This window comes from Dromaius novaehollandiae, unplaced genomic scaffold, assembly GCF_036370855.1.
Source record: "Dromaius novaehollandiae isolate bDroNov1 unplaced genomic scaffold, bDroNov1.hap1 HAP1_SCAFFOLD_64, whole genome shotgun sequence".
Taxonomy (NCBI): Eukaryota; Metazoa; Chordata; class Aves; order Casuariiformes; family Dromaiidae; genus Dromaius; species Dromaius novaehollandiae.
Window position 1 is genome coordinate 861,789 of NW_026991421.1, and position 69,700 is coordinate 931,488.

Here is a 69,700-nt window from a genome sequence, read left to right on the forward strand (position 1 = left end):
CCGGTTGTCTGTGATGGCATTTCTTCTTAGGTGACCTGTGCCATCTCTGAGCTGGTGTCGGCCGTGCAGACCCAGGAGACAGTGCCCTTCTTGCTTCCGTGGTTACTTCCAATGCTCCTGAGGCAGGTCAGCGACACCCTTGGAAAGGAGATGCCTTCGTCTCCAGGAAGAGTGGAGGAGAAGCTGGTCCCTGTGGCGTGTGGAGAAGACAGCCATCCTTGCAGGTGATGAGCAAAAGGGGCAGAGATGGAGGGGGCTGGCTTTGGCTTACATCTCCAGCTCATGTTTGTTCTTGGCATGGAGGGAGCTCTTTGGTCTGCCCTGTTTCCTCGATGCTGAGAGAGACTAGTATGGTGGTTCTTACCTCCATTGAAATGCAGCTGGGGATGCCAGCTTTTTGGTGACCCCTGAGAGGCTTTGCTCATGCAAATGGTAGAGAGCAAAGTATTTCTTGCTCTTGCATGACTGAGTGTCCCTCTCAAGCTGGGCTGGGCCTCCTATTCCACTCGTACTGGTCTGTTCAAGGATGCAACTACTGAATGGTGATTCTTGCCCATCACTGTCCATTTCCCCATCCGGGGGGCGGCTCAGGGTGCATCTTTTGCACAGAATGGTATTCTGAAAATGTTCATGCTCCTCAAGGGTGAGGGCAAAGAGATGCTGACTATGGTCTGCAGGTAGCTCCCTCCAGATGACGATTAGAAGAAGCCTCAGGTTCTAGCATCAAGGAAATCAAGGCTTCTGCTTTTCCCTAGGTTTTCAGCGAGCTGGGGGGCATCCAAGTGGATGGCTATGCTGCTCTCCTGTTAGCTTGGCCCACTTCTGGGTTATGGAGTGTGCTTGCAGGGGGTACTTGGCATGTCATTCCGTGGGGCTTAGGACACGATAAGGAGCACCTCCGAAAGTGGCTGAGCTTCTTTAGTTGTGATCATGGCACAGTTTCAAGCACTCTGATTCCAAGTGTTTTTTCAATCAGGCTTTCCATCAAAGCACTCGATATGGTGCTCTGCAAGTGCATTGATGAAAAATGGACAGGGATTCTCAGGAAGCAGAGAACCTGGGCTTTTCTGGAAAATCCCCAGACTCACCACGAGGCCATGTGTCTGCTGACTAGGTGAGAGCCTTTGGGAGGTCTTCTTTCCCTCTCGGGGGCTGACTCGAAGCCAGCAAGGGGCTAAATGGGGAGCTCTCTGGCATGTCTGCCTGGGGAGGCTGTCCTGAGCTGCTGAGGAAGACCATGTGCACCACAGCACTTGCCTTTTGGAAGTCCGTGGGCTGTTGCCTCATTGTCTTATTGTGCTGTGTGTGTGCAGTGTTCTGCTCCAAGCTGGCGTAATCACACTGGCTGTTGTAAATGCTGTCTTCCCCTGGCTGGAGTCGCCAGCCGCAAACCTGAGGACCACGGCAACGTCCTTCTTTGCTGAGGTAAGACAGAAGGTGGGAAAGGGAGGGCTGAGGGCAGTTGCCTTTGGAAACTGCTGCCTGGGACGTGTCTTTCTTCAGGATGGCCCTAGCAGAGTGCGTCCTGTCCGTGCTGGAATCCATGAATGTTGTTATTCACACATGGTGAGTGGTCAGGATCGCTGTATCAGTGCTGATGGTCATGTTGCTCTTTTGTAGCTGATGAAGCACCCAATGCTTCAGGAAAGGAAGCTGCTTCAGCCTGTCCTCTCTGCCTTGGTGGACAAATGCCAGGACACCAGCAGCACTGTCTGCCAGATGGCAGTGAGAGGCCTGGGAAATCTGGCCAGCGGAGCACCTGAGAAGGTGAGAATGAGATTGCTGCTGACTAAAGGCATCCCTGAACACAAAAGGTCCTAGTGAAGAGCTGCACAGGGCTTCAAGCAACTGGGCAGAGCAGCAAAAAGGGAAACGCTGGTGTTCCTTGAGACCGTGTGCCATTCTAGCCCATGCCTCTGGCCTCCAAGGTGTATTGTGAGGCTGAGCATGTAGGCTTGGGCTAAGGTGTGCTCTGCAATGGTCTCCATGAAATTCTGTTCTTGGGAGAAATGGTGAAGAAGAGATGTGCGAGGTCTGGCTAGTGAGAAGCTCTTGTATGTCTTCTGCTTTGACAGCTGCGAGAGCATAAGGCAGCCGTTGTGGAGGTGTTACTGAGAGCCATCAAGGACGTCAGCTCTTCACAGATCGCAGGGGAGAGCTTGTCAGCGCTGGCCAAAGTGGTGGCGGAGTTGAAAGAGAAGGGCCTTGGCATGACCCTCCGGGACATTGCCCTGTACACCAAGACTTTCTTTGATGCTGTAAGTGAAGAGCAGTAGGTAACGCTTGTGGCAGCAGTCTTGGTAAGGTCATCCATGTGAAAGCTCTGATGGGGGCAAACACGCATGAGGCCTGTGTGTGTTCAGGGAAGAAGGGTCATTCATGGAGAAGGCTGCAGAGAAAGCAGGAGACATAGTGCTACCCAGGGGCACGCAGAGGGAGTCATCTTGGGCTTGGCCTTGGAGAGTGGTGAAGAAAGTCTGGCCACTAAGGGAGGGAGTCCCTTTGTGGGACTCCTTGAGAGGCCGAGAGCTGCTCGGCTTTTGTCTCGGTGTCAGCTGCCCGTAAAGTCACTGAGGACCTCAGAGGCCACTAGCCCAAGTGCCCAGGAGCTGAGTGGGCAAGGCTGCGAGGAGCGGAGCAAGGGACAAGGAAGGAAGCGGCACCCTGCCAGCCTCTCTTGTTTCCCGAGGGATGTCCTTCAGAGAAATGGTTTCTCCTGATCTGTGGGCCTCGGACAAATGGAGACGACCTGTTGCTCAGGATGTTGGGCTCAGCTGCAAGCGTTTGTGTGGTCAAGAGATGTTTGTTTTGGAGCCCTAGTTAGCAACCTGATGGTTGGGGTTTCTTGGTTGCAGGATGAGGCAGTGCTTCGTTCTGCAGCCTTCACCTTATATGGAATCCTGGCCTCCTTTGCCAAGAGGAGATGGAAATCTTTCCTGTGCCAAGAAGCCAAAACTACCTGGGTCAGAATTCTGCTCCACCTTCGGGACCCTGACCCTGCAGTTTACAATGTAAGAGCCATGTTTCACTTCTCTCTTCCGAGGGAGAGCGATGCAGGGCAAGAGCAGAGCAGGTCTGCCCTTCCTGCCGCTCTCTACATAGCTGCACGTTCTCTCTACATGTCCTTGCTATTGCAAGCTTTCCCTCTCCTTGCTGGCAATTGTATTGCCTCTCCTTGCAGCACATGAGCAGTGCTCAGCTCCAGGAGTCCCCTTGAAAGGCACCTGGCTGTGCCTGGGGAGGGCTGAGCTGGAGTCCCTCTCCTTTGCAGGCCTGCAGAAGCACTTTTGTGCTGTGCACTCCACTGCTGGGCCTGCGGAAGCTGCAGACTCACGTTACCCTGAACATGGAGAAGAGTGCAGAAGAGCTCCAGGAAGCTGTCTGCAGTCACCTGGTAAGTAAGCTGTGGCCCAGGGTAAGACTGAGTGGTGTCAGGGACTTTCCCTGGCCCAGAGACCTGGAGCATGGAGTGCTCTTCAGAGAGCTGGTAGAGCAGCATCTGGCATGGCAGTGATGGGAGCTGTCAGTGCCTTGCAGCCAGCAGCTCTTTTCCTCCTCTCCCGGTTTGCCCACTCTGCTTGCCCAGGGTCAATGGCAGGGCCTTTTCAGCCCAAGAGCTCCTTTGTCTCTGTTTTCCCCTAGGCCAGAAACGTCCCCGAGCTTCTGGACAGTGTCTATGACACCTTCCGGACCTACTTCTGGAGCTCGTGTTGGGCGATGCAGACTGCGGCCATCAAATTAACCGGTGAGAGACAAAGCTGCAGTTCTCTTCTGCTCCTGCCTCCAAGAGGTAGCAAAGGGCCAGCTCCACTTTCTCTGCAGTGGGGTGGGAACAGCCACGTGCCTTACGAGGCTGGCAGCAGGAGGAATTAGGGAAGGGCCGTAAAGGGGCTGAAGTCTCTGTAGGAAAAGCACAGTGGAAGTAGTGTTCCAGATGAGGCTTAGCCCCTGGCACACAGCTTTCTCAGCTCCACTTCATGCCTCTTCCTAGGGAGTTAAATGTAGACGGGAGCCTGCTGGTTTCATATCTAGCACATTCCTGTGCTCCCCAAAGCCCATCCTCAATGTGCAAGACGAGTCCGAGACTAGCCTGGGAAGTGGGGCCACCATGGGAAGTGTATTGCTGTTGACGCATTTGCATTGTGTGAGTAGGTGTGATCCTGGAAAACGCAGATGCCCGGTGGCTGGGAGAGCAGGATATGAGTGCTCTAAGTACAGGTAGGTCACACTTGCCCCTCCTGCACTGCACTCTCTCCTTGCCTGGGCAGAGACATCCACACCTTCTGCTCCCCTGTGCTTCCCCTTCTGCCCGGTGTCCTGCCCCAAACCTTGCCCGGGCTGTGACTTAATCCCAGGTGAATATGGACTCCGAGGCCTTGCATCCCCAGACAGACAAGTTCCTGCTAAACCAAGAATGTCTTTTGCATGAAAGCAAACTTGGGAAAAGTTGTCAAGCTCTTGAGAAATTAGACCTTTGCACACGTTTGGCAAAATGGCTGCAGAAGCCTCCTTCCTGCTTCGTGGGGCATGGAAGACTGCTACTGGAGGGACCGTTGGTCTCCGGGGAGAATTTCTCTTGCTGGATATGTGCGGAAGGCCGAGGGCTTGCAGTGAGAGTGTGCAAAGGCAGCTGTTCCTAGTGCAGCCTTGCCACCCTCCGCCAGCAGTGAGGCCAGGGAAGGCTTGGCAGCTGTGCCAAGTGATGCTCTGCTGAGAGAGCCAGGGAAGTTAGGACCAGTCTGTCCTGGGCTTTCACAGTCACTGATGCATCTGCCTGTGTTGTTCCAGCTCTCCAGCTGATGCAGGAAGACCAGCATCCCAGTGTGCAGCAGGCAGCAGCTCAGGTCCTGGGAGACAACTGGTCCGAGCTGAGAAATGTCCACACCAGCTGGGAGGTCATGCGAGTGCCCCGCCCCCAGGAAAGTGAGGAGTGGGAAGGCCAGAGGGGCGAGGAGAGGGCAGCCAGCCCAGAGAGGTGGCTGTGTTACCATGGAGCCGGTGCAACCAGCGGACCAAAATAAAGCATTGCGTGTTGAACAGAAGCCCCTGCGGAGCTTCCTTGGGGGCCGAGGCCTCTCGACCAGCCCCTGGCTGCGGCAGGGCTGTTGTGGTGCCTGCAGACCTGCTGTTCTTGCCGTGTGTCTGAGCTATGTATGTGGAGCTGGAGCTAGAGAGGGCTGTGAATCCTGACCCAACCTTGAACACCATGAGGTGGGCAAGCGATTCCAGAGTGTGTTTGTCTGTGGAGGGTTGTTTTCTGGCACAATGGGGATTTATCTTCCAGCGTCTGGAGGAGCAGCCTCTGGCCATTTCTGGGTGCTTTGGCTCTGGATTTTGTGTTGCCAAACCCTCAGTGGGGGCTTGCCTGAGAAAAACCTGAGGAAGAAGCGAGGCGGGGAGGAGAATCCGTGTTCTGTGGATTACAAAATACCGGAGAGGTCTAAGTACTTAGTCCCAGGAAGCACTGGGAGTCCTCTTCTGTCCTTCTGGAACCAGGGAGGTGCCACCACCAAGGTGCTCCCCGTGGGGAAAGAGCCCCGGCCATGGCGAGGGAAGGGCGGACTGGGAAGACCTTTTCCCCTGAGGTGCTCCTCCTGAGCCGTCTAGAGAGCTCCGTGGTGCTCAGGGAAGGAAGATCGAGGACCTGGAAGGGCTCTGGCAGGCCGGGACCTGGGAGCAGGTAGCTGTAGAAGTAGGGCACACAAGGATTTTTTAATATTTTTTTATAATTGCCTATGTTTTCTATTACTTCTTATTTTTGTAAATGTGCCAATGAAGGCATTCTTAAAAGTGTGCTTAAAAATCTACAGATTTTGTGCTTTGAGACACAGCCACATTCTGAGTTCTCAAAAACCTTCAAAAATGGTTATTTCCTTTCTCTGCGTAGCTCTGATAACAGTTACCGACGACACACTGCCTATTAATAGTCTGTACTTTGGCTGCAAGACTTCACCTGTTCCTGAAGTTCACCAGTCTAGCATCAGCTTGCCTCCAGCAGTTATTCTGGCATTCCCAAGAGAACTAGAGTTAAAGAGTTAAAATCTGTGCCTCAGTATTGCACAATCCTACTCTGCAGCTGAGCTTTCCAGTTTTCTAACAACTTATATTCTGCAGATTTTTTTTTTTTTAATGAATTTAGTGTTTCCAAAAATGCAAAGAGAAAATCCCCTCTCCTTTATAGTAATGGCAGTTTTCACTTTGGCTAGAACAGATAATAAGATGCCATCTACTCCTACCTGCATCAACAGAGGGCCAAAGATACCCAGACCCTCCCTGACGGGGTTTGTAAACTTCTAATAAGGGGTGTTGGACTGCAGTAACATCCCCTTTGAGTGTTTTAACAGCCTAAAGCTTTAAAGTTTTTTCCAAATCACGTTTTTTACCGTGAACATCAGCGCCACAACGCCTTGTTCTGCAGGTCTCCAAAGCCCTATTCTTCACGAACGTGTTTCTGCAGTGAATGATCACCTTGGTCAGCCCCAAAGCTTCTAAGCTTAATGGATCCCTGCAGAAAGATCACAGATCTGTCCAAGGGCCAAGGACACTCACTGCTAACCTGTCCTTGCTGGCTAAGACTAACTCATCTTGCACCACCGAAAGCAGATGTTCTCCATCCATCCTTCACAGAGTGAGCTTCCCCAAGTTGCCCTGGTCCTCTCTCATAGCACATGCAATTCTTTGCCCTTTGAGGGACTTTCTCTAGATTTTCAGGTGCTCACTCTATGGTACAAGCCAATCCCACTGAAAGGAGAGCTAGATCTTCTCAGCCAGCTTCAGCGATGCCATTCATCCTAAAACTCAGTAGTTGGATTCTCGGGATCAAATCCTGCTATTCATAGACTCCTGCCAGCCTGCCTGTTTCCCAGGCCACTGCCAGCTGGAGCAGTCCACACTATCCAATATTCTCATTAGGGCCCTTTCCTAGGCCGTTTCCCCATAGGTGACCCAGGACTTGAATGAAGCACCAGTCTCACAGCCCTTCCCTGAACAAAGTTTGCACAAACGAGGACACATCATAGGTAGCTGCAATGTGCCGCTCTCCCTTAGAATACTTACAGAACAGCAACAAAATCTTTCCTACACTAACTAATATAGCCAATGAATTCCTATAAACCCTCTGCTGCCTGAACATCTTTATCCCAATAATCTGTTAGGTTAAGCTGGGCTCCTTTTCAGCCAGATCACAGCTAGAGCAGGTGATTTTCATCACCTGTTTTAATCAGCAGCCTATTGAAAAAGAAGAATCAGTGCTCTATTGTACTGCTGTGATTGCAGGGGAGCTTTCGTCAGACTGTACCTTAAAGCTGGTGATGAAGCAAAACATTTGAATTCTGATGAATAGGTTAATATTTTGTCACATAATTTATGCCAGTTTTCTCTGGAAGAAAATTTGGGCAAATTACTTCATCTCATCATGAGGAAAAAAAGGCTGTAGTCAAGGTACCAGTATAATTATAGGCAAAGCTAATAATGCTGTGAATTTTAAGGTTCCTTAGTACTTCTCATAAAACACCACCTTCAGTTGCCAAACATTTATAGTTTGCTTCAAATTTTATCATGCTAGTTTTCTCCTTCAAGCTTGCTACTGTATTGTACTGTTTGGAAAACTTTAGGCAGAACAGTTTAGCTATTTCTCACACTGAAGGGAAACAAAAATATATTATTTCACCTCTTTTTCATTATACTTTGTTGTGCTTTCTCTTTAAGAATTTCTCCCTGTTTCTGAAGCACAAACTTGGAATTTGTCAGGGAGGCTTTGTGCCATGGATTGGCTTTCTGGCTGTCTAAGAAAAAACTGCCCATAATGGTAATTACCGTGACATTTGAGTCTTGCTAGCTCACGGGAGCCAGCTCCCTGTCCACACCGAGTGTACACCAGCTGAAGCCTCCCTCTGTTTCCATGCTCTGTGGCAGCCAGGTGATAGCAGCCTTGGCTCTGTTCCCCTAGGGCCTCCCTCCCCGCCACTGGGTCAAGTAGCAGAGAGAATTAAGCCCCCAACTTACAAATGAGATGAAAGCTTGGCTTGAATGGAAGAGGAATACTGGGACACGGGGTGGAGGGTGGAAGGCTGGAGGAGAGCATCCTCTGCTCGGGATTGACGCTGAAGGTTGCAGCATGCTGTGTCCTTGCAGCCTGGCTTCCAAGCAATACCTGAGGCTGTGTGCAGAGATGCTCAGGGTCATCTGAAAGAAGGCGGCATGCAACCCCCTGGAGGGAATTATTAAAGGAAGAACTGTTTAGCTCAGTGTTTCCAGTGGCCTTGGGTCTCCCTATTGCTTCCCTCGGGTCTAGCAAAGGGAGAATATGACCTGCTTGCAGGCTGTTTCGGTTGGCTTTGAAGGTGGTCGAACACAGGTCTCCAAAGCCCTATTCTTCAGGAATGTGTTTCTGCAGTGAATGATCACCTTGGTCAGCCCCAAAGCTTCTAAGTTTAATGGATCCCTGCAGAAAGGTTACAGATTAGTCCAAGGGCCAAAGACACTTACTGCTTGGCTAACCTGTCCTTGCCGGGTGCCTGCACTGGAAAATCTTGTCTGATTTTTTTCTTTAAACCAGTGAAATTACCCGAATTAGAAGAAAAAGAAGTATTAAAGGAATGTTATGGAAATGTCAAGATCAAGCATTAACACAGAGACAAAATGCCAGGATCAATTTCAATATTAATTTATACCCTCTCATACTGTGAAGCATATCCATGTATGTGGTCCGCTGCTCTTTTCCTTTTGTCTTCCCTTCCCCAGCTCACCAGCGCATAGGCAGCCACCTGCCTCTAGGACCCATGTGCTTTTTGGTGCAGAACAGAGGTAAGAGATACACAAGGTAAGATGAGAAAAGCTAATGTGACCCAGCTGAAGGTTGCCTAGGAGAAATGAAGTCCATAAGCCTTTTCTACAGGTAAGTCACAGCAACCCTCAGGTGCTCTCCAAGTGTACTATGAATATTCCTGTGTGCTAGATTCAAAGGCTTTAATCAAATTTGCAGAACTGCTAAATGCTCAGAGCAACACAAAGGAAAACTGTATAATGCCAGGAAACACGTAATAACTTCTTATAGCTAGAATTAATTGACATGTCAAACTCTGTCTCTCTGTTCCTCAGTCTTTCCCAGGTGAGGCCGACCTAGTCCTGCTTCAGCTTTCAGACACGTCACAAAAATATACCAACGCTTGTGGGGCTTTACAGTATGATAATTGTGATCAGTCCAGGAAGACCTATGAAGAAAATTATTTTTCTTAAGAGTTTGGCTTGAATAGAGTGCAATAAATAAGGCCTAAGACATCAAGCAGCAAGAGAAGGCAAAATATTGGATAACTGCTGGCTATGGCAAAGTGTGTGAAAGCTTCACTCCGGCCAAGGCTTACCTTCGGAGTAGTTGGTTTTCTGACTTAGCGATTTTTAAATGTAGTTTTCTCTGTGTACTTCTGGGATAATACCTGAGACAAGACTATGCCACAGTGAGACATAGTCTGTCTTTATTTGTGTTAAATTTTAGACAAGGGACAAAGCATAATCACAAAAACAACTTAAGCGTGATCAGTGTTACATACAGGCTGCTATCAGTGCTGGGGCTGCCCTCAGGTCTTCCCACTTCTGATCCGGGAAACTCTCTTCTGTTGAACTCTGTACCAGCAGTCTGTGCTCAGTGATGCTGATGAGAAAGTAAAACATCCAAAGCTCACTCGACAGGACTATTGACACTTATCGGCAATAACTATGGTGCCAGGTGTCGGGTGGTGAAGTAAGATGGTGAAATAAGATTAAGATATGAAGAAATTAATTGGCAGAGAATATATGTGTTGCAGTGATTCTCCAAGAAATGGGACTGCAATGCTCATCCCTTCTCAAATCCTGGCTCTATCCAGCGGCTCCTCCTGTAATGCAGTTCTGACAAAAGCAAAGAGCACAAAGACTGCAGGTGTCACTGGCACATTGTCAGAGATTCTCTCTCAGGATACAGGAACACAGGGAGAGGCCTTCTTGGTCACAATAATTACGATAAATGGGAAAATTGAATACCTTAGTTTACATGGAGGCCTGTCATGGGCAAACAAATTTGACTCGTGGACTTTCACCCCAGTAAAAGAAACACGTGGACCTACAGGAGCGAGTCCAGCGGAGGACCACGAAGATAATTAGGGGTCTGGAGCATCTCTTAGGTGAGAAGGGGCTGACACAGCTGGGGCTGCTCAGCCTGGAGAACAGAAGGCTCTGAGGGGGGCGTGTGTGTATCATACCAAGGTTTATAGATATCCGATGGGAGGGTGTAAAGCAGACACAACCAGACTCTTCTCAGTGGTGCCCAGTGACAGGAAGAGAGGCAATGGGCACAAAATGAAACACAGGAAATTCTGTCTGAACGTAAGAAAACACTTCACTGTGAGAGTGGTTGAACATTGGAAAACAGGTTGCCCAGAGGCTGTGGCATCTCCATCATTGGAAACATTCAAAACCTGGCTGGACATGGTCCTGGGCCACCTGCTCCAGCTGACCCTGCTTGAGCAGGGGGGTTGGACCGGATGATCTCCAGAGGTCCCTGCCAACACCAACTATTCTGTGATTCTGATTAATTTAATGTATTGCCCATTAACACAAACCTTTAATTACTGATTCAGGTATTGGAAAACAAGGAAGACATAAGCAATTAAACAAACACTTTGGGAAACACCTTTTCTCTCCTTTCCTCCATCTAATGGGATATTTACCATGAGTACGGTAAATAATTTTAAATAAATGTCCTATTGGGTCTCATCGTTGTTCCTAGGCAGGCTGTTTTTTTTCTCCCTTATCTTTACTGTTGCGGTTTCTGCTGACAGATGTGTTTTGATTCCTTGGGTCCTACCCTTGTCTCTCAGGGCACAAACACAAAGAGGTGTTGTTCCAGCAATTAGCACTGCCCCAGCAGTGACAGTAGGTGTTATCTTCCAAGGTCCTGACAAAGAGGATATAATCCAGACCCCCCCCCCCCCACCTTAATTAACATTGTTTCAGCAGTGAGAGGAGGCTTTGTTTCCCAGGGTCCTGGCGCCCAAGCAGGCCTTATTTCAAAGCCTTCGCATCCTCCCTCCTGGAGTGTGAAGCATAGGAATGCAGACTGCTTGTAACTCCCTTATCTTTCCAGCCTGCACCAGCTCTGGGGCCCTTTCTCACTGAACTAGGCCAGGTCCCAAAGTCTCTGCCCGATCGTGGTCTGGTTCAGCGCAGGCTCGGTGTGTCCCAGGTGGTCACAGGGAGACCATTTTGGGTGTCACAGCAACTCAGTCCTGTTCCCGCCGGGAACAGATGGCTTGTTCGGGGTTATGGTTTGCTTGCACCTTATGTACCAAGAAATGTTTAAGGCAATAGTTCACTCATCTGTCCACCACACCACCCCGTGACTTAAACATTGATTGGTACGTCTCCTTCCTGAAGTCTTCATAGCCTTCGTCCACGGTGGTGATAGGAGATAGAGAGATCAGAAGGAAGTATAGAAAAGGTAGAAGCGCGCACAGTAGTTATGAACAATTTTTGACAAGTCGCAGGAAAAGTAAAAGGAACGACATGGGTTTGGGTAAAAAAAAAAAAAAAGGTGCTTAACAGTGATTAAACAGAGGTGTTGCTCAATGCAAGGTCATTCTTTAACAATTTTAACAACATTTAACTTCACAGAACACACAGCAAAACTGAGTTAACGAGGAAGGTGATTGTTACAACAGGTATAAAACAGATGGCAAATGCGCGGTGGATGTTAATATGCAATTTCCTCCTTCACAGAAAAGGCACAGATTTTCTTTATGCCACCGGCTGAGGTGGTGGGAACGAATTGCATATTTGACACAACATGTCGGATTAACTGAACAAAGCAAGGAATTATACAAGGTAAGAACATTAAAGCGGCAACCACACATAACAAATACAATATTAACTGTTTCACCCAAGGTGCCCCCAGTAACCAGGACCACAAATAGCCACTCCAACCGTTCCAGGTTTGGACGGGGATGTGGGCTATTTTTCTGATATCTTTGGTTACCTGGAGATCTACTTCGCCTACATCATCTATTTCTAAACAACAGTTGGAAACATTTAATTTCCCACACACCCCTCCCTCTTCAGCTAACAGATAGTCTAAAACCATGTGGTGCTGAAGGATTGCTGTGTGCATCTGTTGAGACTGCCAAGTTAAAAGATCTATTGCATCCGCGGTTTTGTTGGTAATAATTTCTAGAGCCGCCTGTAGTCTGATTATTCGATTTAGGTTATAAATTGGTTCTCTCACCCCTGATATTGGTTCATTAGGGTTCCAGGTTGCAGGCCCGTAATGTTGAATTACTCATTCAGGAGGCCACTCGTTATTCCCCCATTTTTGCGTCCCACCCAAAAATCTACCTTAATGGATCGTGTCTTACGGGCAACACTTCTGTCTCCGAGGTTATCATATACCTTTATGCCTAACTGAGGTCCGCCTGTTTCTGGTAAAAGGGAAAAACAAAGGTCTGATAATCCCTATATAACAAATTCCCGACCACCCCGCGGGTAAAGATTTATATGCTGTGTGTCCGCAGATCCAATAATGCCCCTTCTTAGCTCTGATGCTCTGAGCAAATAGCCCGTCTATCCCTGTTGGGAATTGAAAGTAAGTTGTGTCTCTGTTGCCCAGAGGGCTGACAAATGTGACCATCCCATCACCTATTCGGCTGGTACAATACCAAGCCCCAGAAGTACCTTCCCATTTGCAGGTTTGCTTGTAAGGGGGATAATTGGATCCTTGGAGAGTTAAAGTTTCATTTTTTGTTTGACCAGTATCCCTCAAATCCCCGACTGCGCCCCATTTCATCGAGCCACATCCATGAGTGGAGATTCCCATTTTTATCGAGCGGCTTACGAGTGAGTGTCCATCGACATTTACTTTCCCCCACTTCGATCCCTCCCTCCTGGGTACGATTTAAACAATATTGCCCCATGGCTGGAAATTGAATTGGCCAGGTCCCACTGTCGTCCCACATGTTGTTCGCGGTTTCGCTATAATTGCTTACGATCTGGTCTGGGGTGAGGGATGTGGATGTCCACAGCCAACTTGATAACCCTAGCGGTCCTCCACAAACCCAGCAGTGGCTTAAATTGAAAGCTTGGCTTACTGCTTTCACCAGCAACACGAATTCATTGTTCTCGAAGGGATTAAATGGGTTGGGGGAAGGTAGAGGGAGTGGTCGTTCGTCGCCCTCGTGGATGCATCCTTGAATCAGGATGGTCGAGAGCAGTAGGTGCATCTTGGTCAGATCACCGCCCTTGAAAACAGAAATAAGAACAAACTCGCTCCTCAGGTCAGAAGGAGGGAATAATCCATTTTGTGTGAATCTAGTGAGTTTTCCCACTAGCATCTTTTGCTTTCCAAGTATATTTATTATTCTATTAACCTCCCAGCAGTTTTGCTTCCAAAAAGGAAGCCATTCCGTGCAGCCTTTGAGCACCATATATGAGTCCGTGTAGATGTGTACAGGGGAAGTAGCCTGGCTTTCGCGTTGGAACACGCTCCACACTGCAACCAGCTCTCCCACCTGCACACTGCCCTCTCCCTCTGTAATGATCTGCTCCTTAGTCCCCACTTGGAGCACCACAGCCCAGTATCTCCAGGTTTTCCCTTCCTGCGTTGAGGAAGCATCTGTGAACCATGCATTTAGGATCTGATCGGAAAAGGGAGGAGCTACTTGAATTACAGGGAGGAGTTGGGGGGCTTCTTTATTCAAGTCTGCTTCATCTTGTATATTTAATACTTTGGTGGCTCCTTCTGTTACAGAAAAAATTTCACAATAGTGCTCTATTTGTGCGCACCATTTTCGTATGGAGGCTCTCTGAGCCACCCCGTCAGGGGGCGGGGTCCCTGCCAGGACCGCTTTGGTCACCTTAAACGGACCTCGGAGAGCTAGGGGTTGCTTTCGAATAGTTCGTTCAGCCTCCCTTAGAGCAAGGCTGACTACAAACAGCCCCTTCTCCCACGTGGTGTACCACTTTTCAGCGTCTCTGAAGCTGCGTGAATAAAACCCGATGGGCTGTGTAGGCCCCTCTGGCCCCTTCTGCCACAGGTAGATGGAAAGCCCGGTCTGGGCAAACCCCCTTTCGATCTGGATAGGGTCGGTGGGGTGGATTGGCCCCAAAGCTTGGTAGGCGTTCGCCTCAAAAACCAGCAGTTGCAACGCCTCGCTGTGGACCGAGGTCCACTCCCAGTGAGCCCTTTTCCGTAGTAAGTCATATAAAGGCCTGGCAATAATTGAAAAATCAGGAATGTGCTTCCTCCAAAATACAAGCAGCCCTAGAGCGTGTTGCAGGTCCTTTTTGGACTCCAGCATTTTAACTGAGTCCAATGAGGACAGGGTATCCGGGGGAATGCAGGTCATCCCCCCCCCCCCACACACACACACCAGATTCCCAGAAATTTTACTTCACTGGAGGGAGTTTGGATCTTTTCGGGCAGAATTGTCAGCCCTATCTGCTCTAGGTGAGCAATAATGTCGCGCTGCGTTTTTCTCAACATCCTCTACCTGGCTCCCTCCCACGAGCACATTGTCTATGTATTAGTCTATCTATAAATTTTGACTCCCGCCTGTATGGGGACAGTTTCAAGCTCTTGTGCTAGCGCATGATGGGCTAGTGTAGGGGAGTGCTTGCACCCCTGAGGTAGTCGAGTGAACGTGTATTGCTGTCCCTCCCACATGAAGGCAAAATGCTCTTGGTCCTCAGGCTGCAAAGGGACCATAAAAAACATGTCTTTGACATCGATTGTTGCCATCACAGGGTGGGACTGCTCCTGGATAGTCACTGTTAATTCAGCGATATTTGGCATAGCGGCTGTCAATGGTCCTGTATTGTTATTTAATCGCCAATAGTCTATGGTTAGTCTCCACTTACCATTTGGTTTTCAAACTGGCCATACAGGGGAATTGAAGGGGGACTGTGCCAGGATCACAACTCCCTGTTTTTTCAGGTCCTCCAATACTGGGGCAATATCCTCTCTCGTTATAGGGTTTTACGTTAGTCAGCCGGGAAGGGGGGGAGGGGAGGCGCCGCTTGCAGCAAGCGCACTGCCACACCGAAATCTCCGGTTAGTCTTCTAACCTGAGGAACACCGAAAGACCACGAATTCCCCTGGGTATCCCGCTACTGTTTCCCCTTCAGGACGTCTATGCCTAAGAGGTTCATTTGAAAAGGCCCCACAGCCGCCATGGTGTCCACAGGACTCTCTTCCCCTGGTAACCACAATGTTACCGGGGTCATGGGCACAGTCTGGGTCTTCCCCAGAGCATTTAAAACTATTAGGTGTTTGGACAGGACCGAGATGCCACACCCTTCCGCCTCACTCCATTTTAGCGCTGTAATTTGGGCCCCTGTGTCAATTAAAAAAGTTACAGGCCTTCTCTTCGGCCCCACAGCTATGGTGATTAATGAATCTCCTTTGTTACTGCAGGTGAGTTGTCTTATAAACATCCGCCCTCCGCCTCCCCCCACACCCTGAGGGGGCGGAGGAGCTAGTTTCCCGCCTCCCTTTCGTCCTCCCTCGAACTCCTCCCCCATGTTTAAGGCCGGCGCGGGGGTGGTTTCGGTCTGGGCGGGGGTCCCTGTCCGGACCACCTCTGTACCAGCAGCTCTAGTTTTTTGGTCGGGAGCCTGTCCATCAAGTCTCGGGGCACGCCTTTTTGCAGCCCCAACGGCCATAGTCCCTGCCGGGTCAGGGATCTTTCTCTTCTGGCTAAATTTGGGCTCCTCCCAGAAAATGCCAGCGGCTTGTTTGCTGGCTCTGCCGCCCACACGGCCCTAGTTTCCACCCTTTGGTAAGTCCGGCCGACTGGCCCGTATTTCCTCCCATAATTGATCAATTCCTGGGCTACCTCCCCCCCCCAGGTCCACACCTTTTTCCCCAGCCACCGATGCTCAGGGGTTACCATCCCCTCCAGGGCAGCCGCGATTCTCTCCTTGCGGGGCACATTTTGGATTCTCCCCTGCAATTGGATCCCAGTAGTTTTCAGGGAATCAGGAAGTCCCCATATTAGGGGTGTCTTCCGCTCGGGATCTACCAGCAATAACATTGGAGAGCTCAGGTTTGGCTTGAGTTCCCGATCCTACATCATTTGTAGACAAGCTGCCTTTTGTGCACTTTCCAGCAATTGAGCAACGGAACCTGTTATAGCTAGGGGATCCCCCCTTTCCAAAGGGTTCAGCCCCCCCCTGCCCAATATGCGGCCCTCTGAGTCAGGGACCATGGGGCTTGGCGATCGCCCATCGTCAGGAACACGCCTGAGCCCCAATATCCCTCTGCCTCCTTTTCCGATAGCAGGATTCTGTCCGCTCCTGACAGGGATACCCTCCACACGTATTTGGTTTCGGATTCCCTAGCTGTTCTAGCAAAATCTTTTCGCAGCTTGGCCAGTTTGGTAGCTGTGAGAGGGATTTCTTTGGTAACAACCTGGGGGCGGTTGTCACTGTCATCCTCATATATATATATTCCGTTTTGACTAGTGGGCACATATGGGGGGGGGGCCATCTACGGCCTCCTTTAATCTTTTTATGTCCCTTTGGGGGTAAATTTGGCGTACCCCTTTTCCCTCGAGCAGCACCTCAGTTTCGGTGAGGGTGTCTGCCTCCCTCAGGAGCTGGTTTCTTAGCTCCTCTTTCAGTATCAGACCTTGGTGCTTCTCCTCCTCCAGCACCCACTTGGTTTCCCGTAATTGTTCTTGCAGTGGCGTTACCGCTGCTTGCAGCGCGGCAACCACAGCCTCTGCCTGACAAGGTGCCCACTGCCTGTCCTCCACCGCAGCTGCTAGGCACGCTCCTAGCAAACAGTAGCTTTTCCTTTTCCTTTCTTAACTTTAGCTTCTTTTTGCAAGACCGCTATTCGGTCCACTACACTTTGCAATTGGAACCAATGGTCCTGTGCCCAGTCTCGTCCTGAGGGCGAGGGGCGAGAACGGTGTACTTCCAAAAGATCATACAATTTCTCGATTTCCTCACAAAAATTGCCTGCCTTCTTGGTGGCCATATCCTACTAAAGGGATTTCGTCCCGGGAGGGCCAAACCTTAAAGGAGTCCAAGTTTCCCCTATACGCTCCCAGAAGGCCAAACCGTAACCTACTACAAAACGTCCTACAATGGGGATTTCATCCTGAGGGGGTCACACCTGAAAATCCAAGTTTCCCCTATACACCCTCAGGAGGCCAAACCGTAAACAAGTATACTAAAGATCTCAGCATTCACTCCTTCCTTACGCTTCGCTCGTCTCTGGCTGCTTCCCTCGCGGGAGAGCAGAACCGCGGATCGGAACTCCGCACTCGCTTCGTACTTGTTCGTACGTCTCGTTCACACACACAGTCGCTCAGCACACCATAAGGTTGTACGATACTCTCGTCTCAAGGGATCCTCTCTGTGACACCAATTACATGTCCCGATCCAATATTGGGAAGGTTTCGTTACGATCCCAAGGACGAGATTAAGACGCTAAAACCGGTCAAATATCGTACAATCTTTTAACTTTATTTTCAACGAAGTGGGGAGAAAAGGTGGGGAAAAGCGAAGGGGAAAAGATAGAGAAAGTTGGAAAAGGAGAAAAGAAACTAGCTACTGCCACTCCGAGTCTGATGATGTTCCGCTGACTCCGTTCCAGACCTCCACTCCTCGCAAACAAGCCCCCCCCCCATTCAGCCAGTCTGCAGTTTTTATAGGTTCTTGCCCCCCTCTGGGCGGTGCTTCCTCACTTCCCATGCAGATTAGCTGTCGTGCGCAGTCTGCCCTCTCGGACCCTTCCAGAAACGGGCTGGGGGCTTCTGGGGGGGGGGGGGGTGGTCTCCTGCTCCTGCGCAGATCGCAAATGTGTACGTGCGGTTCGTGCCAGACGTGATGTTCCCCTAGAAGCCTTTCTCTGCCCTTTTTGCGCCTTTTTTTTTCTCCCTGTGCAGGCACATGAGGTTGTTTACCTCGCGGATGGCTCCCGGGGGCACCGGCGCGGCATTGCCCGGTGCGGCCCAGCGGCAGCAATGTCGAGACAAAACCGCACTTAGTACCGGTTCTCTACACCATCCTGTAGTGCACCAAGAAAATGCCAGTCACCAGAAAGAATGTGAGACAGTGGATTACCACCAGGGCTGTTTTTGAACTAGCAAGTCCTGCTGGATTCAGTAGAAACCACAGCAGGTGGAAAGAGAGCCAATTTCAGCGCATCCCTTAGGTTTTATAGAGCAGCCTGGTGTTACAGCGTTCACCTGTGGGATGGGACACCCCAACAGCCTGGTCTGATGAGGCTAGGAAGGGGCTGAGCAAGAAACTAAACAGGCGTGATTTATCCCATGCACTTTATTGCTCTTAGGTTCTCTTTGCTAACCACCTTCTCAAAGTAATCCCAAGAGTTTTTCACCTCCAAAGCTGGAGACTCCAGGATCCCAAGGCAGCCAGCCACTTCCCTGGAAAAAGATGTGTGTCCCATAGCCCACAGCTTTGGGCAAGGGGAGGCTGGAGGAAAGGCTTTGGTGTTCAGCCCCAGCACAAACCATGTGTGTGTGTGGCGGGGGGTGTCTCACTTCTGCCCTGGTAACTTTCTTCTGCCGCTTGTCAGCTCTGAAGAGGGGAGGGTCTCCCTTCACATGCTTCCTTCTGTCCAGCACGGGGGCTGTCCAGAGGAGAAAGGACAGTGTTTTCTGAAGGGACTGGTAGAGAGCAAATGCGGGGCGCAGCCCTGCACCACCTCATGGCTGGAGAGATGACAGTCTGTCAGGCTGCTGCGCTGGGCACGGGCTGGGGACCTCTTCCCCATCCCTGGGAGAGGGCGCCGACACTGGGTCTCTGCGTGAGTGCTCTCACTGCAGGCACAGAAGGATCTGTTGGCTTCTCTCAACATTTCTTCTGTCAAAACAATTCTACTGCATGCAAAAAGCAAAACCCTCCGTGACTGACACAGGCTCTCCCATCTCCGACAGAAGCGTGCTACTCTCACTGGCCCGCTCAGATGTTTGGACCAGTAATTCGATCTTGGCTGTTCAAGCGATTCCTTTCAGGAAGAGAGATGGCACTGTTGTCCATTCCCCCAGCCTTCCTCTTCAAAGTGCTTGGATGAACACGTTGCGCTCATCCACGTGTGGGCTCTCTGCATGCATGGAGACTGGAAGTGCCTTAGGGCACTAGGGACCACCTCTTTGCTTGTCATTTGCACAGCCCAGAGCACAACCAGGTTCTGCTCTTTCAGAAGGACTCCAAGGTGCCACAAAAATACCAGCAAGAACAAAAGCAGAAGAGGAGGATGTGGCCTAGCGTCTGACTGTTATGCCATTCTCTGTTCAGCTTAAAAAAAAAAAAAAAAAAAAAAAAAAAAGGTTTCCTTAGCTGGCTCTGGAAATGGAACACTAGTGTGAAGTCAATATAAATGAGAAACTTCTGACCTAATCCCATCAGTTCATGGCATGCCAAGAAGGTCTTTGTGCTGACCACACTCGAGGATTTGTGCCAGCAGGGGAACTAACTAGCCAGTCTCTATCTCCAGTGTCTGTCTGGTTCTGTTCTAGTTGGACAAAGAGTGCAAATGTGTTGGAGGAGACAGAGAGAATGACCCAGCCAAGCATGCACAGGGGCAACGTGATGGCAGGTGGTTCTGAGGAAGTCAGGACAGGAAGCAAAGACAGACAAGAGCCAGGCCAGCCACTTGAGACCACTCCGTCTCTGGTGGCTGGAACATGCTAACTGAGCAGAAGAGGAGGGGTGAGGCGACCTTCAGACCAAGTCAAGAGTCCCCAGCGTTCTAGCAGTGAGACCCAAATAGGAGTGACTGGCGACACAGGGACATTTGGCTTTCATGGGGATGGATGGAGCCCCCTCATGGCTGTTCCAATATATGGTGCTCTCCATCAGAGGGAGTGAGCGCACGAGGCACAAGCCCTCATGGTCAGGACACCTTTGTGAGGTGTGCATGGGAGCACTGGTGTCACAGTAGCCTTGGCTCCCCTGGCCTGCGGTCTGTGCAGGGGGGGTCTGTAGTGGCTTGCTCTTCCAGCTGCGAGGAGGTTGTTGGAGAGAGCGTTGCTGCCTGCTGGGAATTACTTCCAAGATGAAGCGATTCCTGTTCTTCCGGGGTAAGGGCCACTCCTCAGTTCTGTAGGTCAAGTCTGCAGGACTCCTCACATGTGGGATTGTCCTCTGCTCCTTTCCTAATTGTCTGATCTTGATCTGGGTCCTCCTACTGTGACCTTCTCACCCGAGGAACTCATCCACAAAATCCCACAGCAAAATGGGAAAGGAAGCAAGCAGTGCAGAGCCATTTCTCTGCTGCGTGGCTCCATAGTCCGTGGCAGACAACTTCAGTGCTGTCTCACCAGCCGTCGGGCCTGCCTGCCTGATTCTGGGGGCTCCAATCAGCCACAACAGAGCCACCAGCTCTGAGCCAGCTGGTCGCTTGGTGTCAGTAGAGAGGGCAGGAATTTCTCCGAAGGCTGAGGAGCCCTTTGACCCTCCAACTGATGCTCGCACCGGAGGGCACGTCATCCTCGGATTGTTTCCTTCCAGGTTGCTTTTCTAAAGCATCTTCCCGGGTGAGACCGGAGGAGCGGGAGGATGGAGGCAGGAGGACAGAGTCCCTCCCTGCAGCCATCATCACCTTGGCTGCCTCTGTGGCCTCTCTGCTGACCCGACTGCAGGAGGATGAGGTAAGGCGCTGGCAGTGTCCATGGATTCTGCCTGGATTCTAGTGCTGTGATTCCCAACGTGCCTGGCTCCCATCAGGTGCCATGGCAGGTGCTCTTGGTGCACGGAAAATGTGCTCTCGGGCAAGCACCGCATCACAGAAACCTCAGCTGAGTTCCGAACTCGAGTAGATCCTACCATAGCACCTACCATAGGTGGATCCTCCGTTGGGTGGAACACCTTCCAGTGAAGCTCTTCACTCACCTGCTTTCTATGACTAGATCCTAGGAATGGAGCTGTCTGCGAGATGCCATTTTGTAGGCTGGGTGCACCAAGTGCCCAGAGCTCTGAGACTTTGTGGACATCAAGGAGAAAGAAGCTCAAATGCTCCCTTTTCTGACTTGTCCCCAGGGTAATAGAGTAGAAACTTACCGGACACTGGGGAGAGTCCTGCAGGAAGATGGTGACAATTTGGAGAGTAATCTTCTAAGGCAATTGATAGCAGTGGCTTCAAGGGACGTGAGAGGGCTGCAGGTAAGCTTGTTCTCTTGGAAGCTAGTCAGAGGACCGTGCCTAGAGCCCAGCTTTTTGGCAAGCTATAGGGCTCCCAAGATTTCCCCTTTGCCTTAAGAACTAGGGATGGTTCCCAGCTCCTGCTATGGCCACGTCTGGCTGCCTCAACCCTTGCCGTGTTGCTTGTTCTCCATCATGTTTATTTTTGCAGGGTGCAACGGAGGAATTGCAAAGAGCAGCGAGTGACATCCTGCTGTGCCTGGCCCAGTCTCACTTCCTGCTTGTCATGGATGAGCTCCAGTGTCACCTGAAGCCTGTGGAGAAAATCCCTGGGGAATTCCTCTTTATTACCCTCGGCAAACTTGCCACAAGCTATGGTACCGCAACTCGTGCTTCATGCTTTGCTGCTGGGTTGTTGGAGCAGTGGGAGGAGGCATTGTGTTGTGGAAGTGGAGGCCTCCAAGGTGGCGGCTGCTGTGTCTTTTGCTGCCTGGCAGCAGCTGGGAGTTGTGACTTCAGCTCCGGAGCTGAGTGCCCTAAGGAGGGGGCAGCAGGGAGACCCAACCCAGTGGAGGCCTGCTCTGCTGTGCTTCCAGGCCCACCCTGAAGTGCTTCCCAGCTCCCAGGCCTCTGGCGGAAGGTCAACTAGCACGCTTGCGCCCTGGCAGGGCACTCTCCCACACGCGCCAGCTGCCCAGGGACTTTCTGTGGCAGCTCTGGAATCCCCCTTGCCCTGCTCAGAGAGTCCCAAGTGGCCTGGCATCCCATAGCCCTGGCCCATCAGAGGTGCGAAGTGCTGGACTCCAAAGTCTCCCAAGAATCTCCCTGATGGCAGCTTCTTTTCTTTCCCTCTGCCCCATCCCTTCTCGGCAGCTCTGAGCTGCATCCCTTTTGTGCAAAGGACCTGGGATGCCCTGCACGTAACGCTGACTCAAGCAGATGGCAGCAGGATCAAGCAAGCTGTCTGTGGGGGTGAGTGTCACAGCCGAGTTCCAGGGCTCCATGGGGATGCAGAGGGAAGGGCAAGTTAGTGAGCACAGGTCCACAGCCAAGGCTCTTCTCTCCCAGGCTCTCACCGCAGGTTCTGAACCTCTAGGGAGCTCATGCCCTTTACAGCTCCAAACAGTCTGCACAATGTCAAAGCAGTGTCTGAAGCTCAGGACACTGCTGTGGCCAGGAAAGGAATGGAGCTGTGGGAATGTTGCTACTCAGCCTCCTGCAACAACCCTTGGAGGAGGAAAAGGGCTAGCGGGGACAAGGAGGAGAAGAGGGAGGAGAGAAACAGCTTAGCATTTCAAGGAAGACATTTGAAAACATTCCACACCTGCCCCAGAATCCAAAACTGCTCCAGAGCTGAGCACCCATGAGGCTGGCACTGCAGTTTGAGTCAGGCCGGCATGATAATACAAGAGATTCCCCCAGCTGCATGCTTGACATAGTGACCTTTCTGCCCTTCTTTTCTGCAGTTCTGGAAACATGGTCCAAAGCGGTAACTCTTTACTTCCAAGACTGGGCAAAATGCTCCTTCCCTCGGATGGAGGAAGCCCAGTTGTGTGATGGAACATTCCCACTGTACTGCTTTGTGACCAAAAACTGGCTGCCCTGTGAAGAGCAGGAGGTAAGAACGGCTGCCTTTGTGGCCCTTTAGCAGCAGCTGTAATGCTGGAGCTCATCTGTCTTTCTGGGTGATGGTGGAGTGTCAGGAGACGTGCTTTGGGAGGAAGCAGGTTGCCCAAGAAAGTGTCTAGAGCTGGAAGCCTGCTGTGGCTAAAGAGCATGGAAATGCTGTGGGCTCAGAGACAGTGTGCCTGGATTCCAGCTTTGCAACCCGCAAGGAGCCAGTGAGGCCAGGCGGGGCCGGGAGAATCCCTGCTGGGAACCAGCCGGATGCCAGTGGCCTCTGAGCCAGGAGGGTTGTGGGCACAAAAGCGGGGAAATACAGTCCCTCTCTGCTCGAGGAAGACAGTCCCTGCAGAGGAAGAGGGGCAGTCACAGTCGTCGTGAAGAGAGAAGATTGTGTGTGGGGGACGCGGCGTAGTAGAGCAGAGCTTCACTTGGAGCAAACCAATGTCTTCTGCCTTCCCTGCATACAGCTCAAGCAGGCCATCATCAGGGCTGTGGCAGCTATGATGGGCCTCCTCCTGCACAAAGAAGAGTACCAGGAGCATGTGGGCAGCCAGCTGTCCTGGCTCCTGGGCCAATACAAAGAGGTCCAAGACAGTTCTCACGTGACCAAGGTGAGACATCGCGCAAGACGCTCTATGGCTCTGTAGGGCAGGGTGAGGGTGCACAGAGAGGAGGGAGCTCTGCTGTGCCAACTGTGGCAGCATGCAGTCCTGTGTTAAGGAGCTGCTCCAGGTCACAAGCCACCCTCTTGTTTCCACTTTCTCTTGTAGAGTCTCAATCATTTCTTGGAAGCTGTGGCAAGGTTCCAGCTCCCTCTTCCCAAAGGAGCAGTGTCTGCCATCTGCGCTGTTGTGCACCGCCAGGTAAGGGGGGCTGAATGCCTCGCACTTCCCCTTGGCTTGAGCGCGTCTGCCTCAGGCTGGCAAGAAAGACCTATGGGGTGGCGGCGTAGAGCTTCCCTGTCCCGGGCTTTTCTCACCCCTTGCAGCCAGGTGCGTGCAGCTGTCGAGGAGCCCCACTCCACCAAAGTGCCCACAGACCTTTCCAGGCCGAAGGCTGCCTGCTTGGTAGGGACTGCAGGGGCAGCTGAGTTCCCAAAGGAGTTTCACTCTCAGGCAGGGAGCTGGAGCAGTCTGGAGCCCAGAGATCTCCAGCTCAGCCTTTGAATCCTAGCCAGCCCTTGCATCCCAATTGCCTTTTGCTGCTGCAGACCCCCTGCCTGCAACTCCGAGGCTGCCTGTTGCCTCTGGGCCAGAGCCTTAGTTGTGTCGGTGGGTCCTGTGCTGTGGGCTCAAGCTCCCTCTGGAGGGTTGGAGGCGAGTAGGCAAGACACTCAGGAAGGTGTTCGCCTCTGACTCCTGGGTCTAGAATTGGTCCGTCTGAGCAGAAACACCTCTCTCTGGGCTCTCCGTCGAGTTGTAGAGAGAGAGAAGGGTGATGGAGAGCAGAAGGCGGCTCTGGGAGCAGAAAGCAATGTCGTTCTTGAACAGCATCTTTGTCTCCCTGGCAGTTCCCAGGGAGACAGGACCTGAGAGGAGAGCTTCTTTGCAGTGCCTCTGAAGACTCTTGCTAACATGTACCTCCTTCCCACAGCTTTCAGATGGGACCAAGCAGCACAGCCTTGACCATAAAACAGAGCTCTCCTACTGCATGCTGCTTCTAGGTAAGGGGAAGAAGGCAGAGTTTGGCTGTGGTTTCTCTGTCTCTCTCCTGCAAACCTCTGCAATGGGTGAAGAGGTTGGTCGTTAACCTAGAAGATGATTTCTTCCCTCCAGCCCGAAGTTTCCCTAAGGTCACCATGAAGTTTCTGTTCTCACAACTGGGGAGGAAGAGCGAGGCTCGTAGAACAACGTCCCTGTATCTGCTCAGATCTTTGGTTCGCTGTGACCGTAAGTAACACCCGGAAGAAAGGGTGAGCAGTGGTGTGCATTTGACTGCATGCACGCTGAATGTGGCCCAAGCTCCTTTCCATGTTTCACCTGAGAAAGGTCACTCCAGTGGTGATGCACAGAGGTGCGTGCGTGCTCACAAAGCTTATGCTGCCCAGGGGAATTGTGTTCTGCTGAACTGCATTGAAGCAGCTGAAGAATCTGTCTGGGTAGTTATAAACCACGCTACCCCAGGAATGACGTTTGAAGCTCAGGAACGCTCCAAGCGCAAACAGCAGCGAATTCCAGGGCAGACCCCATTTCTCGAGCTCTCTGTGTGAGGCAGGCCTGCAAAAGAGTGGTAGAAGTGGAGCTGCTCGGGGCTTCTGCTGCTTCTCCTGAAGCCAGACTTTTGCCCTGTGCTTTCTGTCTCGTTGTGTGGGATAGGGACACTTTGACCCTGTTGCTTTTGGGAGGGGACTCTGGGGCAATGTACCTGTATTTCTTTCAGCCCTGAGAATAAGAGAGAAAAGGCGCCTGGTTGTGAGGGCAGTGGAGTCTGTGTTTGGAGACCCCCGGAGGAAGGTGAGGTGGTTGGGGGAGGGATGGTGGCAGAAAAAAGCCTTTCCCTCTGTGTGGAGCCTGGCAAGGAAACAACAGGAGGCTGCTGGTTTGGACCTAGCCGAGGTTCCCGGCTCTGTCATGTTAGCAGCAGAGCTGCTGCCAGGAGGGGCCTTGGGGACTGTCTGCTTGTCACCTCACCAAAGACCCAAAGTAGGGCCTTCATGCATAGGTCAGGGACAGGCAGCTTTCCTTGAGCTTCCAGAGAGGGACTAATCATTACCCTCCTTTGCCATCACCTCCCTGGCAGGTGAAGGCTGCGGTCCTGTCTTTCATCAAGGAGCTGTTCAGCTCTGGTGTGGAGAACTGTTCGGCGTGGGGGATGGTGGCCTATGTTTTCCAGGAGTTCAGCCGGGCCACCAGCAGACTGGTAAGGGGGGAACTTGGCATTTTGGACTGTGTTCTGTGCCCTGTGCATGTTGACCGCTCCGTTGGACTTCCCTGAGGATGTGGAGGCCCCCGAACGGCAGTTCTTGCGCCCCTGGTGCACTCCCACTCTCTCCTCTTCCTCCTCCTCCTCCTCCTCCTCCTCCTCCTCCTCCTCCTCCACCTGGGGGCCAGTCCTGCTGTATTCCCAGGGCAGGAAAGGAGCGTAACCCCTCTGAAGAACACAGTTCCTTGCATTTCCTTTGGTGTCATTGAAAGAGAGCTCATGCCTTGGAGCACCTCCTGGGCTTAATGCACAATTTAGGTGACTGGGTTGCACTCCCAAACAGGCAGTGGCTCTCTCGGGTGCCATTCTGTGTCATTTTCCCTGCAGCCTGGGACCTGCCTCCAACCCCCTGGCCCTCCCCATCCCCCCCACAACACCCTCCAAGGCTTCCCACTCTTGTCCTTCCTCAGGGGACCTGTGCTCCCAAAGCAAAAGCCAAGTCTCCTCCTGAAGCCTCTAGCCTCCTGGTGAAGAAACAGGAACTGATGGCAGCGTTTGCAAACTTCTGTCTTGCAGGAGACAAGGAACCTCTCTGAGAGGAAAGTGCGGGAAGAAAGCACACTTCAAGCTCTGTGCTTGCAAGTCCTTCACTCCCTGGACGTCTCAGTGAGCGGGATGGCAAGAGTAAGTCATCCCCCCGCCTGGTGCTACTCGTTGCCTTGAGGATCCTTCCTTCTAGCCCTCCCCCTCTCCACTGACAAGCTCTGCAGAGCCTGCGGCTACCAGAATGTCGTGTCCGAGGAGAGGACTTGGAGGGATGGGAATAATGACGCCCTGCTTTGCTGTATTGTCCTCTGCAGCTCCTGTGGCCCCGGCTCCTCCAGTTTGTGGTGCCAGCTCAGTACACCGGCACTCTGGTCCCACTCTCCCACTGCCTCAGGGCGCTGATGGAGGGACAGGAGAGAGCAGAAGGGGGGAAGGAGGAACCCGACTACCTGGGCCACCGAGAACGAGGTAGAGAGCAGAAACCCTCCCCAGATATTCTGTCCTGCTCTGTCAGGGACAGGGGCTGAGTCTGTGTGTCTGTCTGTCCCCGGCAGACCCAACGGGGAGGCGAGGGAGAGTGAGGAGCGCAGCCCTGGCCTTCTGCGAGGGCGCTTGGAGGCCTGCCCTGTATTTCCTCTGTGCCCCAGAGGAGAGGCCTTGCTCTTCCTTTCCCAGCTTTCTCCCTGTGAAACGGAGGACTTGTGCATGGCAGTGCTGCGCAGTTACCTTCCTTTCAGGACATTAAACTTGTGGGAGCCCTTGGGTGGGAAGAGCTGTGGGAGGGCAAATTATCCGCAGAACCTCAGCCTCCTTCGGTCCTGTGGTGGAGGGCGTCCCCGAGATGAACAGGGGAATGTGAGGAGGGGACTTGGCCTGCTGAAACAGAGCTTTTTTTCTCCTTCCAGCCAAATTGCCAACTCCCCAGGCTCTGCTGGCACGGCTCCTGGTGAGTAGGCAGGGACTGCGGGAAGCAGAGTTTTTCTGACCAAGGGGAAGGGGGAGAGGTCGGGGCGGGGAGGCTGTTGGCATGGCAGGTGCTTGCAGCCTCCAAGGAGGAGCCAGTCTGCTGGAGCACATCTTTCCTTTCCTGGACTGCCTGGGGATTCCTCCTGTGCCTCTCTGGAGCAGCAGGGAGGCTGCCTTCCGCAGGGAGGCAGTGCAAAAGGAGAAGCAGCTCTGCTGGGTGCTGGCTGCCATGGCAGGAGCAGACCCCTCCTTCTTTCTGGGACCAACTGCTGTTCCTCTGGCAGGCCTGGAGCTCCACTTCTCTCTCCTTCCCTCTTCTAGTTGCTTGCCCGGTTCCCTTATGAAGGAGGTGGCTACGGAGTTGCTGCCCTGCAGTTGCTGCAGGCCCTTCACAGGACAATTCACCGAGCGGTGGGGATTCCTTGGAGGGTGCAGATCCCGTCCCTGCTGCAGTACCTTGAAGGTAAGGGGTCTGCCGGGAGGGGATAGAGTTGGAGAGCACACAAGGGGAGGCAGGAGAAGGCAGGTGCCCTGTGTGAGCAAGAGGAACAGGGCCTGGAGAGTCTCCAAGCCATCTTGTTTTGCATCCCTTCCAGTTCCAGGCAGCTGGGACAGACAGCTGAGAGAAGCAGTGCCCCGAGACCCGCCGAGGCCTGGGTGGGATTTAGCCTCACACGTTGCATCAGAAGGGCCGGCTCTGGCAGCATCCCCCCATCCTTGCCTGGATAGCATTTGGGAGGGATCGCCTTGCCCCTTCTGGAGGTTTGGTGACACTGCCCTCTCTTTGCAAGTTCAGAGTCACCAGGGGAGCCCAGCTTGGCAGCAGCAGCAGCTCTTTCTCACAGGAAACCCAAGATGGTCTTGAAAGGCCCTTCTGCTTCCTTTTCTTTTCTTATTTTTTTTCTCCTTCTCCTGGGAGGAAATAGGAGCTGCAGACTGGTTGCAGAGCCCCCTGGAAAGTTCATCTGGCCACCTGAGTGCGGCTGCTCTGGCACTTGGTCAAGTGAAATGACACGTTCCTGAAGTGCCTCTCTCAGTAGCTTCATAGCATAGGCTAAAAGGCCATAATTTTGCTGGAAAACATGTGTTCCATGTAGTGTGCGCTGTGTTCTGGATGGTTGTGGCAGCTGCTTGGAAGCAGTGGGCATGACAAGGGGCCAGTATTTCCCAGATGTGATTCAGTGGCCTTGGAAGAAATGGGAGTCCGACATGCTCTATGCCTTTGGCCTCACAAAGAGGGTGGCACAGGTGTCTTTTAGCTGTGACATACTCGGTGTGTTCTGCTAGCTGGTAGCTGGGGTTTTGGGTTACAAAGGAGACACTGGGATGCTTCTCTTGGGCTCACTGAAATGAGATGACCTGCTGCTGTGCCTTCTTGCTTTCCAGGAAAAGATGAGAGCTCCCTGGACTGTGCAGAATGGGAGGGCCTCCTGCTGAAGGTACAGCGTTCTTTTGTGCTGTCTGAAGGAGAGAGGGAAGACAAGAGAGAGCAAAACAAGTCTGTGGGGAGGACGGGACAGTAGGCAATGAGGAATGCTACTAACTAGACAACGGCCGAACCAAACGCATTTTGCTGTTCATTGGCATTGCAATGACTTGAACGGGACTGCAAATGCAGACTTCCGTAGGAAAGCATGTCAGGGAAGCTACAGGCTTGTTTCTGATTCTTTGGTGTAAATACCCTTTTGACTTTGTGACCCGCTTGACTGGGTCATGAGGAATGAGAGAAGATAACCAGGAAAGGGACATCCTGAGGGTGTCAGGCAAGGCGTGAGACCACCCACCCCATCTTCTGAGGTTTCCCTCAAGTTCCAACCCCATCTTTGGCTCGTAGCAATCAGGAAACAAATGAGGGTGTGTGGTGGTGGTGGTGGGGGGGGGGGGGCGCGGATGGCTGGTCTTGGTGGTAAGGTTTTGGGCATCCCTGTGCTCTCCCTAAACTTGGGCCTGTTGTCCAAAAAGCACTGCTGCCTCTTTGTCTAGAGTTTCCTGAGACCCAGGGGAACCTCAGCTGCCATGTTGCAAGAAGAGCCTGGGGCAGCTTAAAGGGAAGATGGCTTATCTGTAGTGCTAGCTATCCCCAGAGAACTTCTTGTTAGGTTGGAAGGTGCAGAAGGCCTTGACAAAACCTGAGGCAGCCTTTGCTTCACTTTGTGTTTTCTCCATAGTTCCTGAGAACATCCCTAGAGACAATAGAGAACCAGACCTGGATCGTGCACCTGAACGTTGAGTTAACTCAGCAGATGGCCAAGTATCCGAACCTTTCCAAGGAGAAGGTTGGTCCTCTGCTAGGACTTTGCCTCTACTGCTCGTCTCTGGGAGGTGTGGTGGCAGAGCCCCAGGACGCTTCTCTGACTGGCGTATGAGCCGAGACATGGTCTTCTCAACACAGGCTCTTTTCACTGCTTCCCACTGCCTGCCCTCCAAAACAGTTTTCTTCTTCTTCTTCTTCTTCTTCTCCTGTAAATTCTCTGCATAGAGCCGGTCACTGGAGTGGGCTAAAGAATGGGTTGTTTGCACAGTCTTGCATGTGGGGCTGTCTCTTGGCCCTCGAGATGGAGTGGTACCTGAGTGCTCCACTTCTGCAGCAGTGTCAGGGGTGCTGGCCTCTTCTCTTTCAGGGTTTCCTGTACAAGGCTGTGGGGACAGCACTGGCAGCTTCTCAGGACATCAGCTACGTTCAGGAGCAGATGCAGAGCTATTTGGAAGGAATCAGTTCTCTGGAAGCTTCTGAGAGAGAGGTGGGCGTTCTCTTCCTCGTGCTGCTTTCTCCAGGGTTCCTCCGGGAAGCCTGAGTCTCCTTGCCGGACTCTACTTTCTGGTGGGGCTTGATTTGGGGCTTTTGGTTGCTGAGTCCCTCAGGCAATATCCTGCTTGGCCACTGGAGCTGGCAAGGGACGAGTGTGTGGGACGGAAACTGACTCCCTCTTCACTGTGTTGCAGGGCCCAATCTCTGTGCTAGCATGCTCTGCTGAGAGCCACCTTGACCTTGCCTTGACTGTTGTCCAAGAGTTTGATGCTGCTGGGCAGAAAAGTAGACTTTCGGGGGTCCTCACCTTCCGGGAGGTAAGGGAAGTAGGTTTTCCTTGGTGTCTTGGCTGTGTTTGCTTGTGTAAGAGCTGCCTGAAGCCTCTCCCCGGAGTCCTGGCCCTTCACTCACCTTCCGGAGGGAGCATGTTTACGCAGGCATGGGTGAAAGCTGTGGGCCCAGTGGTGGCAAGAAGAGCAAATGGCCACAGGAAGAGTGCTGAGCATGATTTCAGCTCAGCTGGCAACTGGGAAAGAGGAAGGGTCACCGGGCAGTGATGGGACTCCAGGGCTGTCCATGGGGGAGGTTCTGCACTTCAGCCCTCCGTTGCCTAAGAGCTCCAGCTAGTGTGAGGGAGAGCAGCTCTCTTCCCCAGCAAGTTAAGAGAGGCTTTGAGGGATTCCTTGAGGAAAGGCTTTGGGAAGTGTGGGTGGAAATGGCAAGCTCGTACAGGTTTGGAGGCAGTTTCTCAATAAGAAGCAACTGGAAAGTCTGCGGTAAAACAAAGAGGTTGGACTGATTCCTGACGGCTGTTCCAACTGTGCAGGAGAATGAAAAGGCGAAAAGAGCAAAGATGTGTGCTGCTGTCATGCTAGCCTACAGCCGGATAGCTCTGCACGCTCCCAAAGAGCTGCTTTGTTCCCGAGTCGAGACGGTCATCGTGGAAAACATCCTGTGTCGGTACAGGAGCAGCTCGCAGGTGGGTGCTCAGAACGCTCTTTGTTCAAGCTATCAGTTCAGAGCCAGCTCCGGCCCTCCTCTGAACCGGAGCCTGCTGAGACGGAGTATCTGCCTGGAAAGATCCCCTCTCAGCGAGAGTCTTGAACCTCCGCTTTCCCACCTGTCACTCTCCCCCTTTTCATATCCCTCTGTCATTGCGGTTCTTTGTGTTCTGGGCGGCTTGTCTGAGATGCTAGAGATTCTAAGCCCAAAGAGATTTGCTTCCCCACTCTTTCAGGCTAGAGTCCGGAGGGTCTCTTCTGGGTAAGAAGCTGGTGAGGCCACTTAGTCCTAGGACCTGAGGGGACATCTCCTCCCTCTGAAATAGAGCCAGAGCTGAGGTCGCTGAGGCTTGTGGAGGATGCCATTTCTTCCCTGCATGGCACTTTGGGGATAGCTTTGGCCCTGGGTTAATTATCCTTTGGCGCTCGTGTTAGCCTTTTGCCCTTTGGTCCTTTGAGCAGCTCCTCATGTGTGTCATCTTGCTTTTCTCTCGTGGTCCTCAGGACGTAGAGCTCAAGCTGGCCCTGATCCAGAGTGTCGCCGAAGTCAGCTGTGCCATTCAAGGCGTCAGCAACGTGAAGAGCTTTAATTTCTCTTCCAAAAGGGTGCTGCTTGCGATTCTGCTGGTGAGTGACACGGCACGAGGGAGGCTGTCCTGCCAAAGAGCTGGTGTTTGTGCAGTGAGATGCACATGTTTCCTCAGAGGTGCAATGTTCTCTGTTGGTTGTGAAAGACTCTGGGCAAAGCTGGGAACTTCCAAGCCCAGTCCCCAGCATGGCAGGACCCCTGTGTGCTGCCGCCCTGTGGGCAGTGCCTGGGAAGAGCAATGGCTCCGTCCTCTCTGGAGTTGGGAAGTGCTCTTAGGGCAGAGGTGTGGGAGCAGTCTGCATGAAGGCCGTATGTGTTAGTCACAAGAGTGGAAGAAGAGGCCAATTGTCTTGCTGAGGGAGGGCCTTCTTCTTCCCTCCCTGCTCAACCCTCTGTATTTGTCTCTCTGTGAACTACAGGACTTCATGGAGCAGGAGCCCGTGGGTTGCCCGGCTTCGCCTGTGCATTGCAAGGCAATGCTTGCACTTGAGCATTTGAGGTAGGGCATTTCCTCCTGGGTGCTGGGTATTCTCCTGCGTACTGCAGAGCAGCTGACGAAGCTTCACGGTTGACCCAGCCATGGGGTCAGGAGCTATTTGTGGTGTGGGATGAGGCGGTGATCAGCACTTTGTATGCTCCTGGAAGGCATGAATGTGGCAGAGGGACTGGAGTCTAGGTTTGGAGCGAGACGGCTTGGGGCTGTAGACCGGAGGAGTGTGGGGAAGAGAGTTAGTGGTGTGGGGGAAAGGCTTCTGGCGGGCAGGCTGGCTGTGTGGCTGAGGGAAGGGAGCTGCCCGCTCTCTGTAGCCTGGGAGTCTGATGTTCTCTTGTGGCCTGTGAGTGAGGCAAGAATCCATGGAAGCAGGTGGAAGTGCTCCTTGTCAAGGAAGCACAGTGTTGGGATTTGGGGCTCCAGCTTAGATGGACTCTAGCTGCCACTGGCTAATGCTGTTAAGTCTGCTGTCTGAATTGTCTCTCTCTTGTTTTCTGCCAGCAAGATCAAGCCGTCTCTGACCTGGGAGGAAAACTGCCATCTGCTTCGCCAGTGCTCGCAAAGCCTAATTGCCCTGCCTCCCCTTGAGCAGAGCCAAGAGGAAGGGGAGGCAGCAAAGGATGCTCAGCATGGGCAGGTAGCTGCCAAGCCCCTGCTGCTGCCCTCGGGGTTCAGTGCTGCCCTGAATTCTGGCAGCCTCTCTGGCTGCGTTTTGAGGCCCCAGGGGAGTTCACCTGTCAGCCCTTCTCTCCTGCTTTTAGTCTCTCTATAGACAATCCCTGGGAGCTCTTGGTCAGCTCGTGACAACTCTTGAAGAAGACCTGACCTCCTCCTGGCTCCAGGAAACCTTCCATGTGAGTAGTAAAGAGGAGAAAGGGAAACTCTCCTCTCTTGTCAGGAGGCCGGCCAAGGGTGGAGGACCTCCCTGCTTGAGGGGGATCCTTAGAGAAAAGGGGATTTTTTTGAACAGGGTGCAACACGTGCAATTCCTGCTTGGAGTGAAGAGAACTAGGTACCGCGGTGGCTGTAGGAGTTGTGCTGTTTGTTGTCAGGGCATGTTGCAAAGTGAGCCGTTGTGTAATGGGAGCAAGATGGCCCTGGCAGACAGATGCAAGGGCACTCCCAGTCTTTGCTGATGAGTGAACACTATTTGCAAGTAGATGCAATAATATAGTAAGTCCTCAGTGGTAGGCTACCTCACAGTGGTGATGAATTCCCATGGAGGCCACTGTGCCCTTAGTGCTGTTCCTTGGGGAAGCTTGGAGATTGGAAAGGACTCCGTGTGTGTGTGTGTGCGTGCCTGCGTGCCTGCATGCGTAAAAGATGCCTAGTGTGATCTAGCTGTGGTCTTCCAACAGCTCCTAGAGACCTGGCTACATTCTGAGAAAGAGTGGGAAAGAGAGAGGGCCCTTCAGGTCTGCACTCAGCTGATGAAGGCTTATGCGGAGAGATTTGTGGCTGCTGTGAGTATTGCCTCCCTCTTGCCAGAACCCCTTGGAAGCCCGGTGGGTGCAGCTGGAGTCTCTAGGGGAGGAAACGTGAGGGCAGACTTGGTGAGCCAGGAGGCCCTTCAGGCCGCCTCTGCAGTTCTGCCCTTGCCTCAGTGCCCATCTGCCACAAACACGGCATTCCTCCTCAGTCCCGTCTGCTTCCCTGGCAGGGAGATGTGCTTGGAGCAGTCTCAGGCTTGATAAACTCCCAGGAGGCTAAGGCTGGACTTCTGTTGATCCAGGAGGGTTAGGAGTCAGCACCAGAAGGAGAAGGTGGAAGGGCCACTCATGTAGCCTGGGAACTTTCTTCTTCTTTTGATTTTTACCAGGGAGAAAACACTTTTGCACACTTTGGCTACCTGATTGCAGTGCTGGGGCCTCTCAGCTGTGACTGCCTGGTCACATCCCGCCAGTGGGCAGTCCAGTGTATCAGCTGCCTTCTCTCTACACGAGGTGAGAAGAACAGCCGTTGCCCTCCTTTCAGGTGGCTCTTCCCTCTCTGCCCTGTCCAGCAGCAGAGGCATCATGCAGGGACGGGGTTTCCTTGCCAGAAGAGACGCGTACTAGGCAGCAGGCTCTGCCAGCTTCCTGCCCTTCCCTTGTGCACTGCCCTGCCGCCAGTTGGCTATTCCCTGATGAACGTCTCTAGACTGGAGGCTCAGTTCCAGAACATGTGCCTATGCTTTCCCCCTTGTGTTTCTTTCAGCCGAGGTTATGCACCTGAAGAATGATGAGATGAGTCACTTCTGTGAGGAACTAAGTGCCACAGATGTGGAGTCTCTGCTGAAGACATCCTCCCAAATTGCCAAGGTAACTGACAGGGCTGTGGCTACCTGGTGGCTAGGCTGCACTCACTTGTCTCTTCTTTACTTCCAAGCTTTCTCTCCATTTTCAGGGTGGCCTCTGGCAGCGGGGCCTCTATTGTTAGCAAGTAGTAAGAGGGCTTTGAAGCATAATGGTGTCTTGCATTCCCCCTGGGGAAAACAACAGAGTCCACAGCGTTTCTGTGCATCTCTGTGCGTGCGTGCGTGCGTGCGTGCGTGCGTGTGTGTGTACATGAAGCGGGAAGCTGCTCAGCCTGAGGGCTTTCTCTTTGTTTTAACGTGCATTTCCTGGCAAGTCTTGTTAGGCAAGCCCTATGTCTCAAGTGACTCACGCTGTAGTGAAATCAGCACGCTCAACATCTTCACGAACTCCTCCATACAGCCTCTGCCTTCAGTGTTCTGTTGGAGCTATTTTAAGAGTATAAGCTGTGTATGCAGGCAAATGACCTAACGGCAGAGCCTTCCAAATCTGTGAGCTACATAACTCCGGAGAAGCAGTGGTATGCACCACATGGACTACAAAGCACTGCCAGCCTTCACAGTTAGCTAGCAGCCGAACTGAGGAGCTGCTCAAGGTTTCTTGTCCTTTCTTGGTAAGAGTGGAAGCAGACTTGTGATGCTGTTTCTCCTGGTTCTTATTCCTCTCCAGGTTGCATGCCACTACTTGCCCTTGGAGCAGGCGAGAGACTTTATGAAGGCTGTCTCGGGCAGCATGCTGTCCATCAGCCCCACTTGTGCAAATGCAGCAAGACAGTGGATGATGATCTTTCTGGAGCAACGTGGGAGAGAACTCCTCCCAGAGGTGAAACACCCTTGGTTTCTCTTGGGCGTTTGGACATTGACATTGGGCTGCTGCGCTACACCTTCCAGTCAGGAGGGCTCAGCTTGCATCCTGGACCTGTGCTTGCCTTGTTCCATCCAGGTGCCAGAAGTCCTGACCATCCTTTATGACCGTCTGCCAGCTTGCCAGCAGGGCGCCCTGAAAGAGAGTCTCTTTGATGCCGTATCTCTGCTGGCCTCCTATCACCCAGAGGCAGTGATCAACAGCCTCCTGCAGAGACAGCTGCCCATGGACAGGTAGGTGCCACTCCTCCCTGCCTTGCATCGCAGGAACACAGAGATGCCGCAGCCTGACTGCGCTGGAAGAGAGTCCATGAAGAAGCAGGCTGCTCTTCTCCCTGAAAAGGGAGACTGTTGCAAGATAGTGCGCTTATGGATTTGCGACGAACCTGAGCTGCTAAAGCTCCATGCTGCGCAGGGGGAGCATTTCAGCTGTCTTTGAGGGGTTGCAGGTCAGAGAACACAAGGGATCCAGTGTGCACTTGTGTTCAACTTCCAGTGACACAGCGGCATTGTGGAGGACCCTTGGGAGAAGCTGCTTTGCGCTCCAAGTGCTCCAGTTGCTACTAGAGAGACTCGAGAGTGCAGAAACTACCAGCAGCAGCAGGAACTGCCCTGAGGATGCAGTGAAGGACAAGGAGGCTGCTCTGGAACCTCTCACGGTATGTAAACTGACAGGCACATTTCTGTCCCCTCTTTGGCCGAGAATCCTGTTGAGTGAAAGCAAGGGGTAGGGCATCGTCTTGTTGCACAGGCATTTGCAAATCCACGTGGAGAAGCCTCCCAGGGTGCTTTGCTAGGTCAGCCTCATCTTTATCATTGTGAGAAGCTGCAAGAGCTTGTTGTTCCCGGTCTTCAAAGTTGTGGCAGAAGTCAGAAATCCAGACAGGGAATTGCAGGCAGGCAGGCAGGCAGGCAGGGCAAGTGGTGGGGAAAGCTCTTCTTTCCAACCGGTTGTCTGTGATGGCATTTCTTCTTAGGTGACCTGTGCCATCTCTGAGCTGGTGTCGGCCGTGCAGACCCAGGAGACAGTGCCCTTCTTGCTTCCGTGGTTACTTCCAATGCTCCTGAAGCAGGTCAGCGACACCCTTGGAAAGGAGATGCCTTCGTCTCCAGGAAGAGTGGAGGAGAAGCTGGTCCCTGTGGCGTGTGGAGAAGACAGCCATCCTTGCAGGTGATGAGCAAAAGGGGCAGAGATGGAGGGGGCTGGCTTTGGCTTACATCTCCAGCTCATGTTTGTTCTTGGCATGGAGGGAGCTCTTTGGTCTGCCCTGTTTCCTCGATGCTGAGAGAGACTAGTATGGTGGTTCTTACCTCCATTGAAATGCAGCTGGGGATGCCAGCTTTTTGGTGACCCCTGAGAGGCTTTGCTCATGCAAATGGTAGAGAGCAAAGTATTTCTTGCTCTTGCATGACTGAGTGTCCCTCTCAAGCTGGGCTGGGCCTCCTATTCCACTCGTACTGGTCTGTTCAAGGATGCAACTACTGAATGGTGATTCTTGCCCATCACTGTCCATTTCCCCATCCGGGGGGCGGCTCAGGGTGCATCTTTTGCACAGAATGGTATTCTGAAAATGTTCATGCTCCTCAAGGGTGAGGGCAAAGAGATGCTGACTATGGTCTGCAGGTAGCTCCCTCCAGATGACGATTAGAAGAAGCCTCAGGTTCTAGCATCAAGGAAATCAAGGCTTCTGCTTTTCCCTAGGTTTTCAGCGAGCTGGGGGGCATCCAAGTGGATGGCTATGCTGCTCTCCTGTTAGCTTGGCCCACTTCTGGGTTATGGAGTGTGCTTGCAGGGGGTACTTGGCATGTCATTCCGTGGGGCTTAGGACACGATAAGGAGCACCTCCGAAAGTGGCTGAGCTTCTTTAGTTGTGATCATGGCACAGTTTCAAGCACTCTGATTCCAAGTGTTTTTTCAATCAGGCTTTCCATCAAAGCACTCGATATGGTGCTCTGCAAGTGCATTGATGAAAAATGGACAGGGATTCTCAGGAAGCAGAGAACCTGGGCTTTTCTGGAAAATCCCCAGACTCACCACGAGGCCATGTGTCTGCTGACTAGGTGAGAGCCTTTGGGAGGTCTTCTTTCCCTCTCGGGGGCTGACTCGAAGCCAGCAAGGGGCTAAATGGGGAGCTCTCTGGCATGTCTGCCTGGGGAGGCTGTCCTGAGCTGCTGAGGAAGACCATGTGCACCACAGCACTTGCCTTTTGGAAGTCCGTGGGCTGTTGCCTCATTGTCTTATTGTGCTGTGTGTGTGCAGTGTTCTGCTCCAAGCTGGCGTAATCACACTGGCTGTTGTAAATGCTGTCTTCCCCTGGCTGGAGTCGCCAGCCGCAAACCTGAGGACCACGGCAACGTCCTTCTTTGCTGAGGTAAGACAGAAGGTGGGAAAGGGAGGGCTGAGGGCAGTTGCCTTTGGAAACTGCTGCCTGGGACGTGTCTTTCTTCAGGATGGCCCTAGCAGAGTGCGTCCTGTCCGTGCTGGAATCCATGAATGTTGTTATTCACACATGGTGAGTGGTCAGGATCGCTGTATCAGTGCTGATGGTCATGTTGCTCTTTTGTAGCTGATGAAGCACCCAATGCTTCAGGAAAGGAAGCTGCTTCAGCCTGTCCTCTCTGCCTTGGTGGACAAATGCCAGGACACCAGCAGCACTGTCTGCCAGATGGCAGTGAGAGGCCTGGGAAATCTGGCCAGCGGAGCACCTGAGAAGGTGAGAATGAGATTGCTGCTGACTAAAGGCATCCCTGAACACAAAAGGTCCTAGTGAAGAGCTGCACAGGGCTTCAGGCAACTGGGCAGAGCAGCAAAAAGGGAAACGCTGGTGTTCCTTGAGACCGTGTGCCATTCTAGCCCATGCCTCTGGCCTCCAAGGTGTATTGTGAGGCTGAGCATGTAGGCTTGGGCTAAGGTGTGCTCTGCAATGGTCTCCATGAAATTCTGTTCTTGGGAGAAATGGTGAAGAAGAGATGTGCGAGGTCTGGCTAGTGAGAAGCTCTTGTATGTCTTCTGCTTTGACAGCTGCGAGAGCATAAGGCAGCCGTTGTGGAGGTGTTACTGAGAGCCATCAAGGACGTCAGCTCTTCACAGATCGCAGGGGAGAGCTTGTCAGCGCTGGCCAAAGTGGTGGCGGAGTTGAAAGAGAAGGGCCTTGGCATGACCCTCCGGGACATTGCCCTGTACACCAAGACTTTCTTTGATGCTGTAAGTGAAGAGCAGTAGGTAACGCTTGTGGCAGCAGTCTTGGTAAGGTCATCCATGTGAAAGCTCTGATGGGGGCAAACACGCATGAGGCCTGTGTGTGTTCAGGGAAGAAGGGTCATTCATGGAGAAGGCTGCAGAGAAAGCAGGAGACATAGTGCTACCCAGGGGCACGCAGAGGGAGTCATCTTGGGCTTGGCCTTGGAGAGTGGTGAAGAAAGTCTGGCCACTAAGGGAGGGAGTCCCTTTGTGGGACTCCTTGAGAGGCCGAGAGCTGCTCGGCTTTTGTCTCGGTGTCAGCTGCCCGTAAAGTCACTGAGGACCTCAGAGGCCACTAGCCCAAGTGCCCAGGAGCTGAGTGGGCAAGGCTGCGAGGAGCGGAGCAAGGGACAAGGAAGGAAGCGGCACCCTGCCAGCCTCTCTTGTTTCCCGAGGGATGTCCTTCAGAGAAATGGTTTCTCCTGATCTGTGGGCCTCGGACAAATGGAGACGACCTGTTGCTCAGGATGTTGGGCTCAGCTGCAAGCGTTTGTGTGGTCAAGAGATGTTTGTTTTGGAGCCCTAGTTAGCAACCTGATGGTTGGGGTTTCTTGGTTGCAGGATGAGGCAGTGCTTCGTTCTGCAGCCTTCACCTTATATGGAATCCTGGCCTCCTTTGCCAAGAGGAGATGGAAATCTTTCCTGTGCCAAGAAGCCAAAACTACCTGGGTCAGAATTCTGCTCCACCTTCGGGACCCTGACCCTGCAGTTTACAATGTAAGAGCCACGTTTCACTTCTCTCTTCCGAGGGAGAGCGATGCAGGGCAAGAGCAGAGCAGGTCTGCCCTTCCTGCCGCTCTCTACATAGCTGCACGTTCTCTCTACATGTCCTTGCTATTGCAAGCTTTCCCTCTCCTTGCTGGCAATTGTATTGCCTCTCCTTGCAGCACATGAGCAGTGCTCAGCTCCAGGAGTCCCCTTGAAAGGCACCTGGCTGTGCCTGGGGAGGGCTGAGCTGGAGTCCCTCTCCTTTGCAGGCCTGCAGAAGCACTTTTGTGCTGTGCACTCCACTGCTGGGCCTGCGGAAGCTGCAGACTCACGTTACCCTGAACATGGAGAAGAGTGCAGAAGAGCTCCAGGAAGCTGTCTGCAGTCACCTGGTAAGTAAGCTGTGGCCCAGGGTAAGACTGAGTGGTGTCAGGGACTTTCCCTGGCCCAGAGACCTGGAGCATGGAGTGCTCTTCAGAGAGCTGGTAGAGCAGCATCTGGCATGGCAGTGATGGGAGCTGTCAGTGCCTTGCAGCCAGCAGCTCTTTTCCTCCTCTCCCGGTTTGCCCACTCTGCTTGCCCAGGGTCAATGGCAGGGCCTTTTCAGCCCAAGAGCTCCTTTGTCTCTGTTTTCCCCTAGGCCAGAAACGTCCCCGAGCTTCTGGACAGTGTCTATGACACCTTCCGGACCTACTTCTGGAGCTCGTGTTGGGCGATGCAGACTGCGGCCATCAAATTAACCGGTGAGAGACAAAGCTGCAGTTCTCTTCTGCTCCTGCCTCCAAGAGGTAGCAAAGGGCCAGCTCCACTTTCTCTGCAGTGGGGTGGGAACAGCCACGTGCCTTACGAGGCTGGCAGCAGGAGGAATTAGGGAAGGGCCGTAAAGGGGCTGAAGTCTCTGTAGGAAAAGCACAGTGGAAGTAGTGTTCCAGATGAGGCTTAGCCCCTGGCACACAGCTTTCTCAGCTCCACTTCATGCCTCTTCCTAGGGAGTTAAATGTAGACGGGAGCCTGCTGGTTTCATATCTAGCACATTCCTGTGCTCCCCAAAGCCCATCCTCAATGTGCAAGACGAGTCCGAGACTAGCCTGGGAAGTGGGGCCACCATGGGAAGTGTATTGCTGTTGACGCATTTGCATTGTGTGAGTAGGTGTGATCCTGGAAAACGCAGATGCCCGGTGGCTGGGAGAGCAGGATATGAGTGCTCTAAGTACAGGTAGGTCACACTTGCCCCTCCTGCACTGCACTCTCTCCTTGCCTGGGCAGAGACATCCACACCTTCTGCTCCCCTGTGCTTCCCCTTCTGCCCGGTGTCCTGCCCCAAACCTTGCCCGGGCTGTGACTTAATCCCAGGTGAATATGGACTCCGAGGCCTTGCATCCCCAGACAGACAAGTTCCTGCTAAACCAAGAATGTCTTTTGCATGAAAGCAAACTTGGGAAAAGTTGTCAAGCTCTTGAGAAATTAGACCTTTGCACACGTTTGGCAAAATGGCTGCAGAAGCCTCCTTCCTGCTTCGTGGGGCATGGAAGACTGCTACTGGAGGGACCGTTGGTCTCCGGGGAGAATTTCTCTTGCTGGATATGTGCGGAAGGCCGAGGGCTTGCAGTGAGAGTGTGCAAAGGCAGCTGTTCCTAGTGCAGCCTTGCCACCCTCCGCCAGCAGTGAGGCCAGGGAAGGCTTGGCAGCTGTGCCAAGTGATGCTCTGCTGAGAGAGCCAGGGAAGTTAGGACCAGTCTGTCCTGGGCTTTCACAGTCACTGATGCATCTGCCTGTGTTGTTCCAGCTCTCCAGCTGATGCAGGAAGACCAGCATCCCAGTGTGCAGCAGGCAGCAGCTCAGGTCCTGGGAGACAACTGGTCCGAGCTGAGAAATGTCCACACCAGCTGGGAGGTCATGCGAGTGCCCCGCCCCCAGGAAAGTGAGGAGTGGGAAGGCCAGAGGGGCGTGGAGAGGGCAGCCAGCCCAGAGAGGTGGCTGTGTTACCATGGAGCCGGTGCAACCAGCGGACCAAAATAAAGCATTGCGTGTTGAACAGAAGCCCCTGCGGAGCTTCCTTGGGGGCCGAGGCCTCTCGACCAGCCCCTGGCTGCGGCAGGGCTGTTGTGGTGCCTGCAGACCTGCTGTTCTTGCCGTGTGTCTGAGCTATGTATGTGGAGCTGGAGCTAGAGAGGGCTGTGAATCCTGACCCAACCTTGAACACCATGAGGTGGGCAAGCGATTCCAGAGTGTGTTTGTCTGTGGAGGGTTGTTTTCTGGCACAATGGGGATTTATCTTCCAGCGTCTGGAGGAGCAGCCTCTGGCCATTTCTGGGTGCTTTGGCTCTGGATTTTGTGTTGCCAAACCCTCAGTGGGGGCTTGCCTGAGAAAAACCTGAGGAAGAAGCGAGGCGGGGAGGAGAATCCGTGTTCTGTGGATTACAAAATACCGGAGAGGTCTAAGTACTTAGTCCCAGGAAGCACTGGGAGTCCTCTTCTGTCCTTCTGGAACCAGGGAGGTGCCACCACCAAGGTGCTCCCCGTGGGGAAAGAGCCCCGGCCATGGCGAGGGAAGGGCGGACTGGGAAGACCTTTTCCCCTGAGGTGCTCCTCCTGAGCCGTCTAGAGAGCTCCGTGGTGCTCAGGGAAGGAAGATCGAGGACCTGGAAGGGCTCTGGCAGGCCGGGACCTGGGAGCAGGTAGCTGTAGAAGTAGGGCACACAAGGATTTTTTAATATTTTTTTATAATTGCCTATGTTTTCTATTACTTCTTATTTTTGTAAATGTGCCAATGAAGGCATTCTTAAAAGTGTGCTTAAAAATCTACAGATTTTGTGCTTTGAGACACAGCCACATTCTGAGTTCTCAAAAACCTTCAAAAATGGTTATTTCCTTTCTCTGCGTAGCTCTGATAACAGTTACCGACGACACACTGCCTATTAATAGTCTGTACTTTGGCTGCAAGACTTCACCTGTTCCTGAAGTTCACCAGTCTAGCATCAGCTTGCCTCCAGCAGTTATTCTGGCATTCCCAAGAGAACTAGAGTTAAAGAGTTAAAATCTGTGCCTCAGTATTGCACAATCCTACTCTGCAGCTGAGCTTTCCAGTTTTCTAACAACTTATATTCTGCAGATTTTTTTTTTTTTAATGAATTTAGTGTTTCCAAAAATGCAAAGAGAAAATCCCCTCTCCTTTATAGTAATGGCAGTTTTCACTTTGGCTAGAACAGATAATAAGATGCCATCTACTCCTACCTGCATCAACAGAGGGCCAAAGATACCCAGACCCTCCCTGACGGGGTTTGTAAACTTCTAATAAGGGGTGTTGGACTGCAGTAACATCCCCTTTGAGTGTTTTAACAGCCTAAAGCTTTAAAGTTTTTTCCAAATCACGTTTTTTACCGTGAACATCAGCGCCACAACGCCTTGTTCTGCAGGTCTCCAAAGCCCTATTCTTCACGAACGTGTTTCTGCAGTGAATGATCACCTTGGTCAGCCCCAAAGCTTCTAAGCTTAATGGATCCCTGCAGAAAGATCACAGATCTGTCCAAGGGCCAAGGACACTCACTGCTAACCTGTCCTTGCTGGCTAAGACTAACTCATCTTGCACCACCGAAAGCAGATGTTCTCCATCCATCCTTCACAGAGTGAGCTTCCCCAAGTTGCCCTGGTCCTCTCTCATAGCACATGCAATTCTTTGCCCTTTGAGGGACTTTCTCTAGATTTTCAGGTGCTCACTCTATGGTACAAGCCAATCCCACTGAAAGGAGAGCTAGATCTTCTCAGCCAGCTTCAGCGATGCCATTCATCCTAAAACTCAGTAGTTGGATTCTCGGGATCAAATCCTGCTATTCATAGACTCCTGCCAGCCTGCCTGTTTCCCAGGCCACTGCCAGCTGGAGCAGTCCACACTATCCAATATTCTCATTAGGGCCCTTTCCTAGGCCGTTTCCCCATAGGTGACCCAGGACTTGAATGAAGCACCAGTCTCACAGCCCTTCCCTGAACAAAGTTTGCACAAACGAGGACACATCATAGGTAGCTGCAATGTGCCGCTCTCCCTTAGAATACTTACAGAACAGCAACAAAATCTTTCCTACACTAACTAATATAGCCAATGAATTCCTATAAACCCTCTGCTGCCTGAACATCTTTATCCCAATAATCTGTTAGGTTAAGCTGGGCTCCTTTTCAGCCGGATCACAGCTAGAGCAGGTGATTTTCATCACCTGTTTTAATCAGCAGCCTATTGAAAAAGAAGAATCAGTGCTCTATTGTACTGCTGTGATTGCAGGGGAGCTTTCGTCAGACTGTACCTTAAAGCTGGTGATGAAGCAAAACATTTGAATTCTGATGAATAGGTTAATATTTTGTCACATAATTTATGCCAGTTTTCTCTGGAAGAAAATTTGGGCAAATTACTTCATCTCATCATGAGGAAAAAAAGGCTGTAGTCAAGGTACCAGTATAATTATAGGCAAAGCTAATAATGCTGTGAATTTTAAGGTTCCTTAGTACTTCTCATAAAACACCACCTTCAGTTGCCAAACATTTATAGTTTGCTTCAAATTTTATCATGCTAGTTTTCTCCTTCAAGCTTGCTACTGTATTGTACTGTTTGGAAAACTTTAGGCAGAACAGTTTAGCTATTTCTCACACTGAAGGGAAACAAAAATATATTATTTCACCTCTTTTTCATTATACTTTGTTGTGCTTTCTCTTTAAGAATTTCTCCCTGTTTCTGAAGCACAAACTTGGAATTTGTCAGGGAGGCTTTGTGCCATGGATTGGCTTTCTGGCTGTCTAAGAAAAAACTGCCCATAATGGTAATTACCGTGACATTTGAGTCTTGCTAGCTCACGGGAGCCAGCTCCCTGTCCACACCGAGTGTACACCAGCTGAAGCCTCCCTCTGTTTCCATGCTCTGTGGCAGCCAGGTGATAGCAGCCTTGGCTCTGTTCCCCTAGGGCCTCCCTCCCCGCCACTGGGTCAAGTAGCAGAGAGAATTAAGCCCCCAACTTACAAATGAGATGAAAGCTTGGCTTGAATGGAAGAGGAATACTGGGACACGGGGTGGAGGGTGGAAGGCTGGAGGAGAGCATCCTCTGCTCGGGATTGACGCTGAAGGTTGCAGCATGCTGTGTCCTTGCAGCCTGGCTTCCAAGCAATACCTGAGGCTGTGTGCAGAGATGCTCAGGGTCATCTGAAAGAAGGCGGCATGCAACCCCCTGGAGGGAATTATTAAAGGAAGAACTGTTTAGCTCAGTGTTTCCAGTGGCCTTGGGTCTCCCTATTGCTTCCCTCGGGTCTAGCAAAGGGAGAATATGACCTGCTTGCAGGCTGTTTCGGTTGGCTTTGAAGGTGGTCGAACACAGGTCTCCAAAGCCCTATTCTTCAGGAATGTGTTTCTGCAGTGAATGATCACCTTGGTCAGCCCCAAAGCTTCTAAGTTTAATGGATCCCTGCAGAAAGGTTACAGATTAGTCCAAGGGCCAAAGACACTTACTGCTTGGCTAACCTGTCCTTGCCGGGTGCCTGCACTGGAAAATCTTGTCTGATTTTTTTCTTTAAACCAGTGAAATTACCCGAATTAGAAGAAAAAGAAGTATTAAAGGAATGTTATGGAAATGTCAAGATCAAGCATTAACACAGAGACAAAATGCCAGGATCAATTTCAATATTAATTTATACCCTCTCATACTGTGAAGCATATCCATGTATGTGGTCCGCTGCTCTTTTCCTTTTGTCTTCCCTTCCCCAGCTCACCAGCGCATAGGCAGCCACCTGCCTCTAGGACCCATGTGCTTTTTGGTGCAGAACAGAGGTAAGAGATACACAAGGTAAGATGAGAAAAGCTAATGTGACCCAGCTGAAGGTTGTCTAGGAGAAATGAAGTCCATAAGCCTTTTCTACAGGTAAGTCACAGCAACCCTCAGGTGCTCTCCAAGTGTACTATGAATATTCCTGTGTGCTAGATTCAAAGGCTTTAATCAAATTTGCAGAACTGCTAAATGCTCAGAGCAACACAAAGGAAAACTGTATAATGCCAGGAAACACGTAATAACTTCTTATAGCTAGAATTAATTGACATGTCAAACTCTGTCTCTCTGTTCCTCAGTCTTTCCCAGGTGAGGCCGACCTAGTCCTGCTTCAGCTTTCAGACACGTCACAAAAATATACCAATGCTTGTGGGGCTTTACAGTATGATAATTGTGATCAGTCCAGGAAGACCTATGAAGAAAATTATTTTTCTTAAGAGTTTGGCTTGAATAGAGTGCAATAAATAAGGCCTAAGACATCAAGCAGCAAGAGAAGGCAAAATATTGGATAACTGCTGGCTATGGCAAAGTGTGTGAAAGCTTCACTCCGGCCAAGGCTTACCTTCGGAGTAGTTGGTTTTCTGACTTAGCGATTTTTAAATGTAGTTTTCTCTGTGTACTTCTGGGATAATACCTGAGACAAGACTATGCCACAGTGAGACATAGTCTGTCTTTATTTGTGTTAAATTTTAGACAAGGGACAAAGCATAATCACAAAAACAACTTAAGCGTGATCAGTGTTACATACAGGCTGCTATCAGTGCTGGGGCTGCCCTCAGGTCTTCCCACTTCTGATCCGGGAAACTCTCTTCTGTTGAACTCTGTACCAGCAGTCTGTGCTCAGTGATGCTGATGAGAAAGTAAAACATCCAAAGCTCACTCGACAGGACTATTGACACTTATCGGCAATAACTATGGTGCCAGGTGTCGGGTGGTGAAGTAAGATGGTGAAATAAGATTAAGATATGAAGAAATTAATTGGCAGAGAATATATGTGTTGCAGTGATTCTCCAAGAAATGGGACTGCAATGCTCATCCCTTCTCAAATCCTGGCTCTATCCAGCGGCTCCTCCTGTAATGCAGTTCTGACAAAAGCAAAGAGCACAAAGACTGCAGGTGTCACTGGCACATTGTCAGAGATTCTCTCTCAGGATACAGGAACACAGGGAGAGGCCTTTTTGGTCACAATAATTACGATAAATGGGAAAATTGAATACCTTAGTTTACATGGAGGCCTGTCATGGGCAAACAAATTTGACTCGTGGACTTTCACCCCAGTAAAAGAAACACGTGGACCTACAGGAGCGAGTCCAGCGGAGGACCACGAAGATAATTAGGGGTCTGGAGCATCTCTTAGGTGAGAAGGGGCTGACACAGCTGGGGCTGCTCAGCCTGGAGAACAGAAGGCTCTGAGGGGGGCGTGTGTGTATCATACCAAGGTTTATAGATATCCGATGGGAGGGTGTAAAGCAGACACAACCAGACTCTTCTCAGTGGTGCCCAGTGACAGGAAGAGAGGCAATGGGCACAAAATGAAACACAGGAAATTCTGTCTGAACGTAAGAAAACACTTCACTGTGAGAGTGGTTGAACATTGGAAAACAGGTTGCCCAGAGGCTGTGGCATCTCCATCATTGGAAACATTCAAAACCTGGCTGGACATGGTCCTGGGCCACCTGCTCCAGCTGACCCTGCTTGAGCAGGGGGGTTGGACCGGATGATCTCCAGAGGTCCCTGCCAACACCAACTATTCTGTGATTCTGATTAATTTAATGTATTGCCCATTAACACAAACCTTTAATTACTGATTCAGGTATTGGAAAACAAGGAAGACATAAGCAATTAAACAAACACTTTGGGAAACACCTTTTCTCTCCTTTCCTCCATCTAATGGGATATTTACCATGAGTACGGTAAATAATTTTAAATAAATGTCCTATTGGGTCTCATCGTTGTTCCTAGGCAGGCTGTTTTTTTTCTCCCTTATCTTTACTGTTGCGGTTTCTGCTGACAGATGTGTTTTGATTCCTTGGGTCCTACCCTTGTCTCTCAGGGCACAAACACAAAGAGGTGTTGTTCCAGCAATTAGCACTGCCCCAGCAGTGACAGTAGGTGTTATCTTCCAAGGTCCTGACAAAGAGGATATAATCCAGACCCCCCCCCCCACCTTAATTAACATTGTTTCAGCAGTGAGAGGAGGCTTTGTTTCCCAGGGTCCTGGCGCCCAAGCAGGCCTTATTTCAAAGCCTTCGCATCCTCCCTCCTGGAGTGTGAAGCATAGGAATGCAGACTGCTTGTAACTCCCTTATCTTTCCAGCCTGCACCAGCTCTGGGGCCCTTTCTCACTGAACTAGGCCAGGTCCCAAAGTCTCTGCCCGATCGTGGTCTGGTTCAGCGCAGGCTCGGTGTGTCCCAGGTGGTCACAGGGAGACCATTTTGGGTGTCACAGCAACTCAGTCCTGTTCCCGCCGGGAACAGATGGCTTGTTCGGGGTTATGGTTTGCTTGCACCTTATGTACCAAGAAATGTTTAAGGCAATAGTTCACTCATCTGTCCACCACACCACCCCGTGACTTAAACATTGATTGGTACGTCTCCTTCCTGAAGTCTTCATAGCCTTCGTCCACGGTGGTGATAGGAGATAGAGAGATCAGAAGGAAGTATAGAAAAGGTAGAAGCGCGCACAGTAGTTATGAACAATTTTTGACAAGTCGCAGGAAAAGTAAAAGGAACGACATGGGTTTGGGTAAAAAAAAAAAAAAAGGTGCTTAACAGTGATTAAACAGAGGTGTTGCTCAATGCAAGGTCATTCTTTAACAATTTTAACAACATTTAACTTCACAGAACACACAGCAAAACTGAGTTAACGAGGAAGGTGATTGTTACAACAGGTATAAAACAGATGGCAAATGCGCGGTGGATGTTAATATGCAATTTCCTCCTTCACAGAAAAGGCACAGATTTTCTTTATGCCACTGGCTGAGGTGGTGGGAATGAATTGCATATTTGACACAACATGTCGGATTAACTGAACAAAGCAAGGAATTATACAAGGTAAGAACATTAAAGCGGCAACCACACATAACAAATACAATATTAACTGTTTCACCCAAGGTGCCCCCAGTAACCAGGACCACAAATAGCCACTCCAACCGTTCCAGGTTTGGACGGGGATGTGGGCTATTTTTCTGATATCTTTGGTTACCTGGAGATCTACTTCGCCTACATCATCTATTTCTAAACAACAGTTGGAAACATTTAATTTCCCACACACCCCTCCCTCTTCAGCTAACAGATAGTCTAAAACCATGTGGTGCTGAAGGATTGCTGTGTGCATCTGTTGAGACTGCCAAGTTAAAAGATCTATTGCATCCGCGGTTTTGTTGGTAATAATTTCTAGAGCCGCCTGTAGTCTGATTATTCGATTTAGGTTATAAATTGGTTCTCTCACCCCTGATATTGGTTCATTAGGGTTCCAGGTTGCAGGCCCGTAATGTTGAATTACTCATTCAGGAGGCCACTCGTTATTCCCCCATTTTTGCGTCCCACCCAAAAATCTACCTTAATGGATCGTGTCTTACGGGCAACACTTCTGTCTCCGAGGTTATCATATACCTTTATGCCTAACTGAGGTCCGCCTGTTTCTGGTAAAAGGGAAAAACAAAGGTCTGATAATCCCTATATAACAAATTCCCGACCACCCCGCGGGTAAAGATTTATATGCTGTGTGTCCGCAGATCCAATAATGCCCCTTCTTAGCTCTGATGCTCTGAGCAAATAGCCCGTCTATCCCTGTTGGGAATTGAAAGTAAGTTGTGTCTCTGTTGCCCAGAGGGCTGACAAATGTGACCATCCCATCACCTATTCGGCTGGTACAATACCAAGCCCCAGAAGTACCTTCCCATTTGCAGGTTTGCTTGTAAGGGGGATAATTGGATCCTTGGAGAGTTAAAGTTTCATTTTTTGTTTGACCAGTATCCCTCAAATCCCCGACTGCGCCCCATTTCATCGAGCCACATCCATGAGTGGAGATTCCCATTTTTATCGAGCGGCTTACGAGTGAGTGTCCATCGACATTTACTTTCCCCCACTTCGATCCCTCCCTCCTGGGTACAATTTAAACAATATTGCCCCATGGCTGGAAATTGAATTGGCCAGGTCCCACTGTCGTCCCACATGTTGTTCGCGGTTTCGCTATAATTGCTTACGATCTGGTCTGGGGTGAGGGATGTGGATGTCCACAGCCAACTTGATAACCCTAGCGGTCCTCCACAAACCCAGCAGTGGCTTAAATTGAAAGCTTGGCTTACTGCTTTCACCAGCAACACGAATTCATTGTTCTCGAAGGGATTAAATGGGTTGGGGGAAGGTAGAGGGAGTGGTCGTTCGTCGCCCTCGTGGATGCATCCTTGAATCAGGATGGTCGAGAGCAGTAGGTGCATCTTGGTCAGATCACCGCCCTTGAAAACAGAAATAAGAACAAACTCGCTCCTCAGGTCAGAAGGAGGGAATAATCCATTTTGTGTGAATCTAGTGAGTTTTCCCACTAGCATCTTTTGCTTTCCAAGTATATTTATTATTCTATTAACCTCCCAGCAGTTTTGCTTCCAAAAAGGAAGCCATTCCGTGCAGCCTTTGAGCACCATATATGAGTCCGTGTAGATGTGTACAGGGGAAGTAGCCTGGCTTTCGCGTTGGAACACGCTCCACACTGCAACCAGCTCTCCCACCTGCACACTGCCCTCTCCCTCTGTAATGATCTGCTCCTTAGTCCCCACTTGGAGCACCACAGCCCAGTATCTCCAGGTTTTCCCTTCCTGCGTTGAGGAAGCATCTGTGAACCATGCATTTAGGATCTGATCGGAAAAGGGAGGAGCTACTTGAATTACAGGGAGGAGTTGGGGGGCTTCTTTATTCAAGTCTGCTTCATCTTGTATATTTAATACTTTGGTGGCTCCTTCTGTTACAGAAAAAATTTCACAATAGTGCTCTATTTGTGCGCACCATTTTCGTATGGAGGCTCTCTGAGCCACCCCGTCAGGGGGCGGGGTCCCTGCCAGGACCGCTTTGGTCACCTTAAACGGACCTCGGAGAGCTAGGGGTTGCTTTCGAATAGTTCGTTCAGCCTCCCTTAGAGCAAGGCTGACTACAAACAGCCCCTTCTCCCACGTGGTGTACCACTTTTCAGCGTCTCTGAAGCTGCGTGAATAAAACCCGATGGGCTGTGTAGGCCCCTCTGGCCCCTTCTGCCACAGGTAGATGGAAAGCCCGGTCTGGGCAAACCCCCTTTCGATCTGGATAGGGTCGGTGGGGTGGATTGGCCCCAAAGCTTGGTAGGCGTTCGCCTCAAAAACCAGCAGTTGCAACGCCTCGCTGTGGACCGAGGTCCACTCCCAGTGAGCCCTTTTCCGTAGTAAGTCATATAAAGGCCTGGCAATAATTGAAAAATCAGGAATGTGCTTCCAAAATACAAGCAGCCCTAGAGCGTGTTGCAGGTCCTTTTTGGACTCCAGCATTTTAACTGAGTCCAATGAGGACAGGGTATCCGGGGGAATGCAGGTCATCCCCCCCCACACACACACACACACCAGATTCCCAGAAATTTTACTTCACTGGAGGGAGTTTGGATCTTTTCGGGCAGAATTGTCAGCCCTATCTGCTCTAGGTGAGCAATAATGTCGCGCTGCGTTTTTCTCAACATCCTCTACCTGGCTCCCTCCCACGAGCACATTGTCTATGTATTAGTCTATCTATAAATTTTGACTCCCGCCTGTATGGGGACAGTTTCAAGCTCTTGTGCTAGCGCATGATGGGCTAGTGTAGGGGAGTGCTTGCACCCCTGAGGTAGTCGAGTGAACGTGTATTGCTGTCCCTCCCACATGAAGGCAAAATGCTCTTGGTCCTCAGGCTGCAAAGGGACCATAAAAAACATGTCTTTGACATCGATTGTTGCCATCACAGGGTGGGACTGCTCCTGGATAGTCACTGTTAATTCAGCGATATTTGGCATAGCGGCTGTCAATGGTCCTGTATTGTTATTTAATCGCCAATAGTCTATGGTTAGTCTCCACTTACCATTTGGTTTTCAAACTGGCCATACAGGGGAATTGAAGGGGGACTGTGCCAGGATCACAACTCCCTGTTTTTTCAGGTCCTCCAATACTGGGGCAATATCCTCTCTCGTTATAGGGTTTTACGTTAGTCAGCCGGGAAGGGGGGGAGGGGAGGCGCCGCTTGCAGCAAGCGCACTGCCACACCGAAATCTCCGGTTAGTCTTCTAACCTGAGGAACACCGAAAGACCACGAATTCCCCTGGGTATCCCGCTACTGTTTCCCCTTCAGGACGTCTATGCCTAAGAGGTTCATTTGAAAAGGCCCCACAGCCGCCATGGTGTCCACAGGACTCTCTTCCCCTGGTAACCACAATGTTACCGGGGTCATGGGCACAGTCTGGGTCTTCCCCAGAGCATTTAAAACTATTAGGTGTTTGGACAGGACCGAGATGCCACACCCTTCCGCCTCACTCCATTTTAGCGCTGTAATTTGGGCCCCTGTGTCAATTAAAAAAGTTACAGGCCTTCTCTTCGGCCCCACAGCTATGGTGATTAATGAATCTCCTTTGTTACTGCAGGTGAGTTGTCTTATAAACATCCGCCCTCCGCCTCCCCCCACACCCTGAGGGGGCGGAGGAGCTAGTTTCCCGCCTCCCTTTCGTCCTCCCTCGAACTCCTCCCCCATGTTTAAGGCCGGCGCGGGGGTGGTTTTGGTCTGGGCGGGGGTCCCTGTCCGGACCACCTCTGTACCAGCAGCTCTAGTTTTTTGGTCGGGAGCCTGTCCATCAAGTCTCGGGGCACGCCTTTTTGCAGCCCCAACGGCCATAGTCCCTGCCGGGTCAGGGATCTTTCTCTTCTGGCTAAATTTGGGCTCCTCCCAGAAAATGCCAGCGGCTTGTTTGCTGGCTCTGCCGCCCACACGGCCCTAGTTTCCACCCTTTGGTAAGTCCGGCCGACTGGCCCGTATTTCCTCCCATAATTGATCAATTCCTGGGCTACCTCCCCCCCCCAGGTCCACACCTTTTTCCCCAGCCACCGATGCTCAGGGGTTACCATCCCCTCCAGGGCAGCCGCGATTCTCTCCTTGCGGGGCACATTTTGGATTCTCCCCTGCAATTGGATCCCAGTAGTTTTCAGGGAATCAGGAAGTCCCCATATTAGGGGTGTCTTCCGCTCGGGATCTACCAGCAATAACATTGGAGAGCTCAGGTTTGGCTTGAGTTCCCGATCCTACATCATTTGTAGACAAGCTGCCTTTTGTGCACTTTCCAGCAATTGAGCAACGGAACCTGTTATAGCTAGGGGATCCCCCCTTTCCAAAGGGTTCAGCCCCCCCCGCCCAATATGCGGCCCTCTGAGTCAGGGACCATGGGGCTTGGCGATCGCCCATCGTCAGGAACACGCCTGAGCCCCAATATCCCTCTGCCTCCTTTTCCGATAGCAGGATTCTGTCCGCTCCTGACAGGGATACCCTCCACACGTATTTGGTTTCGGATTCCCTAGCCGTTCTAGCAAAATCTTTTCGCAGCTTGGCCAGTTTGGTAGCTGTGAGAGGGATTTCTTTGGTAACAACCTGGGGGCGGTTGTCGCTGTCATCCTCATATATATATATTCCGTTTTGACTAGTGGGCACATATGGGGGGGGGGCCATCTACGGCCTCCTTTAATCTTTTTATGTCCCTTTGGGGGTAAATTTGGCGTACCCCTTTTCCCTCGAGCAGCACCTCAGTTTCGGTGAGGGTGTCTGCCTCCCTCAGGAGCTGGTTTCTTAGCTCCTCTTTCAGTATCAGACCTTGGTGCTTCTCCTCCTCCAGCACCCACTTGGTTTCCCGTAATTGTTCTTGCAGTGGCGTTACCGCTGCTTGCAGCGCGGCAACCACAGCCTCTGCCTGACAAGGTGCCCACTGCCTGTCCTCCACCGCAGCTGCTAGGCACGCTCCTAGCAAACAGTAGCTTTTCCTTTTCCTTTCTTAACTTTAGCTTCTTTTTGCAAGACCGCTATTCGGTCCACTACACTTTGCAATTGGAACCAATGGTCCTGTGCCCAGTCTCGTCCTGAGGGCGAGGGGCGAGAACGGTGTACTTCCAAAAGATCATACAATTTCTCGATTTCCTCACAAAAATTGCCTGCCTTCTTGGTGGCCATATCCTACTAAAGGGATTTCGTCCCGGGAGGGCCAAACCTTAAAGGAGTCCAAGTTTCCCCTATACGCTCCCAGAAGGCCAAACCGTAACCTACTACAAAACGTCCTACAATGGGGATTTCATCCTGAGGGGGTCACACCTGAAAATCCAAGTTTCCCCTATACACCCTCAGGAGGCCAAACCGTAAACAAGTATACTAAAGATCTCAGCATTCACTCCTTCCTTACGCTTCGCTCGTCTCTGGCTGCTTCCCTTGCGGGAGAGCAGAACCGCGGATCGGAACTCCGCACTCGCTTCGTACTTGTTCGTACGTCTCGTTCACACACACAGTCGCTCAGCACACCATAAGGTTGTACGATACTCTCGTCTCAAGGGATCCTCTCTGTGACACCAATTACATGTCCCGATCCAATATTGGGAAGGTTTCGTTACGATCCCAAGGACGAGATTAAGACGCTAAAACCGGTCAAATATCGTACAATCTTTTAACTTTATTTTCAACGAAGTGGGGAGAAAAGGTGGGGAAAAGCGAAGGGGAAAAGATAGAGAAAGTTGGAAAAGGAGAAAAGAAACTAGCTACTGCCACTCCGAGTCTGATGATGTTCCGCTGACTCCGTTCCAGACCTCCACTCCTCGCAAACAAGCCCCCCCCCCATTCAGCCAGTCTGCAGTTTTTATAGGTTCTTGCCCCCCTCTGGGCGGTGCTTCCTCACTTCCCATGCAGATTAGCTGTCGTGCGCAGTCTGCCCTCTCGGACCCTTCCAGAAACGGGCTGGGGGCTTCTGGGGGGGGGGGGGGGGTGTCTCCTGCTCCTGCGCAGATCGCAAATGTGTACATGCAGTTCGTGCCAGACGTGATGTTCCCCTAGAAGCCTTTCTCTGCCCTTTTTGCGCCTTTTTTTTTCTCCCTGTGCAGGCACATGAGGTTGTTTACCTCGCGGATGGCTCCCGGGGGCACCGGCGCGGCATTGCCCGGTGCGGCCCAGCGGCAGCAATGTCGAGACAAAACCGCACTTAGTACCGGTTCTCTACACCATCCTGTAGTGCACCAAGAAAATGCCAGTCACCAGAAAGAATGTGAGACAGTGGATTACCACCAGGGCTGTTTTTGAACTAGCAAGTCCTGCTGGATTCAGTAGAAACCACAGCAGGTGGAAAGAGAGCCAATTTCAGCGCATCCCTTAGGTTTTATAGAGCAGCCTGGTGTTACAGCGTTCACCTGTGGGATGGGACACCCCAACAGCCTGGTCTGATGAGGCTAGGAAGGGGCTGAGCAAGAAACTAAACAGGCGTGATTTATCCCATGCACTTTATTGCTCTTAGGTTCTCTTTGCTAACCACCTTCTCAAAGTAATCCCAAGAGTTTTTCACCTCCAAAGCTGGAGACTCCAGGATCCCAAGGCAGCCAGCCACTTCCCTGGAAAAAGATGTGTGTCCCATAGCCCACAGCTTTGGGCAAGGGGAGGCTGGAGGAAAGGCTTTGGTGTTCAGCCCCAGCACAAACCATGTGTGTGTGTGGCGGGGGGTGTCTCACTTCTGCCCTGGTAACTTTCTTCTGCCACTTGTCAGCTCTGAAGAGGGGAGGGTCTCCCTTCACATGCTTCCTTCTGTCCAGCACGGGGGCTGTCCAGAGGAGAAAGGACAGTGTTTTCTGAAGGGACTGGTAGAGAGCAAATGCGGGGCGCAGCCCTGCACCACCTCATGGCTGGAGAGATGACAGTCTGTCAGGCTGCTGCGCTGGGCACGGGCTGGGGACCTCTTCCCCATCCCTGGGAGAGGGCGCCGACACTGGGTCTCTGCGTGAGTGCTCTCACTGCAGGCACAGAAGGATCTGTTGGCTTCTCTCAACATTTCTTCTGTCAAAACAATTCTACTGCATGCAAAAAGCAAAACCCTCCGTGACTGACACAGGCTCTCCCATCTCCGACAGAAGCGTGCTACTCTCACTGGCCCGCTCAGATGTTTGGACCAGTAATTCGATCTTGGCTGTTCAAGCGATTCCTTTCAGGAAGAGAGATGGCACTGTTGTCCATTCCCCCAGCCTTCCTCTTCAAAGTGCTTGGATGAACACGTTGCGCTCATCCACGTGTGGGCTCTCTGCATGCATGGAGACTGGAAGTGCCTTAGGGCACTAGGGACCACCTCTTTGCTTGTCATTTGCACAGCCCAGAGCACAACCAGGTTCTGCTCTTTCAGAAGGACTCCAAGGTGCCACAAAAATACCAGCAAGAACAAAAGCAGAAGAGGAGGATGTGGCCTAGCGTCTGACTGTTATGCCATTCTCTGTTCAGCTTAAAAAAAAAAAAAAAGGTTTCCTTAGCTGGCTCTGGAAATGGAACACTAGTGTGAAGTCAATATAAATGAGAAACTTCTGACCTAATCCCATCAGTTCATGGCATGCCAAGAAGGTCTTTGTGCTGACCACACTCGAGGATTTGTGCCAGCAGGGGAACTAACTAGCCAGTCTCTATCTCCAGTGTCTGTCTGGTTCTGTTCTAGTTGGACAAAGAGTGCAAATGTGTTGGAGGAGACAGAGAGAATGACCCAGCCAAGCATGCACAGGGGCAACGTGATGGCAGGTGGTTCTGAGGAAGTCAGGACAGGAAGCAAAGACAGACAAGAGCCAGGCCAGCCACTTGAGACCACTCCGTCTCTGGTGGCTGGAACATGCTAACTGAGCAGAAGAGGAGGGGTGAGGCGACCTTCAGACCAAGTCAAGAGTCCCCAGCGTTCTAGCAGTGAGACCCAAATAGGAGTGACTGGCGACACAGGGACATTTGGCTTTCATGGGGATGGATGGAGCCCCCTCATGGCTGTTCCAATATATGGTGCTCTCCATCAGAGGGAGTGAGCGCACGAGGCACAAGCCCTCATGGTCAGGACACCTTTGTGAGGTGTGCATGGGAGCACTGGTGTCACAGTAGCCTTGGCTCCCCTGGCCTGCGGTCTGTGCAGGGGGGGTCTGTAGTGGCTTGCTCTTCCAGCTGCGAGGAGGTTGTTGGAGAGAGCGTTGCTGCCTGCTGGGAATTACTTCCAAGATGAAGCGATTCCTGTTCTTCCGGGGTAAGGGCCACTCCTCAGTTCTGTAGGTCAAGTCTGCAGGACTCCTCACATGTGGGATTGTCCTCTGGTCCTCCTACTGTGACCTTCTCACCCGAGGAACTCATCCACAAAATCCCACAGCAAAATGGGAAAGGAAGCAAGCAGTGCAGAGCCATTTCTCTGCTGCGTGGCTCCATAGTCCGTGGCAGACAACTTCAGTGCTGTCTCACCAGCCGTCGGGCCTGCCTGCCTGATTCTGGGGGCTCCAATCAGCCACAACAGAGCCACCAGCTCTGAGCCAGCTGGTCGCTTGGTGTCAGTAGAGAGGGCAGGAATTTCTCCGAAGGCTGAGGAGCCCTTTGACCCTCCAACTGATGCTCGCACCGGAGGGCATGTCATCCTCGGATTGTTTCCTTCCAGGTTGCTTTTCTAAAGCATCTTCCCGGGTGAGACCGGAGGAGCGGGAGGATGGAGGCAGGAGGACAGAGTCCCTCCCTGCAGCCATCATCACCTTGGCTGCCTCTGTGGCCTCTCTGCTGACCCGACTGCAGGAGGATGAGGTAAGGCGCTGGCAGTGTCCATGGATTCTGCCTGGATTCTAGTGCTGTGATTCCCAACGTGCCTGGCTCCCATCAGGTGCCATGGCAGGTGCTCTTGGTGCACAGAAAATGTGCTCTCGGGCAAGCACCGCATCACAGAAACCTCAGCTGAGTTCCGAACTCGAGTAGATCCTACCATAGCACCTACCATAGGTGGATCCTCCGTTGGGTGGAACACCTTCCAGTGAAGCTCTTCACTCACCTGCTTTCTATGACTAGATCCTAGGAATGGAGCTGTCTGCGAGATGCCATTTTGTAGGCTGGGTGCACCAAGTGCCTAGAGCTCTGAGACTTTGTGGACATCAAGGAGAAAGAAGCTCAAATGCTCCCTTTTCTGACTTGTCCCCAGGGTAATAGAGTAGAAACTTACCGGACACTGGGGAGAGTCCTGCAGGAAGATGGTGACAATTTGGAGAGTAATCTTCTAAGGCAATTGATAGCAGTGGCTTCAAGGGACGTGAGAGGGCTGCAGGTAAGCTTGTTCTCTTGGAAGCTAGTCAGAGGACCGTGCCTAGAGCCCAGCTTTTTGGCAAGCTATAGGGCTCCCAAGATTTCCCCTTTGCCTTAAGAACTAGGGATGGTTCCCAGCTCCTGCTATGGCCACGTCTGGCTGCCTCAACCCTTGCCGTGTTGCTTGTTCTCCATCATGTTTATTTTTGCAGGGTGCAACGGAGGAATTGCAAAGAGCAGCGAGTGACATCCTGCTGTGCCTGGCCCAGTCTCACTTCCTGCTTGTCATGGATGAGCTCCAGTGTCACCTGAAGCCTGTGGAGAAAATCCCTGGGGAATTCCTCTTTATTACCCTCGGCAAACTTGCCACAAGCTATGGTACCGCAACTCGTGCTTCATGCTTTGCTGCTGGGTTGTTGGAGCAGTGGGAGGAGGCATTGTGTTGTGGAAGTGGAGGCCTCCAAGGTGGCGGCTGCTGTGTCTTTTGCTGCCTGGCAGCAGCTGGGAGTTGTGACTTCAGCTCCGGAGCTGAGTGCCCTAAGGAGGGGGCAGCAGGGAGACCCAACCCAGTGGAGGCCTGCTCTGCTGTGCTTCCAGGCCCACCCTGAAGTGCTTCCCAGCTCCCAGGCCTCTGGCGGAAGGTCAACTAGCACGCTTGCGCCCTGGCAGGGCACTCTCCCACACGCGCCAGCTGCCCAGGGACTTTCTGTGGCAGCTCTGGAATCCCCCTTGCCCTGCTCAGAGAGTCCCAAGTGGCCTGGCATCCCATAGCCCTGGCCCATCAGAGGTGCGAAGTGCTGGACTCCAAAGTCTCCCAAGAATCTCCCTGATGGCAGCTTCTTTTCTTTCCCTCTGCCCCATCCCTTCTCGGCAGCTCTGAGCTGCATCCCTTTTGTGCAAAGGACCTGGGATGCCCTGCACGTAACGCTGACTCAAGCAGATGGCAGCAGGATCAAGCAAGCTGTCTGTGGGGGTGAGTGTCACAGCCGAGTTCCAGGGCTCCATGGGGATGCAGAGGGAAGGGCAAGTTAGTGAGCACAGGTCCACAGCCAAGGCTCTTCTCTCCCAGGCTCTCACCGCAGGTTCTGAACCTCTAGGGAGCTCATGCCCTTTACAGCTCCAAACAGTCTGCACAATGTCAAAGCAGTGTCTGAAGCTCAGGACACTGCTGTGGCCAGGAAAGGAATGGAGCTGTGGGAATGTTGCTACTCAGCCTCCTGCAACAACCCTTGGAGGAGGAAAAGGGCTAGCGGGGACAAGGAGGAGAAGAGGGAGGAGAGAAACAGCTTAGCATTTCAAGGAAGACATTTGAAAACATTCCACACCTGCCCCAGAATCCAAAACTGCTCCAGAGCTGAGCACCCATGAGGCTGGCACTGCAGTTTGAGTCAGGCCGGCATGATAATACAAGAGATTCCCCCAGCTGCATGCTTGACATAGTGACCTTTCTGCCCTTCTTTTCTGCAGTTCTGGAAACATGGTCCAAAGCGGTAACTCTTTACTTCCAAGACTGGGCAAAATGCTCCTTCCCTCGGATGGAGGAAGCCCAGTTGTGTGATGGAACATTCCCACTGTACTGCTTTGTGACCAAAAACTGGCTGCCCTGTGAAGAGCAGGAGGTAAGAACGGCTGCCTTTGTGGCCCTTTAGCAGCAGCTGTAATGCTGGAGCTCATCTGTCTTTCTGGGTGATGGTGGAGTGTCAGGAGACGTGCTTTGGGAGGAAGCAGGTTGCCCAAGAAAGTGTCTAGAGCTGGAAGCCTGCTGTGGCTAAAGAGCATGGAAATGCTGTGGGCTCAGAGACAGTGTGCCTGGATTCCAGCTTTGCAACCCGCAAGGAGCCAGTGAGGCCAGGCGGGGCCGGGAGAATCCCTGCTGGGAACCAGCCGGATGCCAGTGGCCTCTGAGCCAGGAGGGTTGTGGGCACAAAAGCGGGGAAATACAGTCCCTCTCTGCTCGAGGAAGACAGTCCCTGCAGAGGAAGAGGGGCAGTCACAGTCGTCGTGAAGAGAGAAGATTGTGTGTGGGGGACGCGGCGTAGTAGAGCAGAGCTTCACTTGGAGCAAACCAATGTCTTCTGCCTTCCCTGCATACAGCTCAAGCAGGCCATCATCAGGGCTGTGGCAGCTATGATGGGCCTCCTCCTGCACAAAGAAGAGTACCAGGAGCATGTGGGCAGCCAGCTGTCCTGGCTCCTGGGCCAATACAAAGAGGTCCAAGACAGTTCTCACGTGACCAAGGTGAGACATCGCGCAAGACGCTCTATGGCTCTGTAGGGCAGGGTGAGGGTGCACAGAGAGGAGGGAGCTCTGCTGTGCCAACTGTGGCAGCATGCAGTCCTGTGTTAAGGAGCTGCTCCAGGTCACAAGCCACCCTCTTGTTTCCACTTTCTCTTGTAGAGTCTCAATCATTTCTTGGAAGCTGTGGCAAGGTTCCAGCTCCCTCTTCCCAAAGGAGCAGTGTCTGCCATCTGCGCTGTTGTGCACCGCCAGGTAAGGGGGGCTGAATGCCTCGCACTTCCCCTTGGCTTGAGCGCGTCTGCCTCAGGCTGGCAAGAAAGACCTATGGGGTGGCGGCGTAGAGCTTCCCTGTCCCGGGCTTTTCTCACCCCTTGCAGCCAGGTGCGTGCAGCTGTCGAGGAGCCCCACTCCACCAAAGTGCCCACAGACCTTTCCAGGCCGAAGGCTGCCTGCTTGGTAGGGACTGCAGGGGCAGCTGAGTTCCCAAAGGAGTTTCACTCTCAGGCAGGGAGCTGGAGCAGTCTGGAGCCCAGAGATCTCCAGCTCAGCCTTTGAATCCTAGCCAGCCCTTGCATCCCAATTGCCTTTTGCTGCTGCAGACCCCCTGCCTGCAACTCCGAGGCTGCCTGTTGCCTCTGGGCCAGAGCCTTAGTTGTGTCGGTGGGTCCTGTGCTGTGGGCTCAAGCTCCCTCTGGAGGGTTGGAGGCGAGTAGGCAAGACACTCAGGAAGGTGTTCGCCTCTGACTCCTGGGTCTAGAATTGGTCCGTCTGAGCAGAAACACCTCTCTCTGGGCTCTCCGTCGAGTTGTAGAGAGAGAGAAGGGTGATGGAGAGCAGAAGGCGGCTCTGGGAGCAGAAAGCAATGTCGTTCTTGAACAGCATCTTTGTCTCCCTGGCAGTTCCCAGGGAGACAGGACCTGAGAGGAGAGCTTCTTTGCAGTGCCTCTGAAGACTCTTGCTAACATGTACCTCCTTCCCACAGCTTTCAGATGGGACCAAGCAGCACAGCCTTGACCATAAAACAGAGCTCTCCTACTGCATGCTGCTTCTAGGTAAGGGGAAGAAGGCAGAGTTTGGCTGTGGTTTCTCTGTCTCTCTCCTGCAAACCTCTGCAATGGGTGAAGAGGTTGGTCGTTAACCTAGAAGATGATTTCTTCCCTCCAGCCCGAAGTTTCCCTAAGGTCACCATGAAGTTTCTGTTCTCACAACTGGGGAGGAAGAGCGAGGCTCGTAGAACAACGTCCCTGTATCTGCTCAGATCTTTGGTTCGCTGTGACCGTAAGTAACACCCGGAAGAAAGGGTGAGCAGTGGTGTGCATTTGACTGCATGCACGCTGAATGTGGCCCAAGCTCCTTTCCATGTTTCACCTGAGAAAGGTCACTCCAGTGGTGATGCACAGAGGTGCGTGCGTGCTCACAAAGCTTATGCTGCCCAGGGGAATTGTGTTCTGCTGAACTGCATTGAAGCAGCTGAAGAATCTGTCTGGGTAGTTATAAACCACGCTACCCCAGGAATGACATTTGAAGCTCAGGAACGCTCCAAGCGCAAACAGCAGCGAATTCCAGGGCAGACCCCATTTCTCGAGCTCTCTGTGTGAGGCAGGCCTGCAAAAGAGTGGTAGAAGTGGAGCTGCTCGGGGCTTCTGCTGCTTCTCCTGAAGCCAGACTTTTGCCCTGTGCTTTCTGTCTCGTTGTGTGGGATAGGGACACTTTGACCCTGTTGCTTTTGGGAGGGGACTCTGGGGCAATGTACCTGTATTTCTTTCAGCCCTGAGAATAAGAGAGAAAAGGCGCCTGGTTGTGAGGGCAGTGGAGTCTGTGTTTGGAGACCCCCGGAGGAAGGTGAGGTGGTTGGGGGAGGGATGGTGGCAGAAAAAAGCCTTTCCCTCTGTGTGGAGCCTGGCAAGGAAACAACAGGAGGCTGCTGGTTTGGACCTAGCCGAGGTTCCCGGCTCTGTCATGTTAGCAGCAGAGCTGCTGCCAGGAGGGGCCTTGGGGACTGTCTGCTTGTCACCTCACCAAAGACCCAAAGTAGGGCCTTCATGCATAGGTCAGGGACAGGCAGCTTTCCTTGAGCTTCCAGAGAGGGACTAATCATTACCCTCCTTTGCCATCACCTCCCTGGCAGGTGAAGGCTGCGGTCCTGTCTTTCATCAAGGAGCTGTTCAGCTCTGGTGTGGAGAACTGTTCGGCGTGGGGGATGGTGGCCTATGTTTTCCAGGAGTTCAGCCGGGCCACCAGCAGACTGGTAAGGGGGGAACTTGGCATTTTGGACTGTGTTCTGTGCCCTGTGCATGTTGACCGCTCCGTTGGACTTCCCTGAGGATGTGGAGGCCCCCGAACGGCAGTTCTTGCGCCCCTGGTGCACTCCCACTCTCTCCTCCTCCTCCTCCTCCTCCTCCTCCTCCTCCTCCTCCTCCTCCTCCTCCTCCACCTGGGGGCCAGTCCTGCTGTATTCCCAGGGCAGGAAAGGAGCGTAACCCCTCTGAAGAACACAGTTCCTTGCATTTCCTTTGGTGTCATTGAAAGAGAGCTCACGCCTTGGAGCACCTCCTGGGCTTAATGCACAATTTAGGTGACTGGGTTGCACTCCCAAACAGGCAGTGGCTCTCTCGGGTGCCATTCTGTGTCATTTTCCCTGCAGCCTGGGACCTGCCTCCAACCCCCTGGCCCTCCCCATCCCCCCCACAACACCCTCCAAGGCTTCCCACTCTTGTCCTTCCTCAGGGGACCTGTGCTCCCAAAGCAAAAGCCAAGTCTCCTCCTGAAGCCTCTAGCCTCCTGGTGAAGAAACAGGAACTGATGGCAGCGTTTGCAAACTTCTGTCTTGCAGGAGACAAGGAACCTCTCTGAGAGGAAAGTGCGGGAAGAAAGCACACTTCAAGCTCTGTGCTTGCAAGTCCTTCACTCCCTGGACGTCTCAGTGAGCGGGATGGCAAGAGTAAGTCATCCCCCCGCCTGGTGCTACTCGTTGCCTTGAGGATCCTTCCTTCTAGCCCTCCCCCTCTCCACTGACAAGCTCTGCAGAGCCTGCGGCTACCAGAATGTCGTGTCCGAGGAGAGGACTTGGAGGGATGGGAATAATGATGCCCTGCTTTGCTGTATTGTCCTCTGCAGCTCCTGTGGCCCCGGCTCCTCCAGTTTGTGGTGCCAGCTCAGTACACCGGCACTCTGGTCCCACTCTCCCACTGCCTCAGGGCGCTGATGGAGGGACAGGAGAGAGCAGAAGGGGGGAAGGAGGAACCCGACTACCTGGGCCACCGAGAACGAGGTAGAGAGCAGAAACCCTCCCCAGATATTCTGTCCTGCTCTGTCAGGGACAGGGGCTGAGTCTGTGTGTCTGTCTGTCCCCGGCAGACCCAACGGGGAGGCGAGGGAGAGTGAGGAGCGCAGCCCTGGCCTTCTGCGAGGGCGCTTGGAGGCCTGCCCTGTATTTCCTCTGTGCCCCAGAGGAGAGGCCTTGCTCTTCCTTTCCCAGCTTTCTCCCTGTGAAACGGAGGACTTGTGCATGGCAGTGCTGCGCAGTTACCTTCCTTTCAGGACATTAAACTTGTGGGAGCCCTTGGGTGGGAAGAGCTGTGGGAGGGCAAATTATCCGCAGAACCTCAGCCTCCTTCGGTCCTGTGGTGGAGGGCGTCCCCGAGATGAACAGGGGAATGTGAGGAGGGGACTTGGCCTGCTGAAACAGAGCTTTTTTTCTCCTTCCAGCCAAATTGCCAACTCCCCAGGCTCTGCTGGCACGGCTCCTGGTGAGTAGGCAGGGACTGCGGGAAGCAGAGTTTTTCTGACCAAGGGGAAGGGGGAGAGGTCGGGGCGGGGAGGCTGTTGGCATGGCAGGTGCTTGCAGCCTCCAAGGAGGAGCCAGTCTGCTGGAGCACATCTTTCCTTTCCTGGACTGCCTGGGGATTCCTCCTGTGCCTCTCTGGAGCAGCAGGGAGGCTGCCTTCCGCAGGGAGGCAGTGCAAAAGGAGAAGCAGCTCTGCTGGGTGCTGGCTGCCATGGCAGGAGCAGACCCCTCCTTCTTTCTGGGACCAACTGCTGTTCCTCTGGCAGGCCTGGAGCTCCACTTCTCTCTCCTTCCCTCTTCTAGTTGCTTGCCCGGTTCCCTTATGAAGGAGGTGGCTACGGAGTTGCTGCCCTGCAGTTGCTGCAGGCCCTTCACAGGACAATTCACCGAGCGGTGGGGATTCCTTGGAGGGTGCAGATCCCGTCCCTGCTGCAGTACCTTGAAGGTAAGGGGTCTGCCGGGAGGGGATAGAGTTGGAGAGCACACAAGGGGAGGCAGGAGAAGGCAGGTGCCCTGTGTGAGCAAGAGGAACAGGGCCTGGAGAGTCTCCAAGCCATCTTGTTTTGCATCCCTTCCAGTTCCAGGCAGCTGGGACAGACAGCTGAGAGAAGCAGTGCCCCGAGACCCGCCGAGGCCTGGGTGGGATTTAGCCTCACACGTTGCATCAGAAGGGCCGGCTCTGGCAGCATCCCCCCATCCTTGCCTGGATAGCATTTGGGAGGGATCGCCTTGCCCCTTCTGGAGGTTTGGTGACACTGCCCTCTCTTTGCAAGTTCAGAGTCACCAGGGGAGCCCAGCTTGGCAGCAGCAGCAGCTCTTTCTCACAGGAAACCCAAGATGGTCTTGAAAGGCCCTTCTGCTTCCTTTTCTTTTCTTATTTTTTTTCTCCTTCTCCTGGGAGGAAATAGGAGCTGCAGACTGGTTGCAGAGCCCCCTGGAAAGTTCATCTGGCCACCTGAGTGCAGCTGCTCTGGCACTTGGTCAAGTGAAATGACACGTTCCTGAAGTGCCTCTCTCAGTAGCTTCATAGCATAGGCTAAAAGGCCATAATTTTGCTGGAAAACATGTGTTCCATGTAGTGTGCGCTGTGTTCTGGATGGTTGTGGCAGCTGCTTGGAAGCAGTGGGCATGACAAGGGGCCAGTATTTCCCAGATGTGATTCAGTGGCCTTGGAAGAAATGGGAGTCCGACATGCTCTATGCCTTTGGCCTCACAAAGAGGGTGGCACAGGTGTCTTTTAGCTGTGACATACTCGGTGTGTTCTGCTAGCTGGTAGCTGGGGTTTTGGGTTACAAAGGAGACACTGGGATGCTTCTCTTGGGCTCACTGAAATGAGATGACCTGCTGCTGTGCCTTCTTGCTTTCCAGGAAAAGATGAGAGCTCCCTGGACTGTGCAGAATGGGAGGGCCTCCTGCTGAAGGTACAGCGTTCTTTTGTGCTGTCTGAAGGAGAGAGGGAAGACAAGAGAGAGCAAAACAAGTCTGTGGGGAGGACGGGACAGTAGGCAATGAGGAATGCTACTAACTAGACAACGGCCGAACCAAACGCATTTTGCTGTTCATTGGCATTGCAATGACTTGAACGGGACTGCAAATGCAGACTTCCGTAGGAAAGCATGTCGGGGAAGCTACAGGCTTGTTTCTGATTCTTTGGTGTAAATACCCTTTTGACTTTGTGACCCGCTTGACTGGGTCATGAGGAATGAGAGAAGATAACCAGGAAAGGGACATCCTGAGGGTGTCAGGCAAGGCGTGAGACCACCCACCCCATCTTCTGAGGTTTCCCTCAAGTTCCAACCCCATCTTTGGCTCGTAGCAATCAGGAAACAAATGAGGGTGTGTGGTGGTGGTGGTGGGGGGGGGGGGCGCGGATGGCTGGTCTTGGTGGTAAGGTTTTGGGCATCCCTGTGCTCTCCCTAAACTTGGGCCTGTTGTCCAAAAAGCACTGCTGCCTCTTTGTCTAGAGTTTCCTGAGACCCAGGGGAACCTCAGCTGCCATGTTGCAAGAAGAGCCTGGGGCAGCTTAAAGGGAAGATGGCTTATCTGTAGTGCTAGCTATCCCCAGAGAACTTCTTGTTAGGTTGGAAGGTGCAGAAGGCCTTGACAAAACCTGAGGCAGCCTTTGCTTCACTTTGTGTTTTCTCCATAGTTCCTGAGAACATCCCTAGAGACAATAGAGAACCAGACCTGGATCGTGCACCTGAACGTTGAGTTAACTCAGCAGATGGCCAAGTATCCGAACCTTTCCAAGGAGAAGGTTGGTCCTCTGCTAGGACTTTGCCTCTACTGCTCGTCTCTGGGAGGTGTGGTGGCAGAGCCCCAGGACGCTTCTCTGACTGGCGTATGAGCCGAGACATGGTCTTCTCAACACAGGCTCTTTTCACTGCTTCCCACTGCCTGCCCTCCAAAACGGTTTTCTTCTTCTTCTTCTTCTTCTCCTGTAAATTCTCTGCATAGAGCCGGTCACTGGAGTGGGCTAAAGAATGGGCTGTTTGCACAGTCTTGCATGTGGGGCTGTCTCTTGGCCCTCGAGATGGAGTGGTACCTGAGTGCTCCACTTCTGCAGCAGTGTCGGGGTGCTGGCCTCTTCTCTTTCAGGGTTTCCTGTACAAGGCTGTGGGGACAGCACTGGCAGCTTCTCAGGACATCAGCTACGTTCAGGAGCAGATGCAGAGCTATTTGGAAGGAATCAGTTCTCTGGAAGCTTCTGAGAGAGAGGTGGGCGTTCTCTTCCTCGTGCTGCTTTCTCCAGGGTTCCTCCGGGAAGCCTGAGTCTCCTTGCCGGACTCTACTTTCTGGTGGGGCTTGATTTGGGGCTTTTGGTTGCTGAGTCCCTCAGGCAATATCCTGCTTGGCCACTGGAGCTGGCAAGGGACGAGTGTGTGGGACGGAAACCGACTCCCTCTTCACTGTGTTGCAGGGCCCAATCTCTGTGCTAGCATGCTCTGCTGAGAGCCACCTTGACCTTGCCTTGACTGTTGTCCAAGAGTTTGATGCTGCTGGGCAGAAAAGTAGACTTTCGGGGGTCCTCACCTTCCGGGAGGTAAGGGAAGTAGGTTTTCCTTGGTGTCTTGGCTGTGTTTGCTTGTGTAAGAGCTGCCTGAAGCCTCTCCCCGGAGTCCTGGCCCTTCACTCACCTTCCGGAGGGAGCATGTTTACGCAGGCATGGGTGAAAGCTGTGGGCCCAGTGGTGGCAAGAAGAGCAAATGGCCACAGGAAGAGTGCTGAGCATGATTTCAGCTCAGCTGGCAACTGGGAAAGAGGAAGGGTCACCGGGCAGTGATGGGACTCCAGGGCTGTCCATGGGGGAGGTTCTGCACTTCAGCCCTCCGTTGCCTAAGAGCTCCAGCTAGTGTGAGGGAGAGCAGCTCTCTTCCCCAGCAAGTTAAGAGAGGCTTTGAGGGATTCCTTGAGGAAAGGCTTTGGGAAGTGTGGGTGGAAATGGCAAGCTCGTACAGGTTTGGAGGCAGTTTCTCAATAAGAAGCAACTGGAAAGTCTGCGGTAAAACAAAGAGGTTGGACTGATTCCTGACGGCTGTTCCAACTGTGCAGGAGAATGAAAAGGCGAAAAGAGCAAAGATGTGTGCTGCTGTCATGCTAGCCTACAGCCGGATAGCTCTGCACGCTCCCAAAGAGCTGCTTTGTTCCCGAGTCGAGACGGTCATCGTGGAAAACATCCTGTGTCGGTACAGGAGCAGCTCGCAGGTGGGTGCTCAGAACGCTCTTTGTTCAAGCTATCAGTTCAGAGCCAGCTCCGGCCCTCCTCTGAACCGGAGCCTGCTGAGACGGAGTATCTGCCTGGAAAGATCCCCTCTCAGCGAGAGTCTTGAACCTCCGCTTTCCCACCTGTCACTCTCCCCCTTTTCATATCCCTCTGTCATTGCGGTTCTTTGTGTTCTGGGCGGCTTGTCTGAGATGCTAGAGATTCTAAGCCCAAAGAGATTTGCTTCCCCGCTCTTTCAGGCTAGAGTCCGGAGGGTCTCTTCTGGGTAAGAAGCTGGTGAGGCCACTTAGTCCTAGGACCTGAGGGGACATCTCCTCCCTCTGAAATAGAGCCAGAGCTGAGGTCGCTGAGGCTTGTGGAGGATGCCATTTCTTCCCTGCATGGCACTTTGGGGATAGCTTTGGCCCTGGGTTAATTATCCTTTGGCGCTCGTGTTAGCCTTTTGCCCTTTGGTCCTTTGAGCAGCTCCTCATGTGTGTCATCTTGCTTTTCTCTCGTGGTCCTCAGGACGTAGAGCTCAAGCTGGCCCTGATCCAGAGTGTCGCCGAAGTCAGCTGTGCCATTCAAGGCGTCAGCAACGTGAAGAGCTTTAATTTCTCTTCCAAAAGGGTGCTGCTTGCGATTCTGCTGGTGAGTGACACGGCACGAGGGAGGCTGTCCTGCCAAAGAGCTGGTGTTTGTGCAGTGAGATGCACATGTTTCCTCAGAGGTGCAATGTTCTCTGTTGGTTGTGAAAGACTCTGGGCAAAGCTGGGAACTTCCAAGCCCAGTCCCCAGCATGGCAGGACCCCTGTGTGCTGCCGCCCTGTGGGCAGTGCCTGGGAAGAGCAATGGCTCCGTCCTCTCTGGAGTTGGGAAGTGCTCTTAGGGCAGAGGTGTGGGAGCAGTCTGCATGAAGGCCGTATGTGTTAGTCACAAGAGTGGAAGAAGAGGCCAATTGTCTTGCTGAGGGAGGGCCTTCTTCTTCCCTCCCTGCTCAACCCTCTGTATTTGTCTCTCTGTGAACTACAGGACTTCATGGAGCAGGAGCCCGTGGGTTGCCCGGCTTCGCCTGTGCATTGCAAGGCAATGCTTGCACTTGAGCATTTGAGGTAGGGCATTTCCTCCTGGGTGCTGGGTATTCTCCTGCGTACTGCAGAGCAGCTGACGAAGCTTCACGGTTGACCCAGCCATGGGGTCAGGAGCTATTTGTGGTGTGGGATGAGGCGGTGATCAGCACTTTGTATGCTCCTGGAAGGCATGAATGTGGCAGAGGGACTGGAGTCTAGGTTTGGAGCGAGACGGCTTGGGGCTGTAGACCGGAGGAGTGTGGGGAAGAGAGTTAGTGGTGTGGGGGAAAGGCTTCTGGCGGGCAGGCTGGCTGTGTGGCTGAGGGAAGGGAGCTGCCCGCTCTCTGTAGCCTGGGAGTCTGATGTTCTCTTGTGGCCTGTGAGTGAGGCAAGAATCCATGGAAGCAGGTGGAAGTGCTCCTTGTCAAGGAAGCACAGTGTTGGGATTTGGGGCTCCAGCTTAGATGGACTCTAGCTGCCACTGGCTAATGCTGTTAAGTCTGCTGTCTGAATTGTCTCTCTCTTGTTTTCTGCCAGCAAGATCAAGCCGTCTCTGACCTGGGAGGAAAACTGCCATCTGCTTCGCCAGTGCTCGCAAAGCCTAATTGCCCTGCCTCCCCTTGAGCAGAGCCAAGAGGAAGGGGAGGCAGCAAAGGATGCTCAGCATGGGCAGGTAGCTGCCAAGCCCCTGCTGCTGCCCTCGGGGTTCAGTGCTGCCCTGAATTCTGGCAGCCTCTCTGGCTGCGTTTTGAGGCCCCAGGGGAGTTCACCTGTCAGCCCTTCTCTCCTGCTTTTAGTCTCTCTATAGACAATCCCTGGGAGCTCTTGGTCAGCTCATGACAACTCTTGAAGAAGACCTGACCTCCTCCTGGCTCCAGGAAACCTTCCATGTGAGTAGTAAAGAGGAGAAAGGGAAACTCTCCTCTCTTGTCAGGAGGCCGGCCAAGGGTGGAGGACCTCCCTGCTTGAGGGGGATCCTTAGAGAAAAGGGGATTTTTTTGAACAGGGTGCAACACGTGCAATTCCTGCTTGGAGTGAAGAGAACTAGGTACCGCGGTGGCTGTAGGAGTTGTGCTGTTTGTTGTCAGGGCATGTTGCAAAGTGAGCCGTTGTGTAATGGGAGCAAGATGGCCCTGGCAGACAGATGCAAGGGCACTCCCAGTCTTTGCTGATGAGTGAACACTATTTGCAAGTAGATGCAATAATATAGTAAGTCCTCAGTGGTAGGCTACCTCACAGTGGTGATGAATTCCCATGGAGGCCACTGTGCCCTTAGTGCTGTTCCTTGGGGAAGCTTGGAGATTGGAAAGGACTCCGTGTGTGTGTGTGTGCGTGCCTGCGTGCCTGCATGCGTAAAAGATGCCTAGTGTGATCTAGCTGTGGTCTTCCAACAGCTCCTAGAGACCTGGCTACATTCTGAGAAAGAGTGGGAAAGAGAGAGGGCCCTTCAGGTCTGCACTCAGCTGATGAAGGCTTATGCGGAGAGATTTGTGGCTGCTGTGAGTATTGCCTCCCTCTTGCCAGAACCCCTTGGAAGCCCGGTGGGTGCAGCTGGAGTCTCTAGGGGAGGAAACGTGAGGGCAGACTTGGTGAGCCAGGAGGCCCTTCAAGGCCGCCTCTGCAGTTCTGCCCTTGCCTCAGTGCCCATCTGCCACAAACACGGCATTCCTCCTCAGTCCCGTCTGCTTCCCTGGCAGGGAGATGTGCTTGGAGCAGTCTCAGGCTTGATAAACTCCCAGG

At 52.3% G+C, this 69,700-nt stretch overlaps 2 long non-coding RNA genes across 2 annotated transcripts; both read left to right on the forward strand.

Annotated features, from left to right (window-relative positions):
- The first annotated feature begins 27,558 nt into the window (after positions 1–27,558).
- LOC135326445 (uncharacterized) lies at positions 27,559–29,332 on the forward strand. Its single transcript, XR_010386835.1, has 3 exons — positions 27,559–27,601; positions 28,525–28,577; positions 29,307–29,332. It is a non-coding gene; the product is annotated as an uncharacterized LOC135326445 (long non-coding RNA).
- A 34,257-nt stretch (positions 29,333–63,589) lies between these two features.
- On the forward strand, positions 63,590–65,362 carry LOC135326447 (uncharacterized). The gene is made up of 3 exons (XR_010386837.1): positions 63,590–63,632; positions 64,556–64,608; positions 65,337–65,362. It is a non-coding gene; the product is annotated as an uncharacterized LOC135326447 (long non-coding RNA).
- Positions 65,363–69,700: the final 4,338 nt, after the last annotated feature.